The sequence below is a fragment of the Rutidosis leptorrhynchoides genome, chromosome 8 (genome assembly GCF_046630445.1).
Source record: "Rutidosis leptorrhynchoides isolate AG116_Rl617_1_P2 chromosome 8, CSIRO_AGI_Rlap_v1, whole genome shotgun sequence".
NCBI classification, from domain to species: domain Eukaryota; kingdom Viridiplantae; phylum Streptophyta; class Magnoliopsida; order Asterales; family Asteraceae; genus Rutidosis; species Rutidosis leptorrhynchoides.
The window spans coordinates 267,810,524-267,882,612 of NC_092340.1; positions in this window are offsets into that span (position 1 = coordinate 267,810,524).

Consider the following 72,089-nt stretch of genomic DNA (forward strand, 5'->3'; position numbering starts at 1 on the left):
TGTGGCAAGTGTGCCAGCTGATACTAGTCAGTCAGCTGGTACTGAAGACACGGCAATGAGTGCTGTGAATGAAGACCCAGCCAGAAGTGTGCTGCTGGGTGTTACAAGTGTTGAAGACCCAACAAAGGTGGTTGAGCTGGGTGCTAATCAAGATGATGATACGGCTAATCCTGCTGACTTTACAGTCTGGGGTAGAGGAGATCACTTATTTGTTCAATCACCTATCTCTCCCCGGACCCTCACTTATTTTAACAGAACACAGGATAATCGTGTTAATCAGTTTCCAGTGAGTTCTTCTGGCATTGCAGAATCAATCATGTATCCTCCATCTTCCCCAAAACGTCATGATAAACACACTACTTGGGAAGATGATTCAGTTGCCCGTGGTGAGCCAGATCTATTTAGAATGAATCCATATGAAAGAGAGGCTTACAGGCTGGAGATCACTGTACCATAATTGCTTGAGCAAAGACAAGCAGCTATTAATGAAAGGATACGTCAAGTTAGATTGCTGCATCATCCTCTTGATCAGCCATTCTACATCACTGCCTTGACTTATGGCATTGAAATTGATGCATATTTAAATAACAGTGGTCAAAGGCTCTCTACTGATGAGGAGAAAGCTCAATTTCAAGAGGCTCGCCAGCTGGGAATGGATCTAAGGCAGTATCGTGATGCCCTTAGAACTGAAGAGGGTAGAAAGATGATTGAAACAGCAAAATCCCTGAAAATTACTGCTGATGATTATCTGTTGGGCTTAGAAGCTGGAAGGCAAAGAAGGGAGGTTGATGATGTTGAACTCGCTGAGAGGTTAAGGCTTCAGGAAGAAGAAGACAAATTGGCTGCTGATAGAAAGCAAGAGGCTGAGTCCCTTAAATTAGCTAAAGCCATTGTCAAGGAACAGGATAAGGCCTTTGATGAAATAGAAGCTGCTGAGAAAGCACCTGCTACTGCTCTTATAGAAACTGACCGAACCATAGAACTATCTGATCATTATTATAGGAGCAGGTATGGTGATGTGATGAACAGAAGATCAAATCCTAGTAAGATCATCAAAGTGCACAGAGGCTCTAAAAGAGCTTTCAATGTCAGCAGGGAGAATAATGTTCAAGAAAGGATAAACTATGATGAGTTACGATCCTTAGGATTCAGTGAATGGATGGAGATATTGGAGTACTTCATTGGTAAAGCTGAAAGTGGTATTAAAAAGATATTGAAGCCAGAACTCCAAGAGCTCTTCAGCAAAGCAACAAAATTTGGGAATTCACCAGTAGTAAACGTAGAAGAAGTACTCTCTCAAAAACCTAAAGGAAAGAAATCTACTGGTGAAGGCCCACAAAGAAGAGATCCCATCATTCTACCTCCTCATATCCCTGTATTTGACTCTGCTGATATACCTATCCTATTTCTTGAAGCCTGGAAAATCAAACAAGAGGAGCTATCTGAAGATGAATTAGATAAAGATAAAGATAGATAGCCCTCTAGTGCTTAAATTTTATCTTTTGTTTATTTCATTTTTCATTATGATGTTCTTGCAATTTGTAACGACCCAACTTCGTTTTACCAAAAACACGACTTAATTTTTTTTTATATAGACCATCTGGACGGCGTCCAGCAGAGAAGACCAGGACGGCGTCCAAGCCATTTGGACGGCATCCAAATGAACTAAAAGTTCCTGATCAGTTTTACATATTCACGTGGGCGGAAAACCCGCTTCCCGACACTTTCAAACGAAACGGTTTTCACAACATACTATAATAATTATAATTAAGAGATTTCCACAATAAAATCGAGTTTTACAACACCGGGCCTACATCGACCCAAATTACGACAAAGTGACCATTTCGACCCACATATATAATATATATATATATATATATATATATATATATATACACGGATTAGGACTCTACAACCCAACCCGATACCATGAGCATAATCCCGGGGACTACCAAATTCCCCATCCGTGTCCAAATATCTAAAAGCTACCCCATCGAGCCCAAGTGCTCCTAAGCGTCTAGCTTAACAAACTAGCTAGCTTCAAACCAAAATACCTGTAAAAAGGTAAACAACGAGAGGGGTAAGCCTAGGCTTAGAGAATGCAATAATTATATATATACATATACAATTTACCTACTTGCACCTACTTACGCAACCATGCATAAAATTCCGCATATCAATGAATACAAGCTAGCATTTTAATTTGCATACCGTCGCGAGTATAACGCTAAAATCTCCGATAATATAAGCTAGCACAACAATAGGATATAACGCGAATAAAACAATATGCTACACTACAACACATAAAAACATTGATGTTCACAACATCCATTAGTATTCAAGTTTCAAGGCTAGCCCTACGAATGGTATCGTCAACATCGAACTTTAACCCCATTCGTCCCAACTAATGTGGTATCGTCAACATCGAACTTTAAACCCACATATGAGGTATCGTCTACATCGAACTTTAACCCCTTATAAAAATCACTACAATAGTGGTATGGCATCGTCGACATCGAACTTCAACTCCATACATGAGGTATCATCAACATCGAACTTTAAACCCTCATCCAACAAACAATAATGGTATGGCATCGTCAACATCGAACTTTAACTCCATACATTAAATAGCAACTCGCACGAGGATATGGTATCGTCAACATCGAACTTTAAACCCATACCCCACAAGTAAATAAATCATATACATACATATATAATTATTCCACTCACCTTGGAATGCCCGCACAAGTCATGTATAACATGATCTCCGTCCTCAAATCCCAGTAAGTAACCACCTATATCACACATAGGTACAATACTATTTCATAGCATTAAAATATAATATATAAATATATCACTCGATAGTTAAAATATACTTGGTATTATAAAACCCATTCGTTTGAGATTGATTTTTATTGATATTTTTACGATCAGAATGCGCGAGCTTTATAGGCAGTTTCATAATTTGGGGCTCCGCGACTCGCGACCTTTTTCCTCTTCGAACTCCGCAAGTAGCGGAGTTCGTAAAACTAGCTCACACCATTTTGTCTTTTAATTTGCCGACGGTTTATAATATATTATATAATATATAAATAATTATAAGAATTATTTAAATATTATATTATATTTATGTGCATAGTTGACTTGTAATTTTTAGTCCGTTGCGTCGAGCGTTGAGAGTTGACTCTGGTCCCGGTTCCGGATTTTCGAACGTCCTTGCGTACAATTTAATATCTTGCACTTTGCGTTTTGAATCTTGTACTCTTGTAATTTCGAGACGTTTCTTATCAATAATTGGAACCTCTTTGATTGTATTTTGTACTTTTGAGCTTTTTGGTCGTTTGCGTCTTCAATTCGTCGAATCTGTCTTTTGTCTTCACCTTTTATTATTTAAACGAATATTACTTGTAAATAGGACAACTTCAACTAAAAGCTTATCTTTCTTGAGGAATAATGCTATGAAATATATGTTCGTTTTTAGCATTATCAAATATTCCCACACTTGAGCGTTGCTTGTCCTCAAGCAATATAGTCTTGAAATACTAGAATCACTTCTTTATTCTTCACACTTTGTACATCCGTGATTTTTATATGGCGGTATAAACAATGGTAGTAACGTTATGGTTTACAGTCCCACATGACTATAAAATTTAGATCCATTAAGAAAATTGGATCTTTATTAAAACATTTGATCTTTTGAAAATTAAATCTAGTTTTTACCCTAGATAAGTTTTCCGGAATAACCCTTCACCGGTGTTTGCAAAATATTTTTGTGGGTTTTGTGGGTTTCAGATTTGAAAACTTTAGCTCAAAACTTATGGTTTTGTGTCACCCACTTGCTATCCTTGTATTAGGAAAGCAACACGTCCAGTTTACTTGCTCCGAATATTACCTTTCGGTAAACTACTGTCCGGTTGTAAAGGAAAGCGTTGAACAAGCAACTGTTAAGGCAATGTCCCCTGACATGCTTTTAATTATGGTCTATAAACGTGTCGGACGCAATTACTATCCTTTGTAGGAGCAATAGTAAAGCTCACCGTTATAATTTTTCGGTCTGGCACAAGGTCCTGTCTTTGACCATGCTATGCAACCACCGTTCTTACGGTTGACACCCGATTTGGTTCAGGTGACCTAATGAATTCCAGGTGAATTCCTAGGATTTTACATTCAATGGTAATGAACGCATTGAAAATGGGTTTTCAGAAAACAAATCGGTTTGTAATTTTGATCAAAATATTTTCTCGTTCAAGCCCGAGTTTAGATATCATTGAATTCCATGAGTTTGTAATTCTCAATCTTTAAAGTCAATCTCTAGGATTGAGTAATATCAGTCTTAAAAGCTGATTTTTGATCTTTTAGGAGATTATCCTTTCTGGGGATCTGATTCATTAGTCTTATCCAGCTAATTTGCACGGCGTCCTCCCCATTTTACAAGACAGATCCTCTCATGGTTAGGATAAGTCTGACCACTTGGCGACCCTGTTTGATGCTGAGGTCTGTGGATTTCCTGCTGATTTTAGAGATGACTTTTCTAGATTTTTCGTCAACCTACAGCTGGTCTGGACGACAACTTCATGACCTAAATCAAGAAGCGCGTTTCTTTTTCGGAAGACTTTACTTCCTTTTAATGATGGAATTGATTCATCGTGTAGATCCATCTTTCTTACAGTAAATCGGGTAAAATTTTTTAGTTTAGTCCAAAGCAAAAGTATCTTTAATATGTGACATATGTTTAAAATAACTTGGTAAATTTTCCCACACTTGGCTTTTATTTTTCCTTTTTATTGTCCTCTATTCCATTTTAAATGAATTTTAACATTTTGGTTTGTTTCTCAATTTATGTCCTTTCCGAGGTAACAATAATTTCGGTGTTAACACCTAGTTTTATCGTTCATAAATATGTATAAACATGATTTTGAGTTCATTTAATTGAAAATTTTGAAAAATTTTACTAGAATTGGGTAGTCAGTATATAAGACTAGGGATGTTCTTTATTATCAGAGAGCACTAGATTCTAATACAACTACTGCTTTACTAGTATTTTTAATGGTAACCAAGTGTATAAAGTAAAAATTTTAAAATTCCGAAAGAATTTAACCCCTTCCCACACTTAAGATCTTGCAATGCCCTCATTTGCAAGAAATCAGTAACAATTTAAATTATTGAGGGTGATTAGCGTAGAAAAATGATTAAATTTTACCAAAGTTTCCAAACATATTGGCGTTTGTTTTCTGAATGATAAATGGTGCACATCATTTGTTCATTCCGTCTTGTTGTTATTTCACATATATTTTGCATCTTGTCGTCAAAATTAGTTGCTTTTGCTGAACTTAATGCCAGTCTTTGAAAATGCGTTGTTTTACCCTGTTGTGTACATAAGATAAACTGCAAACATATATACATATTTTTGAAGTTTGGTATATTACCCCACATTCAAAAATTATTAAAATCTAATAATAAAAGTTAGAAAATTATAAAAACTATTACAATATTAACATAAGTGTTAAATGTAGTAACATTACAAAAATAAATAAATAAAACTAAATAAACTAGGGTTGTTACTGATACCAGTAGGGGTTCCATCGTCTGTCTAATCTCAAGTTCGGGTGCAAATTTTCCACGTGCATATCTGAAAATGTCATAACTGGATGAGGTATATCTTGTTTGTAATGGTTATCAACATCTTGTTGTTCCGCATTCTCAGGAGGAGCAATGCGAGCTTGGGATGAAGATTCACCCCTTTCAGTCTGTAAAACACATCAAACACAATTTTTGTGCATCCAAATATGCATTAGTGTCAGCAAAATCATCAATCAAAATAATTACAATGACATGTTCAATTTATATCAAACTTATGCTTATTTTCATATTTTTATCAAATCTACACTTTTTCAAATAAATATATATGAAAATGTTTGTCAAGTTCATAAGCATTCAACTCAAATAACATGTTAAAATAATCATTATTAGTAATTAAACAAGTTTCAAATGGCATTATCTCTCAAAAATCAAGTTCATGAATTTTAGACTTAAAAAAGTCTACTTTAATTCTCAAAAATCATGTTTAGGCTCAAAGTTTGGATCATTTAACTACCTAAACATGTTACACTACTTAATTTAGCAATAATTCATGACAAAAATCGACCATAACCTATTTATATCAAAAAGCCCCAAATTGCTCAAGAACACAAACCCTAGATTACTCAAAATTTAAAGTTTAAGGCTTCTAATCATGTTAAATAGCATCAATCTAGATTATACAAGCATAATACATAAGCAATTTAAGCATAATTACACTAAAAAGCATCAAAATCGAATTGGGTATAAAATTGCTCAAGAACACTAATTTTCGGATTAAATGGTGTTTAGGTGTAGAAATTTACCGTTTTTCTTGAGTAATTCCTTGATAGCATCCTTCTCAACATGATTTTAGTAAAAAAATGTGATGATTGTTGGTGAAAAAATTCGATTTTGAGAGTGTTTTTTCGGTATTTTTCTCAGAAAAATGGGTTGTGTCTGAGGGACTGATCTGTTCGGCCCTTTTTATTTTTTTTTCTGTAATTTTGGTCCTCCGCGACTTGCGGTACTTAACTCTTTCAAACTCCGCGAGTCGCGGCCATTTTTTTTTTAACAATCTTTAACTTATAAAACAATTAAGTAATTAATTTTAAAATTTTGTTTCCCTTGTTATTTAGGACGAGGTCGTTTCGGATCGATGTCCTAGTCCGTCCCTCGACAAAATTTTGAAATTTGTCTTTTTGTAGCGATTGTTTTAAAAGCTAAGATTTTTGGGTTTTTTTTAATGTTTTTGGCATACTTTAATTCAATAAGATTAAAAATAATGATAAATAAAAGTTCTCGTCCCTCCCTCGGGTAAAGCAATTTCGGTTCAACGACCTAGTCTTCAACTCACGACGAATTTTAAAAATCATATTTTTAACTTAGCGAAATAAAGTAAATTTTTGTTTTTAAATTCACACCAAACTTAAATTTAAAATGCATAAAATTAAAAATTCATATTTTAAAAATTAAAAATTCACACCAAACTTATATTATATTTTTGTTTTTATACATACAAACTTATATTAAATATATTAATTTTCTAAATATTTACAATTTTAAATATATTGATTTTAAAAAGTTTACAATATTTATTTAATATTAATTTTAAAAATATGGTAAAAATAAAATTAAAAATATTTTTGGTCTTTTATCCCACTTTAATCAATCAAATATTATCAAAAACATACGCCCCTCTTTTCGGTAAAGTAATTTCAGTTCCATGACCTAATTTAACTCATGAGGAATTTTTGAAATATTTTGGGTTGATTGATTAAAGATATTTATACCTTAAGAATAAACGTTAAATTTCGCAGTGATGTAATAAATTTTTGAATGATATCAATAATTTCGGTCGCAAGACCTAATTTTATTGAATACCAATTTAATACTTTATAGCGAACAAATTAGCGTTTATTATCAAAAGGTTAAAAATAAAAATAAAATAAAAATAAAAACTGTACAAACTTACCTGTGAAATAGATTTCTTAGTGATATGCTCTAGCCCACTCATAAGATAGTCGGACTAATTGATTTTCCATGGCTACATAGGCGTAACCTCGAGCATTTAACGTTTTTTCTTCTAAACATATGAACGGTCCATCTCTGCATAAAGTAACAAATTCGGTGTTTGAATAGGTTTGATTATTTGAACATTTACCTTCGTGTGACCATTTTCCGCATTTGTGACATTTTTCAAGGTGTCGTGCTCTTTTTTTCGCTGCGGATTTTGATTTTCCTTTACCAAATTGTAACTTATTATCTTCGCATCTGGATTCTTTTCTTACTCCGTCCAATTTACCTCTGATTAATGATACTATTTCACTCGGAAGTGTGTCATTATTACGTTTAGTGATCAAAGTGTGTAGCATTAGACCATGGTTCAGTTCACAGGAAGTCTTCATTTCGTAAAAACCTAAAAAAAATAAAAATTCAGAATGGGGGGAGAAGACTAGTTCTTTAGGGTCTGCTAGGGAAAGACCATTCGGGTTCTATTTTTGAGAACTACACGAAAACAGAAAATCTAACTCTAACAGAAATACATATTATCCTTTAAAGACTTGATTCTCCCCACACTTAGTTAGCTGTGGTATCGAAATTGTGATTAACTTCGTTGTCAACTTCCATCGGACCATGTATGTAATGTTTAACTCTGTGACCATTAACCTTAAATTCAATCCCATTTGAATGTATTAATTCTATCGTTCCGTATGGGAAAACTCTTTTGACTATGAATGGTCCAGACCATCTTGATTTCAATTTTCCAGGAAATAGCTTGAATCGTGAATTGAAAAGAAGAACTCTGTCTCCTTCTTTAAATTCTTTTGACCTTCTGATTCTTTTATCATGCCATTTCTTTATTCTTTCTTTATAGATTAACGGATGTTCGTATGCTTCATGTCTTAATTCTTCTAATTCGTTTAATTGACTTAACCGTAGACGTACAGATTCATGTAAATCAAGATTACATGTCTTCAAAGCCCAAAATGCTTTGTGTTCAATTTCTACTGGAAGATGACATGCTTTTCCATAAACGAGTCTGAAAGGTGTGGTTCCAATTGGAGTTTGTAGGGTGTTCTAAAAGCCCAGAGTGCATCCTCCAATTTTATGGACCATTCCTTCGGATTTGATCCTACAGTTTTCTCTAGAATACTTTTAAAGCTCGGTTGGTATTTTCAACTTGTCCACTTGTTTGTGGATGATATGCAGTGGAGATTTTATGAGTTACTCCATATCTTTTGAGAACTTTCTCAAGTTGATTATTACAGAAATGAGTTCCCCGATCACTTATTAAAGCTTTCGGTGTTCCAAACCTTGCAAAAAGACGTTTTAAAAAATTGACTACAACTCGCGCATCGTTAGTTGGGAGAGCTTGTGCTTCTGCCCATTTAGATACATAATCAATGGCTACGAGAATATATAGATTATTATGAGATTTTGGAAATGGACCCATAAAGTCAATACCCCAAATGTCAAATACTTCACATACTTGAATGACATTTTGTGGCATTTCATCACGTTGACTTATTTTTCCGGCCCTTTGACAAGCATCACAGGATTTGCAAAGAAGGTGTGCGTCTTTGTAAATTGTAGGCCAATAGAATCCAGCATCATAAACTTTTCTTACTGTTAGTTGAGGCCCATAATGCCCTCCTGTTAGTCCTGTGTGACAATGGTTTAAGATTTTACTAGCTTCATCTCCGAATACACATCGGCGTATTATTCCATCTGGACAACTTTTAAACAAATGTGGATCTTCCCAGAAATTGTGTTTTATATCACTGAAGAATTTCTTTCGTTTTTGGTACGATAATCCTTTTTCAAGGAATCTACATACTAAGTAGTTTGCATAGTTTGCAAACCATGGTATTTCATTATAATCTATCTTTAATAGATATTCATCAGGAAAGTTGTCTTGTATGGCCGATTCATTTAGAACTTCTAATTCGGGATTTTCAAGACGAGAAAGATGATCAGCGGCGAGATTTTCTGCTCCTCTTTTATCTCGGATTTCAATATCGAATTCTTGTAAGAGTAAGATCCAACGGATTAATCTTGGTTTAGCATCTTGTTTCGAAAATAAGTATCTAAGAGCAGAATGGTCGGTATAGACCACCGTTTTTGCTAGAACGAGATATGAACGAAATTTATCAAAAGCAAAGACAATAGTAAAGAGTTCTTTTTCAGTAGTTATATAATTTGTTTGTGCTCCTTGTAACGTCTTACTAGCATAATATATAGGTTGAAATCTTTTTTCAATCCTTTGTCCTAAAACGGCTCCCATTGCAAAATCACTTGCATCGCACATAAGTTCAAATGGTAGATTCCACCATTCCAATTTGGTGTTATCATGATCGGCGCAATAGTGAGTTTCTCTTTAAGAATATTAAAAGATTTGATACATTCATCTGAAAAGATGAATGGAGCATCCTTTTCTAGGATTTTATTCATAGGAGTGGCAATTTTAGAAAAATCTTTTATGAAACGTCGGTAAAAACCGGCATGCCCTAGAAAACTCCTAACTCCTCTAACATTGGTGGGATGTGGAAGTTTAGCAATTACATCTACTTTAGCTCTATCCACTTCAATTCCTTCCTTTAAGATTTTATGTCCAAGAACGATGCCTTCTTTAACCATGAAATGGCATTTCTCCCAATTAAGTACTAGATTTGATTGTTCGCATCTAATAAGCATTCGTTCAAGATTAGCTAGACATGATTCAAATGTATCACCGAAGACTGAAAAGTCATCCATGAAAACTTCCATGCATTCTTCTATCATGTCGTGAAAAATCGCCATCATGCACCTTTGAAAGGTTGCAGGGGCGTTGCAAAGTCCAAATGGCATGCGTTTGTAAGCAAAAGTACCATAAGGGCACGTGAATGTGGTTTTTTCTTGATCTTCGGGTGCTATTGGAATTTGAAAATATCCGGAAAATCCATCAAGAAAACAATAGTAACTATTTTCGGCTAATCTTTCCAACATTTGATCAATGAAAGGTAAGGGAAATTGATCTTTTCTGGTGGCGTCATTTAATTTTCTATAATCAATACATACACGCCATCTTGTTACAGTCCTAGTCGGAATAAGCTCATTTTTCTCATTTGTAATGACAGTCATGCCACCCTTCTTAGGCACGCATTGAACTGGGCTTACCCATGGACTATCAGAAATTGGATAAATTAAACCTGCATCTAGTAGTTTAATAATTTCTTTTTTACCTACATCTTGCATATTCGGATTTAGTCTTCGTTGGCGTTGCACATACGTTTTATGACCTTCTTCCATAAGGATTTTATGTGTGCAATACGAATGACTTATTCCTTTAATATCATGAATTTTCCATGCAATAGCTGGTTTATGAGCTTTCAACACAGAAATGAGTTGTGATTTCTCATTTTTAGTAAGAGAAGATGATATTATTATAGGTAATTCAGATTCACCATGTAAATAAGCATATTACAAATGGTTTGGAAGTGGCTTTAACTCTAATGTCGGAGGTTCTTCTATCGATGATTTGTATCGATATCTGTCTTCTTCTTTTAGCATTTGAATTTCTTCTGTTGTTGGTTCATATCCATTAGCTATTAGTGTAGCTAACATTTCAGTTTCATCAATTGGTTCAGTTCCTTCTCCTAAAGAACATTCTCCTGTTCCTTGTAATTCTGGAAATTCTTCTAACAATTCTGCATGTGAATCTATAGTTTGAATATAATAGCATGTATCATCTGCAGATTGCGGTTGTTGCATTGCTCTATTAACTGAAAAGGTAACACTCTCGTCCTCTATACTTAGGGTCAGTTTCTTACCGAACACGTCTATCATTGCTTTAGCCGTGTTTAAGAATGGTCTTCCTAATATGAGAGGAACTTGAGAATCTTCTTCCATGTCCAGAACAACAAAATCTACTGGAAATACTAAAGTACCAACTTTAACTAGCATGTTCTCCATTATCCCTCTAGGATATTTTATTGATCTATCGGCTAGTTGTATACTTATTCTTGTTGGTTTCAATTTTCCAAGGTCTAGTTTAGTGTATAGTGAATGTGGCATTAAATTTATACTAGCACCTAAGTCTTCCAATGCTTCTATTGAACTAAGACTACCCAGAAAACATGGAATTGTGAAACTTCCTGGATCAGATAATTTTTTTGGTATCTTATTCAACAGCACTGCTGAACAATTAGCATTCATAGTAACAGCCGAGAGTTCTTCCATTTTCTTTCTATTTGAGATTAGATCTTTCAGAAATTTAGCATATCTAGGCATTCCTGAAATCACATCAATGAAAAGAAGATTTACATTTATCTGTTTAAACATATCCAAGAATTTGGATTGCTTGGCTTCAAGTCTTTCTTTTTTCATTTTACTCGGGTAAGGAAGTGGTGGTTGGTATGATTTAACATAAGGTTTAGCCTTAACTGTGTTATCTTCATTAACCTTTTCAACTACCGGTTCTTTTTCCTTATCTTGTTCAAGTTGTGGTTCTTGTGGAGTAGGAATAGCTTCATCAGAAATTACAGGTATTTCAGGTGGTTTAAGTGTTGTACCACTTCTTGTGGTAATGGCTTTAGCTGTTTCATTCCGGGGGTTAGCATTTGTATCACTAGGTAAACTTCCCGGTTTTCTTTCACCTATTAACCTTGCTAGGTTACTTACTTCTTGTTTCAGATTTTGAATAGAAGCTTGTTGATTTCTAAATGCTTGAGCATTTTGTTCATTAGTTTGTTTCTGAGATGTGAAAAACTGTGTTTGAGTTTCAACTAGCTTCGTCATCATATCTTCTAAATTTGGCTTTTTATCATCGGTTTGTGGTGGTTTGTTTTGAAAATTAGGTCTTTGTTGATTGTAAGTATTATTAGATACTTGTTGATTGCTAGGACCTTGTTGGTTGGTGTATGGAACATTTCGGTTATAATTCTGGTTTTGATTGTAAATTGGTCTTGGCGGTTGATAATTATTCTGATAATTATTTCCAGGCCTTTGGTTTATGTATGAAATATTCTCTCTTTGTTCCATTGTTAGTTCAATACTGAGACAATCTTTTGTCAAATGTGGTCCTCCACAATGCTCACAACTAATTCTTATTGAGTGTATATCCTTAGTCATCTTTTCCATTCGTCTCTTGACAGCATCTATCTTTGCGGAAATGGAATCTAAGTCATGGCTAGAATTGGCTCTAGCTGCTTTAGATGATCTAACGATATCTTTTTCTTGGTGCCACTCATGTGAGTGGGAAGCAGTGTTATCAATAATTTTATAAGCATCAGTTTCGGTTTTCTTCATAATAGAACCACCAGCTGCTATATCGATGTCTTTTCTTGTAGTGATGTCGCATTCTTGGTAGAATATTTGTACTATTTGACAAGTGTCTAAACCATGTTGCGGACATCCTCTTAATAACTTTCCAAATCTAGTCCACGCCTCATATAGAGTTTCATTTGGTTTCTGTGTGAATGTAACAATTTCTCCTTGAAGTCTTACGGCTTTAGATGCCGGAAAGAATTGTTTAAGAAAATTTTCAACTAAAACATCCCATGTATCAATCGCCCCTTCAGTTAACGATTCCAACCAATCTTTGGCTTCTCCCTTTAAAGTCCAGGGAAATAACATGAGATATATCTGTTCATCTTCAACTTCTCGGATTTTAAATAGTGTGCAGATCCTATTAAAGGTACGAAGATGTTCATTTGGATCTTCCTTCGGCGCACCACTAAATTGGCATTGATTAGTCACCATGTGTAGAATTTGTCCTTTGATTTCATAATCTGGTGCATTAATGTCAGGATGAGTAATTGCGTGACCTTGGCCAGTGCGTTTAGCTCTCATTGAGTCTTCCATACTTAAAGGTTCCAGATTCTCCATGATTGAATTTGTTGAATCTGAATCACTAGAGGATTCTGATTTAATGGTTCGTTCCTCAACAATCTCTGTTTGAATGATTGGTGGTTCCGGAGGAAAAATTAATGGTTCAGGATCTATGAATCGTCCCTGAATATTCTCCGAATTCTCAATTGTGAGGTCGGGTTCAAAAAATGGATTATCGGAAATTTGAATTGGAGTACTTGGTCGACTGGATGATGATTCTAAAGAAAAATCAACGGCGACAATATTTGCTAGATGTCTTGATCGAGTTACAGGTGGTGAACGTACAAAAGGTGGTGAACGTCTTGCTCGGTGCATTCAATGAATATCCTATTAGTTTTTTAAAAGGAAAGAAAATTTATATAAGTTATCCAATTAATTGACTTTTCTGATTTTGCCCACGTTTCGAATAGCCAAAAGATGCAGCAGAGGGGCATGATTCGTTTGGTCTCAATATAATTGAGTACTGTTTGGCTCCAATAACCCGGTCCACGTACAAATCCAACTATTACTACGAACCAGAAAATTTTGATGTCTATCAATTTAACCACTTAAAATAAATTTTCGTAATTTTAAGAAATTTAGAGAAGAAGTAGAGAAAAAAATTCTAAGTCCTAAAAACTAGAATGTCGAGAAATAAGAAAGAAAAAGAGCGCGTCGAGAAAGGTCGAAAAAGAAAAGGATTGAAAAAAATAAAAGGCGTTGAAAAATAAGAAAGAAAAAGAAAATGACTATAAAACTTTAAAACACTCGACTAACCCAACCTTATTACTATCACTAACTTAAAATTAAAATTGCAAATTGAGATTACTAATTGGAATGATAATTGATACATAGGTAAAAGGTGTCGAAAAATAAAAATAAGAAAGTAGCGCGTTGAAACTTAAAAAGAAATTAAAAACTAAAAATTAAAAGTTGCGTCTAAAAATATTAAAGCTTACAAGAAAAACTATATCCCAAATGGCAATATCTTAAAAAGGTACTAAAACTTAAAAAAGCGTCGCAAAATTCTAAAGCACCTAAATCTTAGTCTAAAGAAAAAGCACTTAAGGGATTTTACGGCAAAGCCTAAAAATTCTAGAAATAAAAATAAGCTACGGCAAAAACTATATTTAAAACTAAATACGAGCGAAAAATACAAAAGTTACGCTAAAAACGAATAAAAAGGGACAAAATATAAAAATATACTAAAAGTTGTAAAAAGTACAATTTTTATAAAAATATTATTTTTATATTATTTATTTTATAAAACTATTAATTTTGTAAATTAATTAAACTAATTAAACAAAAAAATAACAAATTAATTAAAACTTAAACTAAATAATAATTTAATTAACCCTAAATACTAATTAATTAATAATAATAATAAAAACTCCGTAATTAATGCAGTTAGGGTTTCTTTGTGGCCCGTGTCAGACGGCTCCGCGAGTTGCAGTACACCAGGCAACAAACTCCGCGAGTCGCGGGGTTTGAAATTTCAGATAAGGTGGGTTCGTTTCTCAGGTTTCGTAGTTTTTAATATTTTTATATATTTTTCTATTTTTAATAATTAAATAAAATATTTATATAAATTAAATAAAAACTTATGTTTTAAAAACTAAAATAAAAATAGAAATACTTTATAATTTTATAAAAATCTTAAAAATAGATTTATATATATATATATATATATATATATATATATATATATATATATATATTTATATATATATATATATTTTGTTTTTTTTATGTTTTAAATAAAAACAAAATATTTAAATAAGACTTATATTTTTATAAAATTAAAATAAAGAAACTTTATAAAACTTAAATATTTAACAAACCCTTAAAAATATTTATATTTTTGTTTTCTTTTTATGTTTTCGAATATTTAAAACGTATTTTTACAAAAGCGTATTTTTTATAAAAGTAAACTGAAAATAAAAATCTTTTTTTTTTGTGTGTGGCGTTTCGCTTCGGCGTTCTCCGGCAGCGACGCCAAAAATACTTGATAGTTAAAGCTAAGGGGGGGGGGGTATAAAATACTATTATATTTTAGCAAGAAATACTATTAAATACGATACAATTTTACACAAGATATTTATTTATAGAATGGATATACTTAAACCTTGCTACAACACTTATAGGCAGTGTACCTAATCGTACAGTAGTGTAGTTTTTAGTAAGTCCGGTTCGTTCCACATGGAATCTTTAAACAAAGCTTAACGCTATATTAGTTTTAATTTATAAAAATACAAATATATAAATAGGTAAAATTATTATTATAAAAGGGGGGTTTTTACCGTTTAATGACCGGTTTGTCGATTTTAAAACTTTAGTCGCAGTTAAAACCTAATGTAAAATATTAAATAAATAAAAGACTTAATTTAAAGCGTAAAGTAAATAACGATAATGAAATTGCGATAAATAAAAGTGCGATAAAATAAAATTGCGATAGTTAAAAAGTATGATAATTAAAAGTGCAATTAAATACAATAACAATAAATAAAAGTACGATAATTAGAAGTGCAATTAAATATAAAAATAAAGGAATTATGCTTATTTAAACATCCGTAATCATGATGTTTGACGTGTTGATTTTAGTTTATTCCCATGGGTTAATTGTTCTTTGTCCTGGATTATTTAATATGTCCATACAGATTTGTCCATAATAGTCCATCAGTCATAAATATAAAGAGCGAAAGCCTTCGTCAAATTATTCTTATTCCCGAAGTCAAATATTCCAACTAATTGGGGATTCGAATTGTAACAAAGTTTTAATACTTTGTTTAATGAATACACCAGGTTATCGACTGCGTGTAAACTAAGGTTTTACTACTTTGTTAACAATTACACCAATTACCCTTGAATGTAATTCACCCCCGTTTCAACAAGTCTATTAACTATTAATCCAGTTCCGTGTCCGGTAAAATGAATAATTATTGGTATTTATAGATATCCCGCCCACTGTACCCAGTCAAGCGTATGTGGTTATATATAAATACGTCAAATTATAAGTTTGTATATTAAATTAACAAGGTATTGTTTAGTTAATATAAAACCCATTAATAGCCCATAGTCTAATTTCTACAAGTGTCGTTCTTTTATCCAAACCCCAATTATGGTACAAAGCCCAATTACCCAATTTTAATATTTTTAGCCCAACATCATGATTAATTCGATTTAAATAAGTATAATAACGGCTTAGCTACAAGACATTAAATTAAAAAGGTTGAACAAAACTTACAATGATTAAAAATAGCGTAGCGTTACACGGACAAAATTTCGACTTACACACTTACAACATTCGCTAACATACCCTTATTATTAGGATTTAAAATTTAAATTTAAATTAAAATATAAATATAAATATTTACGTATACATATATAGAGAGAGATTGATTTTTTATTGATATTTTTATGATCAGAATGCGCGAGCTTTATAGGCAGTTTCATAATTTGGGGCTCCGCGACTCGCGGCCTTTTTCCTCTTCGAACTCCGCAAGTCGCGGAGTTCGTAAAACCAGCCCACACCATTTTGTCTTTTAATTTGCCGACGGTTTATAATATATTATATAATATATAAATAATTATAAGAATTATTTAAATATTATATTATATTTATGTGCATAGTTGACTTGTAATTTTTAGTCCGTTGCGTCGAGCGTTGAGAGTTGACTCTGGTCCCGGTTCCGGATTTTCGAACGTCCTTGCGTACAATTTAATATCTTGTACTTTGCGTTTTGAATCTTGTACTCTTGTAATTTCGAGACGTTTCTTATCAATAATTGGAACCTCTTTGATTGTATTTTGTACTTTTGAGCTTTTTGGTCATTTGCGTCTTCAATTCGTCGAATCTGTCTTTTGTCTTCACCTTTTATTATTTAAACGAATATTACATGTAAATAGGACAACTTCAACTAAAAGCTTGCCTTTCTTGAGGAATAATGCTATAAAATATATGTTCGTTTTTAGCATTATCAAATATTCTCACACTTGAGCGTTGCTTGTCCTCAAGCAATATAGTCTTGAAATACTAGAATCACTTCTTTATTCTTCACACTTTGTACATCAGTGATTTCTATATGGCGGTATAAACAATGGTAGTAACGTTATGGTTTACAGTCCCACATGACTATAAAATTTAGATCCATTAAGAAAATTGGATCTTTATTAAAACATTTGATCTTTTGAAAATTAAATCTAGTTTTTACCCTAGATAAGTTTTCCGGAATAACCCTTCACCGGTGTTTGCAAAATATTTTTGTGGGTTTTGTGGGTTTCAGATTTGAAAACTTTAGCTCAAAACTTATGGTTTTGTGTCACCCACTTGCTATCCTTGTATTAGGAAAGCAACACGTCCAGTTTACTTGCTCCGAATATTACCTTTCGGTAAACTACTGTTCGGTTGTAAAGGAAAGCGTTTAACAAGCAACTGTTAAGGCAATGTCCCCTGACATGCTTTTAATTATGGTCTATAAACGTGTCGGACGCAATTACTATCCTTTGTAGGAGCAATAGTAAAGCTCACCCTTATAATTTTTCGGTCTGGCACAAGGTCCTGTCTTTGACCATGCTATGCAACCACCGCTCTTACGGTTGACACCCGATTTGGTTCAGGTGACCTAATGAATTCTAGGTGAATTCCTAGGATTTTTCGTTCAATGGTAATGAACGCATTGAAAATGGGTTTTCAGAAAACAAATCGGTTTGTAATTTTGATCAAAATATTTTCTCGTTCAAGCCCGAGTTTATATATCATTGAATTCCATGAGTTTGTAATTCTCAATCTTTAAAGTCAATCTCTAGGATTGAGTAATATCAGTCTTTAAAGCTGATTTTTGATCTTTTAGGAGATTATCCTTTCTGGGGATCTGATTCATTAGTCTTATCCAGCTAATTTGCACGGCGTCCTCCCCATTTTACAAGACAGATCCTCTCATGGTTAGGATAAGTCTGACCACTTGGCGACCCTGTTTGATGCTGAGGTCCGTGGATTTCCTGCTGATTTTAGAGATGACTTTTCTAGATTTTTCGTCAACCTACAGCTGGTCTGGACGACAACTTCATGACCTAAATCAAGAAGCGCGTTTCTTTTTCGGAAGACTTTACTTCCTTTTAATGATGGAATTGATTCATCGTGTAGATCCATCTTTCTTACAGTAAATCGGGTAAAATTTTTTAGTTTAGTCCAAAGCAAAAGTATCTTTAATATGTGACATATGTTTAAAATAACTTGGTAAATTTTCCCACACTTGGCTTTTATTTTTCCTTTTTATTGTCCGCTATTCCATTTTAAATGAATTTTAACATTTTGGTTTGTTTCTCAATTTATGTCCTTTCCGAGGTAACAATAATTTCGGTGTTAACACCTAGTTTTATCGTTCATAAATATGTATAAACATGATTTTGAGTTCATTTAATTGAAAATTTTGAAAAAATTTACTAGAATTGGGTAGTCAGTATATAAGCTAGGGCTGTTCTTTATTATCAGAGAGCACTAGATTCTAATACAACTACTGCTTTACTAGTATTTTTAATGGTAACCAAGTGTATAAAGTAAAAAATTTAAAATTCTGAAAGAATTTAACCCCTTCCCACACTTAAGATCTTGCAATGCCCTCATTTGCCAGAAATCAGTAACAATTTAAATTATTGAGGGTGATTAGCGTAGAAAAATGATTAAATTTTACCAAAGTTTCCAAACATATTGGTGTTTGTTTTCTGAATGATAAATGGTGCACATCATTTGTTCATTCCGTCTTGTTGTTATTTCACATATATTTTGCATCTTGTCGTCAAAATTAGTTGCTTTTGCTGAACTTAATGCCAGTCTTTGAAAATGCGTTGTTTTACCCTGTTGTGTACATAAGATAAACTGCAAACATATATACATATTTTTGAAGTTTGGTATATTACCCCACATTCAAAAATTATTAAAATCTAATAATAAAAGTTAGAAAATTATAAAAACTATTACAATATTAACATAAGTGTTAAATGTAGTAACATTACAAAAATAAATAAATAAAACTAAATAAACTAGGGTTGTTACTGATACCAGTAGGGGTTCCATGTATAACCGTATGTGTTATAAAATACTTCAGCTGGGTTATAAGTAGGATACGGTGGTTGCATCTCTATAGACCAGGGAGGAAATATGGGCGTTGGAGTAGGAATATAGTTTCTACCTATATGTTGGCAATGAGCTATGATTTGGTTTTGATGAACTTGCCAATCTTCAAATGCTCGATGTCTAGCATTTTCATACTCTTGTGAAGCTATAAACCTTTGCATTTCTGTCATTTCATTTTCCCCTCCCACATTACCTGACTGTTGATTTCTCTCAACCTGTGGATGTCTTCCATTATATCTTACTGCGGCGTTATTTCACCTCTTCAAAACCTTAGCACCATGATATACATTTAAACCAATTGTATCGTGGGGTTCTAGTTCTTCGATTAATAATCCCCCCGACTTATATCCACATTGAGATACTCAGCAATTAATGTAATAAATATACCACCTCCTATTATACTGTGCGGTCTCATCCCCCTAACCATAGCTGATAAATAATAACCCACACAATAAGGTATACTTACAGCGCTTTGTGGGTCTCGAATACACATATGGTAAAACAAATCCTGTTCATTTACCTTTTCCTTATTTTTACCTCGCTGTGTAATCGAGTTTGCTAGAAACCTATGAATTACTCTTAACTCAGCTCTATCTATATCCAAATAAGAGTAATTTCCCCCTTTAAATCGGTGATGGCTAGTCATTTGACTCCATACACCATGCGTATCAAAATTTTCATCAATCTTCCTACCATTCAATATCAACCCTCGACAATCAGCAGATGCTAGCTCCTCAGGCGTATATATACGTAAGGCCTGAGCCATGTCTAGTAGAGACATGTGGCGCATCGAACCTCCTAACAAAAATCTAATAAAAGTTCGATCGGTTAAACTAGCTACCCGATCATTTATTTCTATACTACACAATAATTCTTCACACCATACTTTATATACAGGTCTACGCATGTTGAATAATTGTACCCAATCGTTAAAAGTAGAATTACCATACCTCTGTGTAAGTAATTCTCTAATTGGCTCGGCCAATTCTATAGCTTCTAATGGTTCCCATTCTATTACCCTAGGTACTTCAACAGCTTTAGAATGAAGAGTGTGCAAGCCCCTTTGGTATTTTGGATAATCTATCCATCGTCTGTCTAATCTCAAGTTCGGGTGCAAATTTTCCACGTGCATATCTGAAAATGTCATAACTGGATGAGGTATATCTTGTTTGTAATGGTTATCAACATCTTGTTGTTCCGCATTCTCAGGAGGAGCAATGCGAGCTTGGGATGAAGATTCACCCCTTTCAGTCTGCAAAACACATCAAACACAATTTTTGTGCATCCAAATATGCATTTCAGCAAAATCATCAATCAAAATAATTACAATGACATGTTCAATTTATATCAAACTTATGCTTATTTTCATATTTTTATCAAATCTACACTTTTTCAAATAAATATATATGAAAATGTTTGTCAAGTTCATAAGCATTCAACTCAAATAACATGTCAAAATAATCATTATTAGTAATTAAACAAGTTTCAAATGGCATTATCTCTCAAAAATCAAGTTCATGAATTTTAGACTTGAAAAAGTCCACTTTAATTCTCAAAAATCATGTTTAGGCTCAAAGTTTGGATCATTTAACTACCTAAACATGTTACACTACTTAATTTAGCAATAATTCATGACAAAAATCGACCATAACCTGTTTATATCAAAAAGCCCCAAATTGCTCAAGAACACAAACCCTAGATTACTCAAAATTTAAAGTTTAAGGCTTCTAATCATGTTAAATAGCATCAATCTAGATTATACAAGCATAATACATAAGCAATTTAAGCATAATTACACTAAAAAGCATCAAAATTGAATTGGGTATAAAATTGCTCAAGAACACTAATTTTCGGATTAAATGGTGTTTAGGTGTAGAAATTTACCGTTTTTCTTGAGTAATTCCTTGATAGCATCCTTCTCAACATGATTTTAGTAAAAAATGTGATGATTGTTGGTGAAAAAATTCGATTTTGAGAGTGTTTTTTCGGTATTTTTCGCAGCAAAATGGGTTGTGTGTGAGGGACTGATCTGTTCGGCCCTTTTTATTTTTTTCTGTAATTTTGGTCCTCCGCGACTTGCGGTACTTAACTCTTTCAAACTCCGCGAGTCGCGGCCATTTTTTTTTTTTTTTTAACAATCTTTAACTTATAAAACAATTAAGTAATTAATTTTAAAATTTTGTTTCCCTTGTTATTTAGGACGAGGTCGTTTCGGATCGATGTCCTAGTCCGTCCCTCGACAAAATTTTAAAATTTGTCTTTTTGTAGCGATTGTTTTAAAAGCTAAGATTTTTGGGTTTTTTAATGTTTTTGGCATACTTTAATTCAACAAGATTAAAAATAATGATAAATAAAAGTTCTTGTCCCTCCCTCGGGTAAAGCAATTTCGGTTCAACGACCTAGTCTTCAACTCACGACGAATTTTAAAAATCATATTTTTAACTTAGCGAAATAAAGTAAATTTTTGTTTTTAAATTCACACCAAACTTAAATTTAAAATGCATAAAATTAAAAATTCATATTTTAAAAATTAAAAATTCACACCAAACTTATATTATATTTTTGTTTTTATACATACAAACTTATATTAAATATATTAATTTTCTAAATATTTACAATTTTAAATATATTGATTTTAAAAAGTTTACAATATTTATTTAATATTAATTTTAAAAATATGGTAAAAATAAAATTAAAAATCTTTTTGGTCTTTTATCCCACTTTAATTAATCAAATATTATCAAAAACATACGCCCTTCTTTTCGGTAAAGTAATTTCAGTTTCATGACCTAATTTAACTCATGACGAATTTTTGAAATATTTTGGGTTGATTGATTAAAGATATTTATACCTTAAGAATAAACGTTAAATTTCGCAGTGATGTAATAAATTTTTGAATGATATCAATAATTTCGGTCGCAAGACCTAATTTTATTGAATACCAATTTAATACTTTATAGCGAACAAATTAGCGTTTATTATCAAAAGGTTAAAAATAAAAATAAAATAAAAATAAAAACTATATAAACTTACCTGTGAAATAGATTTTTTAGTGATATGCTCTAGCCCACTCATAAGATAGTCGGACTAATTGATTTTCCATGGCTACATAGGCGTAACCTCGAGCATTTAACGTTTTTTCTTCTAAACATATGAACGGTCCATCTCTGCATAAAGTAACAAATTCGGTGTTTGAAAAGGTTTGATTATTTGAACATTTACCTTCGTGTGACCATTTTCCGCATTTGTGACATTTTTCAAGGTGTCGTGCTCTTCTTTTCGCTGCGGATTTTGATTTTCCTTTACCAAATTGTAACTTATTCTCTTCGCATCTGGATTCTTTTCTTACTCCGTCTAATTTACCTCTGATTAATGATACTATTTCACTCAGAAGTGTGTCATTATTACGTTTAGTGATCAAAGCATGTAGCATTAGACCATGGTTCAGTTCACAGGAAGTCTTCATTTCGTAAAAACCTAAAAAAAATAAAAATTCAAAATGGGGGGAGAAGACTAGTTCTTTAGGGTCTGCTAGGGAAAGACCATTCGGGTTCTATTTTCGAGAACTACATGAAAACAGAAAATCTAACTCTAACAGAAATACATATTATCCTTTAAAGACTTGATTCTCCCCATACTTAGTTAGCTATGGTATCGAAATTGTGATTAACTTTGTTGTCAACATCCATCGGACCATGTATGTAATGTTTAACTCGGTGACCATTAACCTTAAATTCAATCCCATTTGAATTTATTAATTCTATCGTTCCGTATGGGAAAACTCTTTTGACTATGAATGGTCCAGACCATCTTGATTTCAATTTTCCAGGAAATAGCTTGAATCGTGAATTGAAAAGAAGAACTCTGTCTCCTTCTTTAAATTCTTTTGAACTTCTGATTCTTTTATCATGCCATTTCTTTGTTCTTTCTTTATAGATTAACGAATTTTCGTATGCTTCATGTCTTAATTCTTCTAATTCGTTTAATTGACTTAACCGTAGATGTCCAGCTTCATGTAAATCAAGATTACATGTCTTCAAAGCCCAAAATGCTTTGTGTTCAATTTCTACTGGAAGATGACATGCTTTTCCATAAACGAGTCTAAAAGGTGTGGTTCCAATTGGAGTTTTGTAAGCTGTTCTAAAAGCCCAGAGTGCATCCTCCAATTTTATGGACCATTCCTTCGGATTTGATCCTACAGTTTTCTCTAGAATACGTTTTAAAGCTCGGTTGGTATTTTCAACTTGTCCACTTATTTGTGGATGATATGCCGTGGAGATTTTATGAGTTACTCCATATCTTTTGAGAACTTTCTCAAGTTGATTATTACAGAAATGAGTTCCCCGATCACTTATTAAAGCTTTCGGTGTTCCAAACCTTGCAAAAAGACGTTTTAAAAAATTGACTACAACTCGCGCATCGTTAGTTGGGAGAGCTTGTGCTTCCGCCCATTTAGATACATAATCAATTGCTACGAGAATATATAGATTATTATGAGATTTTGGAAATGGACCCATAAAGTCAATACCCCAAATGTCAAATACTTCACATACTTGAATGACATTTTGTGGCATTTCATCACGTTGACTTATTTTTCCGGCCCTTTGACAAGCATCACAGGATTTGCAAAGAAGGTGTGCGTCTTTGTAAATTGTAGGCCAATAGAATCCAGCATCATAAACTTTTCTTGCTGTTAGTTGAGGCCCATAATGCCCTCCTGTTGGTCATGTGTGACAATGGTTTAAGATTTTACTAGCTTCATCTCCGAATACACATCGGCGTATTATTCCATCTGGACAACTTTTAAACAAATGTGGATCTTCCCAGAAATAGTGTTTTATATCACTGAAGAATTTCTTTCGTTTTTGGTACGATAATCCTTTTTCAAGGAATCCACATACTAAGTAGTTTGCATAGTCTGCAAACCATGGTATTTCATTATAATCTATCTTCAATAGATATTCATCAGGAAAGTTGTCTTGTATGGCCGATTCATTTAGAACTTCTAATTCGGGATTTTCAAGACGAGAAAGATGATCAGCGGCGAGATTTTCTGCTCCTCTTTTATCTCGGATTTCAATATCGAATTCTTGTAAGAGTAAGATCCAACGGATTAATCTTGGTTTAGCATCTTGTTTTGAAAATAAGTATATAAGAGCAGAATGGTCGGTATAGACCACCGTTTTTGCTAGAACGAGATATGAACAAAATTTATCAAAAGCAAAGACAATAGCAAGGAGTTCTTTTTCAGTAGTTGTATAATTTGTTTGTGCTCCTTGTAATGTCTTACTAACATAATATAAAGGTTGAAATCGTTTTTCAATCCTTTGTCCTAAAACGGCTCCCATTGTAAAATCACTTGCATCGCACATAAGTTCGAATGGTAGATTCCAATTTTGTGTTATCATGATCGGCGCATTAGTGAGTTTCTCTTTAAGAATATTAAAAGATTTGATACATTCATCTGAAAAGATGAATGGAGCATCCTTTTCTAGGAGTTTATTCATAGGAGTGGCAATTTTAGAAAAATCTTTTATGAAACGTCGGTAAAAACCGGCATGCCCTAGAAAACTCCTAACTCCTCTAACATTGGTGGGATGTGGAAGTTTAGCAATTACATCTACTTTAGCTCTATCCACTTCAATTCCTTTCTTTGAGATTTTATGTCCAAGAACGATGCCTTCTTTAACCATGAAATGGCATTTCTCCCAATTAAGTACTAGATTTGATTGTTCGCATCTAATAAGCATTCGTTCAAGATTAGCTAGACATGATTCAAATGTATCACCGATAACTGAAAAGTCATCCATGAAAACTTCCATGCATTCTTCTATCATGTCGTGAAAAATCGCCATCATGCACCTTTGAAAGGTTGCAGGGGCATTGCAAAGTCCAAATGGCATGCGTTTGTAAGCAAAAGTACCATAAGGGCACGTGAATGTGGTTTTTTCTTGATCTTCGGGTGCTATTGGAATTTGAAAATATCCGGAAAATCCATCAAGAAAACAATAGTAACTATTTCCGGCTAATCTTTCCAACATTTGATCAATGAAAGGTAAGGGAAAGTGATCTTTTCTGGTGGCGTCATTTAATTTTCTATAATCAATACATACACGCCATCCTGTTACAGTCCTAGTCAGAATAAGCTCATTTTTCTCATTTGTAATGACAGTCATGCCACCCTTCTTAGGCACGCATTGAACTGGGCTTACCCATGGACTATCAGAAATTGGATAAACTAAACCTGCATCTAGTAGTTTAATAATTTCTTTTTTAACTACATCTTACATATTCGGATTTAGTCTTCGTTGGTGTTGCACATACGTTTTATGACCTTCTTTCATAAGGATTTTATGTGTGCAATACGAAGGACTTATTCCTTTAATATCATGAATTTTCCATGCAATGGCTGTTTTATGAGCTTTCAACACAGAAATGAGTTGAGATTTTTCATTTTCAGTAAGAGAAGACGATAATATTACAGGTAATTCAGATTCACCATGTAAATAAGCGTATTCTAAATGGTTTGGAAGTGGCTTTAACTCTAATTTCGGTGGTTCTTCTATCGATGATTTGTATCGATGTATGTCTTCTTATTTTAGCATTTGAATTTCTTCTGTTGTTGGTTCATATCCATTAGCTATTGGTGTAGCTAACATTTCAGTTTCATCAATTGGTTCAGTTCCTTCTCCTAAAGAACATTCTCCTGTTCCTTGTAATTCTGGAAATTCTTCTAACAATTCTGCATGTGAATCTATAGTTTGAATATAATAGCATGTATCATCTGCAGATTGCGGTTGTTGCATTGCTCTATCAATTGAAAAGGTAACACTCTCGTCCTCTATACTTAGGGTCAGTTTCTTACCGAACACGTCTATCATTGCTTTAGCCGTGTTTAAGAATAGTCTTCCTAATATGAGAGGAACTTGAGAATCTTCTTCCATGTCCAGAACAACAAAATCTACTGGAAATACTAAAGTACCAACTTTAACTAGCATGTTCTCCATTATCCCTCTAGGATATTTTATTGATCGATCGGCTAGTTGTATGCTTATTCTTGTTGGTTTCAATTCTCCAAGGTCTAGTTTAGCGTATAATGAATATCGCATTAAATTTATACTAGCACCTAAGTCTGCCAATGCTTCTATTGAACTAAGACTACCCAGAAAACATGGAATTGTGAAACTTCCTGGATCTGATAATTTTTCTGGTATCTTATTTAATAGCACTGCTGAACAATTAGCATTCATAGTAACAGCCGAGAGTTCTTCCATTTTCTTTCTATTTGAGATTAGATCTTTCAGAAATTTAGCATATCTAGGCATTCCTGAAATCACATCAATGAAAGGAAGATTTACATTTATCTGTTTAACCATATCAAAGAATTTGGATTGCTCGGCTTCAAGTCTTTCTTTTTTCATTTTACTCGGGTAAGGAAGTGGAGGTTGGTATGATTTAACATAAGGTTTAGCCTTAACTGTGTTATCTTCATTAACCTTTTCAACTACCGGTTCTTTTTCCTTATCTTGTTCAGGTTGTGGTTCTTGTGGAGTAGGAATAGCTTCATCAGAAATTACAGGTATTTCAAGTGGTTTAAGTGTTGTACCACTTCTTGTGGTAATGGCTTTAGCTGTTTCATTCTGGGGGTTAGCATTTGTATCACTAGGTAAACTTCCTGGTTTTCTTTCACCTATTAACCTTGCTAGGTTACTTACTTCTTGTTCCAGATTTTGAATAGAAGCTTGTTGATTTCTAAATGCTTGAGCATTTTGTTCATTAGTTTGTTTCTGAGATGTGAAAAACTGTGTTTGAGTTTCAACTAGCTTCGTCATCATATCTTCTAAATTTGGCTTTTTATCATCGGTTTGTGGTGGTTTGTTTTGAAAATTAGGTCTTTGTTGATTGTAAGTATTATTAGATACTTGTTGATTGCTAGGACCTTGTTGGTTAGTGTATGGAACATTTCGGTTATAATTCAGGTTTTGATTGTAAATTGGTCTTGGCGGTTGATAATTATTCTGATAATTATTTCCAGGCCTTTGGTTTATGTATGAAATATTCTCTCTTTATTCCATTGTTAGTTCAATACTGAGACAATCTTTTATCAAATGTGGTCCTCCACAATGCTCACAACTAATTCGTATTGAGTGTATATCCTTAGTCATCTTTTCCATTCGTCTCTCGACAGCATCTATTTTTGCGGAAATGGAATCTAAGTTATGGATAGAATCGGCTCTAGCTGCTTTAGATGATCTAACGATATCTTTTTCTTGGTGCCACTCATGTGAGTGGGAAGCAGTTTTATCAATAATTTTATAAGCATCAGTTTCGGTTTTCTTCATAATAGAACCACCAGCTGCTATATCGATGTCTTTTCTTGTAGTGATGTCGCATCCTTGGTAGAATATTTGTACTATTTGACAAGTGTCTAAACCATGTTGCGGACATCCTCTTAATAACTTTCCAAATCTAGTCCACGCCTCATATAGAGTTTCATTTGGTTTCTGTGTGAATGTAACAATTTCTCCTTGAAGTCTTACGGCTTTAGATGCCGGAAAGAATTGTTTAAGAAATTTTTCAACTAAAACGTCCCATGTATCAATCGCCCCTTCAGGTAACGATTCCAACCAATCTTTGGCTTCTCCCTTTAAAGTCCAGGGAAATAACATGAGATATATCTGTTCATCTTCAACTTCTCGGATTTAAAATAGTGTGCAGATCCTATTAAAGGTACGAAGATGTTCATTTGGATCTTCCTTCCGCGCACCACTAAATTGGCATTGATTAGTCACCATGTGTAGAATTTGTCCTTTGATTTCATAATTTGGCGCATTAATGTCAGGATGAGTAATTGCGTGACCTTGGCCAGTGCGTTTAGCTCTCATTGAGTCTTCCATACTTAAAGGTTCTAGATTCTCCATGATTGAATTTGTTGAATCTGAATCACTAGAGGATTCTGATTTAATGGTTCGTTCCTCAACAATCTCTGTTTGAATGATTGGTGGTTCCGGAGGAAAAATTAATGGTTCCGGATCTATGAATCGTCCCTGAATATTCTCCGAATTCTCAATTGTGAGGTCGGGTTCAAAAAATGGATTATCGGAAATTTGAATTGGAGTACTTGGTCGACTGGATGATGATTCTAAAGAAAAATCAACGACGACAATATTTGCTAGATGTCTTGATCGAGTTACAGGTGGTGAACGTACAAAAGGTGGTGAACGTCTTGCTCGGTGCATTTACTGAATATCCTATTAGTTTTTAAAAAGGAAAGAAAAATTATATAAGTTATCCAATTAATTGACTTTTCTAATTTTGCCCACGTTTCGAATAGCCAAAAGATGCAGCAGAGGGGCAGGATTCGTTTGGTCTCAATATAATTGAGTACTGTTTGGCTCCAATAACCCGGTCCACGTACAAATCCAACTATTACTACGAACCAGAAAATTTTGATGTCTATCAATTTAACCACTTAAAATAAATTTTCGTAATTTTAAGAAATTTAGAGAAGAAGTAGAGAAAAAAATTCTAAGTCCTAAAAACTAGAATGTCGAGAAATAAGAAAGAAAAAGAGCGCGTCGAGAAAGGTCGAAAAAGAAAAGGGTTGAAAAAAATAAAAAGCGTCGAAAAATAAGAAAGAAAAAGAAAATGACTATAAAACTTTAAAACACTCGACTAACCCAACCTTATTACTATCACTAACTTAAAATTAAAATTGCAAATTGAGATTACTAATTGGAGTAATAATTGATACATAGGTAAAAGGTGTCGAAAAATAAAAATAAGTAAGTAGCGCGTTGAAACTTAAAAAGAAATTAAAAACTAAAAATTAAAAGTTGCGTCTAAAAATATTAAAGCTTACAAGAAAAACTATATCCCAAATGGCAATATCTTAAAAAGGTACTAAAACTTAAAAAGGCGTCGCAAAATTCTAAAGCACCTAGATCTTAGTCTAAAGAAAAAGCACTTAGGGATTTTACGGCAAAGCCTAAAAATTCTAGAAATAAAAATAAGCTACGGCAAAAACTATATTTAAAACTAAATACAAGCGAAAAATACAAAAGTTACGCTAAAAACGAATAAAAAGGGACAAAATATAAAAATATACTAAAAGTTGTAAAAAGTACAATTTTTATAAAAATATTATTTTTATATTATTTATTTTATAAAACTATTAATTTTGTAAATTAATTAAACTAATTAAACTAATTAAACAAAAAATAACAAATTAATTAAAACTTAAACTAAATAATAAATTAATTAACCCTAAATACTAATTAATTAATAATAATAATAAAAACTCCGTAATTAATGCAGTTAGGGTTTCTGTGTGGCCCGTGTCAGACGGCTCCGCGAGTTGCGGTACACCAGGCAACAAACTCCGCGAGTCGCGGGGTTTGAAATTTCAGATAAGGTGGGTTCGTTTCTCAGGTTTCGTAGTTTTTAGTATTTTTATATATTTTTCTGTTTTTAATAATTAAATAAAATATTTATATAAATTAAATAAAAACTTATGTTTTAAAAACTAAAATAAAAATAGAAATACTTTATAATTTTATAAAAATCTTAAAAATAGATTTTTATATATATATATATATATATATATATATATATATATATATATATATATATTTCATTTTTTTTATGTTTTAAATAAAAACAAAATATTTAAATAAGACTTATATTTTTATAAAATCAAAATAAAGAAACTTTATAAAACTTAAATATTTAACAAACTCTTAAAAATATTTATATTTTTGTTTTCTTTCTATGTTTTCGAATATTTAAAACGTATTTTTACAAAAGCGTATTTTTTTATAAAAGTAAACTAAAACTAATTTTTTTTTTTTAATAGCGTTGCGCTTCCGGCTTTTAAGCTAGATTTTGGTTTCCCCGGCAGCGGCGCCAAAAATACTTGATAGTTAAAGCTAAGGGGTATAAAATACTATTATATTTTAGCAGGAAATACTATTAAATACGATAAAATTTTACACAAGATATTTATTTATAGAATGGATATACTTAAACCTTGCTACAACACTTATAGGCAGTGTACCTAATCGTACAGTAGTGTAGTTTTTAGTAAGTCCGGTTCGTTCCACATGGAATCTTTAAACAAAGCTTAACGCTATATTAGTTTTAATTTATAAAAATACAAATATATAAATAGGTAAAATTATTATTATAAAAGGGGGGTTTTTACCGTTTAATGACCGGTTTGTCGATTTTAAAACTTTAGTCGCAGTTAAAACCTAATGTAAAATATTAAATAAATAAAAGACTTAATTTAAAGCGTAAAGTAAATAACGATAATGAAATTGCGATAAATAAAAGTGCGATAAAATAAAATTGCGATAGTTAAAAAGTATGATAATTAAAAGTGCAATTAAATACAATAACAATAAATAAAAGTACGATAATTAGAAGTGCAATTAAATATAAAAATAAAGGAATTATGCTTATTTAAACTTCCGTAATCATGATGTTTGACGTGTTGATTTTAGTTTATTCCCATGGGTTAATTGTTCTTTGTCCTGGATTATTTAATATGTCCATACGGATTTGTCCATAATAGTCCATCAGTCATAAATATAAAGAGCGAAAGCCTTCGTCAAATTATTCTTATTCCCGAAGTCAAATATTCCAACTAATTGGGGATTCGAATTGTAACAAGGTTTTAATACTTTGTTTAATGAATACACCAGGTTATCGACTGCGTGTAAACCAAGGTTTTACTACTTTGTTAACAATTACACCAATTACCCTTGAATGTAATTCACCCCTGTTTCAACAAGTCTATTAACTATTAATCCAGTTCCGTGTCCGGTAAAATGAATAATTATTGGTATTTATAGATATCCCGCCCACCGTACCCAGTCAAGCGTATGTGGTTATATATAAATACGTCAAATTATAAGTTTGTATATTAAATTAACAAGGTATTGTTTAGTTAATATAAAACCCATTAATAGCCCATAGTCTAATTTCTACAAGTGTCGTTCTTTTATCCGAACCCCAATTATGGTACAAAGCCCAATTACCCAATTTTAATATTTTTAGCCCAACATCATGATTACTTCGATTTAAATAAGCATAATAACGGCTTAGCTACAAGACATTAAATTAAAAAGGTTGAACATAACTTACAATGATTAAAAATAGCGTAGCGTTACACGGACAGAATTTCGACTTACACCCTTACAACATTCGCTAACATACCCTTATTATAAGGATTTAAAATTAAAATTAAAATTAAAATTAAAATATAAATATTTACGTATACATATATAGAGAGAGATTGATTTTTTATTGATATTTTTACGATCAGAATGCGTGAGCTTTATAGGCAGTTTCATAATTTGGGGCTCCGCGACTCGCGGCCTTTTTCCTCTTCGAACTCCGCAAGTCGCGGAGTTCGTAAAACCAGCTCACACCATTTTGTCTTTTAATTTGCCGACGGTTTATAATATATTATATAATATATAAATAATTATAAGAATTATTTAAATATTATATTATATTTATGTGCATAGTTGACTTGTAATTTTTAGTCCGTTGCGTACAATTTAATATCTTGTACTTTGCGTTTTGAATCTTGTACTCTTGTAATTTCGAGACGTTTCTTATCAATAATTGGAACCTCTTTGATTGTATTTTGTACTTTTGAGCTTTTTGGTCGTTTGCGTCTTCAATTCGTCGAATCTATCTTTTGTCTTCACCTTTTATTATTTAAACGAATATCACTTGTAAATAGAACAATTGCAACTAAAAGCTTGTCTTTCTTGAGGGATAATGCTATGAAATATATGTTCGTTTTTAGCATTATCAGTACAATATACACAAAAATAGCCATTCCCTAAAAGAGAACCCGACACAAACATCCCCTAGCCGAGGGATCACACCTTGCTCGCCAAAACCCGCCCATTTAACACCTAATGAACATAAACCAATTACCACTTCGGGTGGTAATTTAAACCCACTCTACAAAGTATAATTTAACTCAAATTATACTTGACACCAATTAGACCAACCTAGGTCTTAACACTAAATTACTACTTAAGTAGTAATCATTTCAAACGCCAAATACATCAAAAACCCCAACACGTGCAATATTGACCCATATTGCTTTTGACTACCTTTGACTTATGTTAAAATATCACTTTAACTCAAAATCACTTCTCGCGAGTAATTACATCCAAAAACATCATTTAACGCTTAACAAAAGCATTTAACATTCATTTAATCCAAATTAGTGTCATCCTCAATTTTGACCTAATTCAAATTATTCATTTTGACCAAAGTCATAAAGTGCCCCATAATCACTAACGACTAGTGGTTATATTTCCAAAACATCAATTAACACCTAAATCAAGTATTTACATACTTGATTCACCAAAACTCGACTCAAAACTTCATTTGACACTGAATCAAGCTTACTTGACCCAAAATATCCATTTGACCCATTTTGACCTAAATTAGGGTTTACACCCAAAAATCAAGTCAACACAAGTGTTCTAAGGTTTAACCAATACATGCAAGGTCCAAACTAACAATTTCATCAATTGAAACCCTAAGTCACCCATTTAGGCTTACTTACATGAATCTTACCCAAAACCCCTAAATTTCACAATAAATGGGTTTATAACTCTAACTAACATAAACCCTAACTCAAACAAGAAATCAAACACTACAATTCGGATTAGGGTTTACCTCAAGCACTAAAACGAGCTCTAGTAGCTAGAATCACCAACAAGCACCAAGAACCACTCCAATTTGGGCAAAAATCACCACCTTCATCACTAATCCAAGCTTCCTCTCTCTAGAAACTCCTCTCTCTCTCTAGGGTTTGGTTGGGAGTGTTTGTGGGTGAAAATGAGGATAAGGGTGAGTTTAGATCAGTTTTGATGGCCCAAACGACCCCCAAGTGAAAAGATCCAAATACCCTCTTTTAAAAACTTCAAAATATCACAGCTGGCCCGTCAGGCCTTTTGGACGACATCCAAAAAGGTTGGACGGCATCAAGATTAACTGAATCAGTTTTCTGAACTTGTTTTGGTCGTAACTTTCAAACCGTAACTCCGTTTTCGATGAATCAAATATCATTGGAAACGTAATGAGATTTCCTTTCTAATGGTAAGGTTTTGAAACATCAACTCAAACTTTATTTGAGATCCAAATATACGCTTACATGCCTCGTATTTTGAATGACATTTGAAATAACGCGTAACTGAAAAACGGGGTGTTACAACTCTCCCCCACTTAGATTGGATCACGTCCTCGTAATCCGCACCAACACTAGAAATTAAGCACTTCTCCCTCGAACATTTCCGCTTCCAAAGCTAAGCCACACATGTAGTAATCACGCACCCGAATTCTTGCTTCGTGCACTGACTCAACATTTAACAACAATATCGGGTAATCAACCCTCGAGTCAAAACAACTGCAACCGTTTGCTCCTACGCCGAGTATCCAAACTCGTACCATACACTTCACAATCATCTTAAAAGTAGAGCATTTCACCGACAACCATCGTCGTCGTGCCTTTCAATCATACGAAACACAACCAAGCCGACATCCAAAACATCTTCCGTGAATTCTAAGATCTCACCACACGCTATAATCACTAGCGTGCACTACCGCAACAAGCGATATCTCACACACTTAACGTCCAGAATTTCCATTTAGGAAAATATGAAATACACCACATATCCCTTCAGGTTCTTGCTACAACTCGCAACAAGCTACATTCGTAACCATATCACTCAATCGATCGATCCGCACACGACCATCCGTCACTGGATTAATCCGGGATGACAATAATACACCACGTGCTGAGCAAAACATCAACACTCCACGTATGGTTCCTCCTCTAAACCCTACCACACAACCACACAAGACAGCTTCCTAGTACTAGCATGGAGACTAATCGTATACTAGAATCCCGTCAATGGCGAATTATCATCACAAAATTTTCGCAATTCGCCACACGACTCACAGAATATTTACCAACACCGGGTGAACCTTCCTACCCAGACCGTCCGTTAAGTATGGCCTCGACATTTCAATGCAACCTACGGGTCACATCACTAGGGTACACACTCTCGCAAACAAACAACATCCGCGTGCCTCTACGGGAGATAGTCAGAACTGACACTCTCCGCCTCACAATCGTCCATAAAGTGGAATGATCCACTGACAATTTCTAAGATCACTTTTTCCGACAGGAAAAATACAGCATTCGCCACGATATCGAACTTGTTCCCATCCACTAATCCTATCCGGGTTTCATGACAACCCTGATTTTTCACTATGAGAGCACCCGTAATGACAGCTTCGTTTTCTCACTTCCGTGGTCTCCAACTGCATACTTGGTCTCATAACACCCTTTGGTACCACACGACCACCTTACATAAGAAATCTTACACCATGCTCAATTCTATCATCCCAATCTCTACACATATCATTCCGGAATCGTAACTCACAATCGTAAATGCACGATCTCGAGTTGACATCACCAACCCGTCACTCTTCCTCGTTAGGAAATCCGAATTCCTGCTGAGGCCTAGCACGGTACACCCCGACATTTCACTATACAAACACCACCGAAGCTTCCTCGGGCGGCAGTAAAAACTCCCCCACTAAGGATTCAGCTCCATATTCTCACCGCCAAGATGATAACATCCCGCGAAATTGTCGTTCCACGGAACACATTGTAGTGACCCGAGCTTTTCCATATTTTTATATATTAAATGAAATTGATATTTACATGATTAAATGTTTCCAACATGTTAAGCAATCAAACTTGTTAAGACTTGATTAATTGAAATAGGTTTCATATAGACAATTGACCACCCAAGTTGACCGGCGATTCACGAACGTTAAAACTTGTAAAACCTATATGATGACATATATATGGATATATATATATATATATATATATATATATATAGTTAACATGATATTATGATAAGTAAACATATCATTAAGTATATTAACAATGAACTACATATGTAAAAACAAGACTACTAACTTAATGATTTTGAAACGAGACATATATGTAACGATTATCGTTGTAACGACATTTAATGTATATATATCATATTAAGATATATTAATACATCATGATATCATGATAATGTAATAATTTAACATCTCATTTGATTTAATAAACAATGGGTTAACAACATTTAACAAGATCGTTAACCTAAAGGTTTCAAAACAACAATTACATGTAACGACTAACGATGACTTAACGACTCAGTTAAAATGTATATACATGTAGTGTTTTAATATGTATTCATACACTTTTGAAAGACTTCAATACACTTATCAAAATACTTCTACTTAACAAAAATGCTTACAATTACATCCTCGTTTAGTTTCATCAACAATTCTACTCGTATGCACCCATATTCGTACTCGTACAATACACAGCTTTTAGATGTATGTACTATTGGTATATACACTCCAATGATCAGCTCTTAGCAGCCCATGTGAGTCACCTAACACATGTGGGAACCATCATTTGGCAACTAGCATGAAATATCTCATAAAATTACAAAAATATGAGTAATCATTCATGACTTATTTACATGTAAACAAAATTACACATCCTTTATATCTAATCCATATACCAACGACCAAAAACACCTACAAACACTTTCATTCTTCAATTTTCTTCATCTAATTAATCTCTCTCAAGTTCTATCTTCAAGTTCTAAGTGTTCTTCATAAATTCTACAAGTTCTAGTTTCATAAAATCAAGAATACTTCCAAGTTTGCTAGCTTACTTCTAACCTTGTAGAGTGATCATTCAACCTCAAGAAATATTTATTATTTACAGTAATATATCTTTCTAATACAAGGTAATACTCATATTCAAACTTTGATTCAATTTCTATAACTATAACAATCTTATTTCGAGTGGAAATCTTACTTGAACTTGTTTTCGTGTCATGATTCTGCTTCAAGAACTTTCAAGCCATCCAAGGATCCTTTGAAGCTAGATCCATTTTTCTCATTTCCAGTAGCTTTATTCAGAAAACTTGAGGTAGTAATGATGTTCATAACATCATTCGATTCATACATATAAAGCTATCTTATTCGAAGGTTTAAACTTGTAATCACTAGAACATAGTTTAGTTAATTCTAAACTTGTTCGCAAACAAAAGTTAATCCTTCTAACTTGACTTTTAAAATAAAATAAACACATGTTATATATCTATATTATATGCTAACTTAATGATTTAAAACCTGGAAACACGAAAAACACCGTAAAACTGGACATACGCCGTCGTAGTAACACCGCGGGCTGTTTTGGGTTTGATAATTAAAAACTATGATAAACTTTGATTTAAAAGTTGTTCTTCTGGGAAAATGATTTTTCTTATGAACATGAAACTATATCCAAAAATCATGGTTAAACTCAAAGTGAAAGTATGTTTTTTTAAAAATGGTCATCAAGACGTCGTTCTTTCGACTGAAATGACTACCTCTTACAAAAATGACTTGTAACTTATATTTCAGACTATAAACCTATACTTTTTCTGTTTAGATTCATAAAATTGAGTTCAATATGAAACCATAGCAATTTCATTCACTCAAAACGGATTTAAAATGAAGAAGTTATGGGTAAAACAAGATTGGATTTTTTTGATTTTTGTAGCTACGGGAAATATTAACAATTCTATACAAATCATATCCTAGCTAACTTATATTGTATTACACATGTATTCTAATATATTATGTAATCTTGGGATACCATAGACACGTATGCAAATGTTTTGACATATCATATCGACCCATGTATATATATTATTTGGAACAACCATAGACACTCTATATGCAGTAATGTTGGAGTTAGCTATACAGGGTTGAGGTTGATTCCAAAAATATATATACTTTGAGTTGTGATCTAGCCTAAGACGTGTATACACTGGGTCGTGGATTGATTCAAGATAATATATCGATTTATTTCTGTACATCTAACTGTGGACAACTAGTTGTAGGTTACTAACGAGGACAGCTGACTTAATAAACTTAAAACATCAAAATGTATTAAAAGTGTTGTAAATATATTTTGAACATACTTTGATATATATGTACATATTTGTTATAGGTTCGTGAATCGACCAGTGGCCAAGTCTTACTTCCCGACGAAGTAAAAATCTGTGAAAGTGAGTTATAGTCCCACTTTTAAAATCTAATATTTTTGGGATGAGAATACATGCAGGTTTTATAAATGATTTACAAAATAGACACAAGTACGTGAAACTACATTCTATGGTTGAATTATCGAAATCGAATATGCCCCTTTTTATTAAGTCTGGTAATCTAAGAATTAGGGAACAGACACCCTAATTGACGCGAATCCTAAAGATAGATCTATTGGGCCTAACAAACCCCATCCAAAGTACCGGATGCTTTAGTACTTCGAAATTTATATCATATTCGAAGGGTGTCCCGGAATGATGGGGATATTCTTATATATGCATCTTGTTAATGTCGGTTACCAGGTGTTCACCATATGAATGATTTTTATCTCTATGTATGGGATGTATATTGAAATATGAAATCTTGTGGTCTATTGTTACGATTTGATATATATAGGTTAAACATATAACTCACCAACATTTTTGTTGACGTTTAAAGCATGTTTATTCTCAGGTGAATATTAAGAGCTTCCGCTGTTGCATACTAAAATAAGGACAAGATTTGGAGTCCATGTTTGTATGATATTATCTAAAAACTGCATTCAAGAAACATATGTCGATGTAATATATTTCTATTGTAAACCATTATGTAATGGTCGTGTGTAAACAGTATATTTTAGATTATCATTATTTGATAATCTACGTAATGCTTTTGAAACCTTTATTGATAAAATAAAGGTTATGGTTGTTTTAAAAATGAATGCAATCTTTGAAAAATGTCTCATATAGAGGTCAAAACCTCGCAACGAAATCAATTAATATAGAACGTTTATAATCAATATGAACGGGACATTTCACACATGACCATTCTCATCGTTGGTCACATACTCTACATTACTCCAAATTCACTTCAGGCTCTCAGAGCCGACATCCACATTCACTTGGAATGTCGTACACGCGATGACATCACACCTTCATACCACAATTCACAGTCAACTGCCTTAATCGTTCGCAAAGCGAACTCCACCAAAGTCCTACATACGCCTCTATGACTAGGCATATGCCACTCCGCTCAATCAGTCATGCATCACAGTCGAGATCACCCGACCTTCTACGCAACGAACCTTTATCAACAGTTGCTCACTCTCATGGAGAAGAGTGACCAAATCCGGCACAATAATTGCATCGAACGCAATATCAACGCTTCATCATAACCTTCGACCTAATCGACCATTAAGTCCATTACCGACTCACCGGTCATCCTTACCCGTCTAACACTTAAGAGCAACAATATTCGCTCATCCGCCACTTCATAAGAAGTATTAACTGCAATGCTCTTAAACTTCGACTTTCGCAACCGTCGAATTACTATCACCCGTCGATCACTATTTAAAATCTTCGATTGCTTCCAAGGGTATCTCACGGGTACCCTAAGCACAAAGTGATCACACCATCACCGGAGTTGAACATTACACTAGCAGGTATAAGAAGGCAGCTGACGCAGTGTCATGCAGACTCTCGCCACAACCTACCGAATTTAAAACTCGATCTTTAGGTTCCATACACCTGATGTCACCCATTTCTCCACAATAATGACCTGAAGTCATACCTACCCGACAAACCTTACGGTTTATTGTCTTCTTGAAAGTTCCTAGCGATCACACGCTACCCGCAATTTCTGCAAGGCCAAACGATATAGCTTCACGAAACCTTTCATCTAACACTAAAGAGATGCTTGAAAACACCAAGTCTTACACCCTCCCTCACATCGACACATCCACCACTACAAGGGATATTTCTTTAGGAATGTTATCCTATAATCCATAACACGCTAACATACTAACGCAATCATCATCATACGGGTCCCACTCCCATGAGTTTAATGACCCCAAGACTCCTCGATTCGCCAATTCCAAGGCGGCTCACAACTGGAATCCTTACACGATCCTCTAACTACACACTCTACTGGGTGCAACCCCAAACCACAATCATTAGACTTGTCGTATTCCATTACGGAATTTAAGTCCTCGACGCACACACACACATACAATAATCGGTCTTCCTAGTTACGATGGGTAACTACAACCAATGACGATCTCAAATAATGCACCCACTACGTATGGTGACTAATTATGCGCCGAACTCATAAGTTGGCTCACTCACTTAATTAACCGAATCCACCGTAGCGATTTCTGACTCACAACAAATCCGATGTGACAATAAGCACATCACCCGAGACTACTATATACTAGGAACCAATAAAAGATTCCTACTCGTCCCGATTCTACCCCAACCATTCCATGTTTCTTCCGCTCGGTACTCATCATGTCATGCTTGGTGCCAAGATACACGGTTGTAATAATGGTGATCGGTCACTATTACAATTGCGTACCTTACCATTTTCGCATGGTCACGTAAAGTACTTTACCCGGACTGACGCGACATTTACACAAAATAATAACTCCTAGTACCCGAATGACCAAAGTCCTTACCGTGAACTTGATCACTCAAACCGCCAAACATGCGAATCTCTCCAATAGATTCGTCTCTAGGACACCGCACCAATAGATACCTGTATATATACACCAATATACAATATAACTATAAACGCACACAAGTACACCACAACCACCAGTCAACCTACATCCTAGGCAACTATCACTAAAACAAGTCCAAGTTCGCCTACTTACATTAGGCACTAGCAAACTAAGGCACTAATTTACTCACGAAATAAGGCCCCACATAATCCCGCATTGGACAAACACAAGTCCTAGTTCGTCACCTACTCTAAGGCACTAACAATTCTCAATCTGACCCGCATTCCTACAAGTCCCGCAAATAATATATAATTGTCAATAAGTCTAAGACTAGGCACCTATTCCAAGGTCACCTAATTCCGTTAGACTATGCTCAGATACCACTTGTAATGACCCAACTTCGTTTTACCAAAAACACGACTTAAATTTTTTTTATATAGACCATCTGGACGGCGTCCAGTTATCTGGACGGCGTCCAGCAGAGAAGACCAGGACGGCGTCCAAGCCATTTGGACGGCGTCCAAATGAACTAAAAGTTACTGATCAGTTTTACATATTCACGCGGGCGGAAAACCCGCTTCCCGACACTTTCAAACGAAACGGTTTTCACAACATACTATAATAATTATAATTAAGAGATTTCCACAATAAAATCGAGTTTTACAACACCGGGCCTACATCGACCCAAATTACGACAAAGTGACCATGTCGACCCACTTATATATATATATATATATATATATATATATATATATATATATATATATATATATATATATATATATATATATATATATATATATATATACACACACACGGATTAGGACTCTACAACCCAACCCGATACCATGAGCATAATCCCGGGGACTACCAAATCCCCCATCCGTGTCCAAATATCCAAAAGCTACCCCCATCGAGCCCAAGTGCTCCTAAGCGTCTAGCTTAACAAACTAGCTAGCTTCAAACCACAATACCTGTAAAAAGGTAAACAACGAGAGGGGTAAGCCTAGGCTTAGTGAATGCAATAATTATATATATACATATACAATTTACCTACTTTCACCCACTTACGCAACCATGCATAAAATTCCGCATATCAATGAATACAAGCTAGCATTTTAATTTGCATACCGTCGCGAGTATAACGCTAAAATCTTCGATAATATAAGCTAGCACAACAATAGCATATAACGCGAATAAAACAATATGCTATACAACACATAAAAACATTGATGTTCACAACATCCATTAGTATTCAAGTTTCGAGGCTAGCCCTACGAATGGTATCGTCAACATCGAACTTTAACCCCATTCGTCCCAACTAATGTGGTATCGTCAACATCGAACTTTAAACCCACATATGAGGTATCGTCTACATCGAACTTTAAACCCTCATCAAAATCACTACAATAGTGGTATGGCATCGTCGACATCGAACTTTAACTCCATACATGAGGTATCATCAACATCGAACTTTAAACCCTCATCCAACAAACAATAATGGTATGGCATCGTCAACATCGAACTTTAACTCCATACATTAAATAGCAACTCGCACGAGGATATGGTATCGTCAACATCGAACTTTAAACCCATACCCCACAAGTAAATAAATCATATACATACATATATAATTATTCCACTCACGTTGGAATGCCCGCACAAGTCATGTATAACATGATCTCCGTCCTCAAATCCGAGTAAGTAACCACCTATATCACACATAGGTACAATATACACATAAATAGCCATTCCCTAAAAGAGAACCCGACACAAACATCCCCTAGCCGAGGGATCACACCTTGCTCGCCAAAACCCGCTCATTTAACACCTAATGGACACAAACCAATTACCACTTCGGGTGGTAATTTAAACCCACTCTACAAAGTACAATTTAACTCAAATTATACTTGACACCAATTAGACCAACCTAGGTCTTAACACTAAATTACTACTTAAGTAGTAATCATTTCAAACGCCAAATACATCAAAAACCCCAACACGTGCAATATTAACCCATATTGCTTTTGACTACCTTTGACTTATGTTAAAATATCACTTTAACTCAAAATCACTTCTCGCGAGTAATTACATCCAAAAAAATCATTTAACGCTTAACAAAAGCATTTAACATTCATTTAATCCAAATTAGTGTCATCCTCAATTTTGACCTAATTCAAATTACTCATTTTGACCAAAGTCATAAAGCGCCCCATAATCACTAACGACTAGTGGTTATATTTCCAAAACATCAATTAACACCTAAATCAAGTATTTACATACTTGATTCACCAAAACTCGACTCAAAACTTCATTTGACACTGAATCAAGCTTACTTGACCCAAAATACCCATTTGACCCATTTTGACCTAAATTAGGGTTTACACCCAAAAATCAAGTCAACACAAGTGTTCTAAGGTTTAACCAACACATGCAAGGTCCAAACTAACAATTTCATCAATTGAAACCCTAAGTCACCCATTTAGGCTTACTTACATGAATCTTACCCAAAACCCCCAAATTTCATAATAAATAGGTTTATAACTCTAACTAACATTAACCCTAACTCAAACAAGAAATCAAACACTACAATTCGGATTAGGGTTTACCTCAAGCACCAAAACGAGCTCTAGTAGCTAGAATCACCAACAAGCACCAAGAACCACTCCAATTTGGGCAAAAATACCACCTTCATCACTAATCCAAGCTTCCTCTCTCTAGAAACTCCTCTCTCTCTCTAGGGTTTGGTTGGGAGTGTTTGTGGGTGAAAATGAGGATAAGGGTGAGTTTAGATCAGTTTTGATGGCCCAAACGACCCCCAAGTGAAAAGACCCAAATACCCTCTTTTAAAAACTTCAAAATATCACAGCTGGCCCATCAGGCCTTTTGGACGGCGTCCAAAAAGGTTGGATGGCATCCAGATTAACTGAATCAGTTTTCTGAACTTGTTTTGGTCGTAACTTTCAAACCGTAAATCCGTTTTCGATGAATCAAATATCGTTGGAAATGTAATGAGATTTCCTTTCTAATGGTAAGGTTTTGAAACATCAACTCAAACTTTATTTAGGATCCAAATATATGCTTACATGCCTCGTATTTCGAATGACGTTCGAAATAACGCATAACTGAAAAATGGGGTGTTACACAATTACTGTATATACTCTTTTGTAATGAAAGTGAAATGAGTTTATCTTTAAAATCATATCAAATTATAAGATATAGATAACTCAGCAAAAGATCCCAAAACAAACTTAAAAAGGGACAAGTTTACTGCCTATTTTTCAATAAGTCCCTCTGTACTAGCTTTAGTGTTTTCTCTAAATGTCATACGTTTTATCATCATCAAATAGGACGAGATTGTTGAGTCCCCAAAATAATTAAGGATTTAATTATGACAAAACTGTAATTTATTTGCACTAAAATGTTATGTACAGCCAGCACAAGTTTGTTTATGTATAGACAGCAAATATTGCTGTGTCTAGTGTCTAGTATGCTGCCTAGTCTACCAGCACAAGGTAGAGTGTATTCTTCAAATCAGCACAGGATGAGTACCTAGTAATTCAAGAATATCGAGTGACTCAGCATAAGAAGAACCAGTAAACTTGGTAAGCAGCATACAACACAAGACAGCCATGCTCCATTACAAGCATGGTGGTTTCTTGAGTGGTCCACATCAATTGTACTATTCAACAGAAGTCAAAGACAAAGTTGAACAGGAAAGGACACGCGTCGGCGGCTGACAAGTGACCTTACAAGACCACGTGGGAATGCAGAAGTTTAACACATGTGCAGACATGTGTTATACTTTGTCAATGTCTAGGGAACACAACATTCTATTTGTTTAAATGAATAGTGGTGCCAAACCGAATTGGGGTGTTCCTACAAATAGCTACCAAAGAGGAAAGAGGAGAGCACGCTCTCTGATGCAGTTGTCCCCACAAGTACAGACATCATATGTACCAGTGGACAATAGAATCATTACACGGTTAATATGACTACTATAAATTGTTGTATCCACTATTGTAATAACTAGTGGTGTGGGTTTATTTATTTAGAGTCCAAAACGTGTAATAGCTTTAAGTTTATCCTCATAGCTATACCTAGGTAAATCTGTATCAACCAACTATCATTCCGTCAAGGATAGTTGTAATTCTTTGTGATTTAATCAATAAAGAATAACAGTTGAAAAATTACCTTTGACTCTATTTATATTACATGCTTGAATACTAAACCGTGTTTAATTGATTAGTTAATTAAAAGAAATTGTATTCACCCCCCCCCCCACCCACCTCTACAATACTCCTGTTGTTAATCAAGGGACCAACAGTATTTAAAATAATTCGTATGGTTAATTCATGCACCCGCTTTTAAACTTGAGGGACTAACTTTGCCATTTGACCAAAGTTGTAACTAGTGAAACTAGTCAAAGTCTCCTCCCACCACTCATTCTCACCTCCCATTTTCCTTTTTTCTTTCTTACTTCCATTTTTCTTCCATTTCTTCATAATCACTAAATCATCATCTAAATCATTTCAAGGAAGCTCACAACAAAACAAATTACATATTTGTGATCTACTACTCAAGACCTTTAATTTGGTACCAATTTCATTACCTGGGGTAAGCTTTTCAAAAACTCTAGATTTCTTGTTCTTGGTGTTCTTGACTTACAAAAGTGTTAGTTAGTGTCTATGGCTCAAGTCTAACATGAATATGTGATTTGTTTGCTCAATCTTGTTATTTTGGTGTAACTTGCATGAACTTGAAAAATGACTAGTTTAATCTTGAGTTTTGGATGATTAAATGTTGTTATATGTTAAAGCTCATGTATTAAATATGTTACTAGCATCATTAGCTTCAATTTGATGTGTAGGTTGACTTGGAAAACTCCATTAACATGATTATTGAATTTATGATTTTTGGTTAGGGTTTAGTAGTCTTAAATATGAATTTTTGATGTATTAAATGCATTTGTAATGTTATTGGTGAGTGTTTAGTCGTATTGTATGCATAATTACCTACGAAATGGCATATCACATGTGTGCATTTAATTCCTGAATCATCATTTGCATTTATGATCTTGAAACATTAAATGATGAACATTCAATGATCATTCGACAAGGATTTAGTTGTTGTAAATGATGGATTTGATTGATGATATGTATCTAGTTGTATTCCTTGTTAAATTACCTTTCCAATGATGTATGGTATGCATTTTGAGTGTTTTCGGTTCATAATTTGTGAATGAAAGAGTTTTGGTTCGTGCACTTGACCAATTTACAACCATTCAGCACCCGAAAGTTCACCTTAAAGTTTAGTGTCACCTGAAAGTTTAGTGTCACCTGGAAGTTTTGTGTCACCTGGAAGTTACCTGAAAGTTATAAAAAAAAAATATATATATATATATATATATATATATATATATATATATATATATATATATATATATATATATATATATATAAATGCTTCATTTTTGGTAAACGGTTTTGGGGTCGTCACATTATTGATGGACAATAGTTGAATACCCGACCCGACCCCGTTGACTTTGACTTTGACTTTGACCAAGTTTGACTTTTAGTCAAACTTAACCAAAGACTTGTGTAATTGTTCTAACCTTCTTTTATACTTATATCTTGCATGAAACTTGACAACTTGATTCACATGCTATATAATCGAGTCATAACGAGCCATAGGACTTAATTAATGGCATATACCTATTCTTACTTTTATACCCCCAAGTACCTTTCAAGGTAAATCACTCACTTCTGAGCCCACGAGTCCCTCGGAACTTTGATACGCTCCTTCTTCTTCAAATTCGGTACCGTTGTTGGTCACTCCTCAAAATTGTGGGACGAAATTTTCTTTAACGGGTGGGTAATGTAACGACCCGACTTTTTCGACTTATATTTTTGTGCTCTATACTTTCACGAATCTGCGTATATATGCGTATTGGACTAGTTTATGCTCTGGGATCTTTATTCAGGATTAATTACTTTCGTTAATATCTTACAATGTATTGTTAAGTGCGTAATCACTTAACTTGATCCTCGAATGCTTTTATGACCGTTAGTGTCACTTGACGTTTAAAACGAGCTATGTACTTTGTACACGTTAAACTTTTGTCATAATTGGAATATTATGACTACGTAATACTAATTGTTATTTTTCTAATGACAATTACTTGGCTTATTGGTTGCTTAATTACGCTTAGTAATTTACTAATGCACACTAGTTAGTCTTAATGGACTCTTTACCTTAATGGACTTAAGCCCACCCTACTCTAGTTAATGGACCATTAAATTAGCCCAACTTTAATGGATTTATGATCCATTAAGATGTAGGACAAAAAACCATTAAGTTGAGCCAACATACTAGCATTTTTGTTAACCATTACTAAACATGTTGCATAGGATCCCAACAACAAGCACCACCTTTGTACCACCACCATGCAAAAGTAAAAAAGTTGTCCCCCTTGTCCCCCATGATGCCTACGGTTTGGAGACACCCACCACCACCTCCACCACTATAAATATCAAGCCTCATTCTTCATTTCACACTTGATTTCATTCTCATTTTACACACATTTGCTCTCTAATTTTCTCTCTAGTCTTTCTCACACTAAAATTGTAAGTTCTTGAATTTTATTTCTTCTTCTTTTTCTTCTTTAATTTCGACATCATCATCATCATCATCAAAGGATCAAGCTTTTTAGCTTTTTGATCTTGTTACATCTTGTAGATTCAAACTTTGATTTGAAATCTTCAAGAACATGAAAGACTCAAGCTTTTTAGCTTTGAATCTTCATTACTTTGTTGGATCTAAGTTTTGAAGCTTAAGATCACTTTATTTTGTTAAAAGATCAAAACTTGTGTTTATGATCTTCATGTAACTTGTAGATCTAGCTTTTTACTTTAAGGATCTTCAAGAACATTAAAGATCCAAGCTTTCTAGCTTAGGGATTCATTATTTTGTTTAGATATAAGCTTTTTAGTTTATGATCTCATTACTTTTACTAGATCTTAGCTTTCTAGCTTATGGTCTCATTAATCTTGTAAAAATCCAAGCTTTCTAGCTTAAGGTTTCTTAACACTTGAGATCTAAGTTATTATTGTAGATCTCACTTACTTGGAACCTTTTTATGATTTTTATGGTGATAAAAATCAAGTCTTCATCATCTCATATGATGAAGATGCATAAACTCGTGTCAAAAGGACAAAGGTTGAAGCTTTATTGTGTTTATACAATACAATAAAGAGAAAATTTTGATGTTCAAAACTTATAGAAAGTTAGCTTTTACTTTTATTTGTGTGTTGATGGTTAAAACTTGGTCAAAATGATGCTAAAACATCAAAGAGTTGTACACTTGAGGCTTATACGCATCAAGGATGAGAACCTTGATGAGCATCAAACACCAAGAAACCCACCGGAGTATTTGTTTCTGTTTTTCAGGGTCTGATCAGACTCCTGGGACTTTTGGAAAGTTGATTTTCAGATATCTCGGTTTGAGTAGATGACTTTTCGTTCAAGACTCTCCTAAATCCGATATACGGTTTAGGATTTATAGCCTTCCGAAAATCACTACGCCTTCGTAACGACGTGCTGAAATTTCTAACCTACTAGCGCTTGAACCGTCGCCACGGTCAAACGAAATCGAGTTAGGATCTGAAAATTGGAAAGCAGTAAGAGGACTCACAAATGGAGCCTTTGTTTGTATAGAGGTCGTAGCAGCTGTCCGAAGACAGCCCTTTGTTTCGGTCTCTATTCTCGTTGAAAACCTTACTTTATCTTTTACGTATGATGGTAACGATGATGATAATGATGATGCTTAAGACTTAACTTACGTACTTTTAAACCTTTTAGGACGATTTACTGAATTAGCAACCATTGACTTAGGTTGAGGACCTTTTGGATCGACCAACTTACTTGTTTGGACCTACTTACTACTTGCTTACGTTTTCATATCGATTTTATCGCACATTCACTGTGAGTTATAGCTCCCTTTCTACTTTACTATTTTTGGGACTGAGAATACATGCACTTTTTATGTTTTACATACTAGACACGAGTACTTAAACTTTATATATGTGTGGGTGATATAACGGCACAAAGATTCCCCTTAGCACGGTAACGTTTAGTCATTGGTTTTTGAACCGGTGAACGCGAATCTTAGATATGGATCTATAGGGTTTGACATCCCCACTTGGGCTAGTCGCGCTAGCATTTAATGGGTGTTTAATACTTCGAGAACATATGCACTCGCCAAGTGTACTTTTAGGGGGTGATATTTATATCACTTTGTTAAGTTAGTTACCGGGTGCCCACGGACAAGCATATACTTTTCATACTGTTTTGAATACGAAACCTCGTGGTCTACATTATATCGTTGTTTACAAAAACTATAGCTCACCAACATTCGTGTTGACATTTTAAAGCATGTTATTTCTCAGGTGCTTAGACGTTGTAGCTTCCGCTGTTAGACTTGTTGTTATAGACTCGCTGTGTTAGACTTCCGCTGCATTGTTTAGAGATGTCTCAATCATGAAACTTTTATTTTGCATTCACAACTTATGTTACATTTGAACAATAGCTTTGTAATGACCTTTGTATCACGTACTTATGTTAATGCTTTCTATTCGTAGAAGCACGTTATCTTTTGTAAAACATTTGATGTTGGTAAAAACGTTACCTTTTCATGAATGCAAAACTTGTTTTAAAATAGCATATAGTATTATACCATGTAATGGACCAGTTGTTGATGATCCGTACATGATGGTTTTGTACGGGGCATCACATTTGGTATCAGAGCATTGGTTGTAGGGAATTAGGTTGCATTAGTGTGTCTTGACCGAGTCGAGTAGGATTCACTAATAGGACTAATCTACAACTTGCTTGTTTACTTGTTTTTGCGATAATGCTGCATGCTACTATTATATATTACTGCATGTTACTGCTTATTACTACTGCATGCTACTGGTTACCTGATACTACTGCATGAAACTACTATCTACTACAGTTTGGTGTACTGCAATAGACTACCTAGGTTATTGTTGATGCTGTTTCTTGCTACATGTATGCCATTCGCTGTACCGACTTGGAAAATTTATCTTTCCTAGTTCAGATGTTTTTCTTAACCCTTTTCCTACTCGTCTAATCCTAAGGACTAGTATTATAATCCACCTGTTACTACCATTCCACCGTTCTAGAGATTGAAACATTATTTCACGCAATCTAGGAAGAGTACCCCTCGGATTACATGCCCACTAAAGTTGATCCTCGTAGGAGGAGATATGTGAGGACTTTTCGGAGTAACCGCACCTCGCCCCACCCCCCAAGCTCACCTTAATTAGCCATGTACAACGTAGAACATTAGAAGGTTGTTCAGTTTCCGCAAGTTGACCCGTATCCCGTACGCTTTCATGACCGTCACTTATCTCTTTCATCCTTCACCACTACTCGACGATCTAATGACACTTCTGGACATAGGTCCTGATAGTGCTCCAAATGAACATATATTTAGTAGCAATATCGTTCCAATATGTAAAGTTTTTAAATGTAATTTCCTTATTTTTAGTAGTAATAGTTATATAAATAAGTGCGAAGACGAAAGACGCAAATCGCTCGAAAATGAAGATTTAAAGACAAAAACGAAGATTTGAAAGACCAAAACGTCCAAAAAGCTCAAATGTACAAGATACAATTCAAAAGGTTCAATTTATTGATGAGAAACGTCTAAAAATGACAAGAGTACAAGTTACAAAATGCAAAGTACAAGATATTAAATTATACGAAAGGACGTTCGAAAATCCGGAACCGGTACCCGAGCCAACTATCAACGCTCGACGCAACGGAGCTGAAAGTACAAGTCAACTATGCACAAGAATATAATATAATATTTAAATAATTCATAATAAGAATAATAATAAATAATAAAAAGTTGTTAATTGAGCATAGTTAAGGGGTCATAAGTGAAAATTTCAAATCAACATTTGCCTATAAAATGGAATTCACGTAGTAATGAAAAAGAACACCTTCACTTCATTTTTCTTTCTTTCCCTCTGTAAGAATATATATATATTTATATTTATAATATTAAGTTTAATTTAAGTTTAATAATAATTGGGTTATTGTAAGAAATATTTTACGGGTTTTAAAGTCGAAACTCTGTCCGTGTAACGCTACACGATTAATAATCACTGTAAGTTATGTTCTTCCTTTTTAAATTAATGTCTCGTAACTAAGTTATTATTATGCTTATTTGAGCCGAAGTAATCGTGATGTTGGGCTAAAATATTAAGAAGGGGTTATTGAACTTTGGACCATAATTAAGGTTTGGGCAAAAGACCGACACTTGTGGAAATTGAGCTATTGACTATTAATAGATGGGGGGTATTGTCTAATTGAGTGACAACTCATTGGAGTCTGTCGAACCTATCTTCAAATTAATTAACCTAATAATTAATAATGATTATGGTTGTCCTATTTAGTGACGTTCATATGGAATCTGTTATAATCATTTAATTAATCAATTGGGTTGGGTAATTGATTATTCATTCTGATCAAGTGGATGAATTAATATTCATAAACTAATTAAAACAGGGGTGGATTACATACAGTGATAACTGGTGTAATTGTTGACAGAAGTGATAGCTGCGTCACAGTTTAAATCCTTAATCAGTTGGAATATTTGACTTCGGGTATAAGGGTAATTTGACGAGGATACTCGCACTTTATATTTATGACCGATGGACTATTATGGACAAAAGCCAGATAGACGTATCAAATAAACCAGGACAAAGGACAATTAACCCATGGTAATAAATTAAAATCAACACGTCAAACATCATGATTACGGAAGTTTAAATAAGCATAATTCTTTTATTATATTTCTCATCGTATCTTTATTTACTGTCATTTTATTACTCGCAATTTTATTTACTGTCATTTTATTTATTGTCATTATTTTACGCACTTTAATTATCGTCATTTATCTTTACGCTTAAAATATAGAATCGACAAACCGGTCATTAAACGGTAAAACCCCCCTTTTATAATAATATTACTACTTATATAATTATATATATTTTGTATAAATATAGTTACAAATATAGTAAGTATCACCAGCTCCCTGTGGAACGAACCGGACTTACTAAAAACTACACTACTCTACGATTAGGTACACTGCCTATAGTGTTGTAGCAAGGTTTAGGTATATCCCATCCGTAAATTAATAAAACTTGTGTAATATTTTGTAGTATTTTGTATTAAAAATAATACTATTTCGTACCCTCACGCTACATCATCAAGTTTTTGGCGCCGCTGCCGGGGAGCGCTAAAACGCTATATTTTTAATTATAATAATATTGAAATAAAATATAATAATATAATAATATTGAAATAGAATATAATAATATAATAATATTGAAATAGAATATAATAATATAATAATATTTTAGAATTTTGATACGTAAAGTTTTAAAAAGTCGTATTTATTAAATACTTCAGGGGTATATTATGTAACTTGTAATTAATAATTTCTATCATGTCGCTTTCATGTGAATAGTAAATTAATTAATTTGTTTTCATTTACTATTCATGAATAGTAAATGAATTAAAAAAAAGTTTTGAAAAAAAATAATAATTATAAAAAAATTATTAATTTGTAAAAAAAAATCGTTTTTTTAAAAAAAAAAAAAAGTTGTAAAAAAAAAACGTTTTTTTAAGAAAAAAATTCGTTTTTAAAAAAAAAAAAAAAATTGTAAAAAAAAAATTCGTTTTTTTTAAAAAAAAAAAAAATTTTAAAAAAATTTTTTTTTTTAAAAATAATAAATAATAATTTTTTTTTAAGTTTTATTACCTTTAGATTTTTAGACTATAGTTACAATTTTTAGTATTAAGTTTAGTTTTGCATAGTTATTTTTATTTCTAGAATTTTTAGGTTTGCCGTAAAATCCCTTAAGTGCTTTTTCTTTAGATTAAGATTTAGGCGCTTTGGAATTTTACGACGCCGTTTTTCGCTTTAGTTTTAAATAGATTTTAGTGCCTTTAAGTAATTGACGTTTTTTGAATAAAATTACATTTACCTTTAGACCTTTAGGCGCAACTTTTTAGATATAATTTTTAAACTTTTAAGTTACGACGCGCTATTTTCTTATTTTTATTTTTCGACGCCTATTTTTCGACCTTTTATTTTTCGACATTTTTCGACGCGCAATCTATTTCTTTCTTATTTCTCGCCATTCTAGTTTTTAGGACTTAGAATTTTTTCTACTTCTTCTCTAAATTTCTTAAAATTACGAAAATTTATTTTAAGTGGTTAAATTGATAGACATCAAAATTTTCTGGTTCGTAGTAATAGTTGGATTTGTACGTGGACCGGGTTATTGGAGCCAAACAGTACTCAATTATATTGAGACCAAACGAATCCTGCCCCTCTGCTGCATCTTTTGGCTATTCGAAACGTGGGCAAAATCAGAAAAGTCTATTAATTGGACAACTTATATAAGTTTTTCTTATTTTTATAACTAATAGGATATTCTGTGAATGCACCGAGCAAAACGTTCACCACCTTTCATACGTTCACCACCTGTAACTCTATCAAGACATCTAGCAAATATTGTCGCCGTTGATTTTTCTTTAGAATCGTCATCTAGTCGAACAAGAACTCCAACTCAAATTTCCGATAATCCATCTTTTGAACCCGACTTCACAATTAAGAACCCGGAGCATATTCAAGGACAATTCCAAGATCTTGAACCACTAATTATTCCTCCTGAGCCACAAACTATTAAATCAGAATCCTCTAGTGATTCGTATTCAACAAATTCAATTATGGAAGTAACGGAACCTCTAAGTATGGAAGATCGAATGAGAGCCACACGCACGGGCCAAGGTCACGCCATTATTAAGCCAGAAGTTAATGCGCCAGATTATGAAATCAAAGGACAAATTCTACACATGGTAACTAACCAATGCCAATTCAGTGGTGCACTGAATGAAGATCCTAACGAACACCTTCGTACGTTTAAAAGAATTTGTACACTATTCAAAATCCGAGAAGTGGAAGATGAGCAGATCTATCTCATGTTGTTTCCCTGGACTTTAAAGGGAGAAGCCAAAGATTGGTTAGAATCGTTACCTGAAGGGGCGATTGACACATGGGATGTTTTAGTTGAAAATTTTCTTAAACAATTCTTTCCGGCATCTAAAGCCGTGAGACTTCAAGGAGAAATTGTTACGTTCGCGCAAAAGCCAAATGAAACATTATATGAGGCGTGGACAAGATTCGGAAGGATGTTGAGAGGATGTCCTCAACACGGTTTAGACACTTACCAAATAGTACAAATATTCTACCAAGGTGTCAACGTTGCTACACGAAAAGACATCGACATAACAGCTGGTGGTTCCATTATGAAGAAAACCGCAACTGAAGCTTACAAAATTATTGATAACACAGCCTCCCACTCGCATGAGTGGCACCAAGAAAAAGATATTTTTCGTTCATCTAAAGTGGCTAGAGCCGATTCTAGCCATGACTTTGATTCCGTTTCAGCAAAAATAGATGCTTTCGAAAGACGAATGGAAAAGATGAATAAAGATATTCACGCAATACGAATCAGTTGTGAGCTATGCGGTGGACCACACTTATTGAAAGATTGTCACATTGAACCAACATTGGAACAACGAGAGAATGTTTCCTATATGAACCAAAGGCCTGGAAATAATTATCAAAATAATTATCAACCGCCAAAGCTAAACTTCAATCGAAATCAAAACATTCTTTACAATCCAAAAGGACCCGAAAATAACTGGTATAACCAACAAGGTCCGAATAACCAACCAACTCAAAACAACACTTTCAATCAACAAAGTCCTGGCTTATATAAACCACAACAACAAACCGAAGAGAAAAAGTCAAATATGGAAGACGTGGTATTCAAGCTAGTTGAATCTCAAACACAATTTATTGAAACTCAAACCCAAACGAACGAGAGATTTGATCAGTCATTAAGAACTCAACAAGCTTCCATTTTGAATCTAGAAAAACACGTAGGTACTCTTGCTAGCATGATGAGTGAGAGGGAACAAGGAAAGCTACCGAGTAATACTGAAGTAAATCCTCGGAATGAGAATGTTAATATGGTTTCAACGAATTCTGAAAAACCAGCACCAGAAGATGGGAAGGTTTTAGATAAGAGTAACAATGAAGAAGTTACACCACCACCACCCGAGTATGTAAAGCCAGTGGTGGCACCATACAAACCACCCATCCCGTTTCCAAGAAAAGGAGTTGAGTATGAGCAAGTAATAGGTAATAAAGTTTGTGATACCTCTGGAAAGAAGAAGAAGAAGAATAAAAAAGTGCAAGAAACAAAAACAGTAGAAGTAAACCCGGTGAAGACAGTTCCACCAAATCCTCCACCTAGGGTAGGTGATCCGGGTGAATTTATTGTTCCTTGTCTACTTAGTGACTGTGTCATGTATGATGCACTAGCAGATTTAGGTGCAAGTGTAAGTGTTATTCCTCTTTCCTTATATAAAAGATTAGGTGTAGGTAAGTTAAGTCCAACGGATATGAGTGTTCGACTCTTTGATCAAACCATTAAGCACCCAGTTGGAATTACTGACAACCTACCCGTTCAAGTAGGCAATTTAACCTTTCTAGTCGAATTTATTGTCATTGACATAGAAGAGGACCCAAACATTCCTCTAATTTTAGGTCGGCCATTCTTAGCGTCCACCAAGGCGTTATTTGATGTAAGAAAGGGTAGAATGACACTTAGTAATGATGAGAAATCGATCACCTTTATGATTCGACAGTCTAAATATCCACAAACCAAAACCGTTGAACCGACAAAAACGATTGGTAAGAACCATGTTGTTTTACCAACTCCAACGGTAATGCTTAACAATAATAGAACGCCTAAGTGTGGGGAAAATGAAGTAACACCTAATGATGACTTGATAATAAAGAACCCCATAGTTGATAAGAAATTAAATAACCCCGTTATTAACAGTTCAATGAAGAAACTTTTTAAACGGGTTATTGATGCTAAAAGTAAGGGAAACTTTAAGTTATATAACCGGTTAGTATCCAATCTGTCGCCTAAAGAAAAGGCGAAGCTAGTTGAATTTGTGGATATTACGGAAAAAGCTGGTCACTGGCTTAAAGCAAAAGTCACAGATATGCAAGTTGATTATGGTCCAAGAGAAATTGACGATGAAGTTAATCACAATTTCGACACCACATCTACCTAAGTGTGAGGAGATTCAAATATTCTAAAAAGAAAATGCTGTTTGGAGTTAGTTGTTCTGTTCTCGTGTAGTTCCGAGAATGGAATTCGATTGGTCTTTTCCGCTAGCAGACACTAAAGAACTAGTTTTCTTCCCCCATTCTGATTTTTTTTTATTTTGTAGGTTTTATATGAAATTAATATGCTTTTTAAATTTAAGTTTTGTGTGAATTTAAAAACAAAATATACTTTATTTCATTAAGTAAAAAAATGATTTCTAAAATTCGTCGTGAGTTGAAGATTAGGTAGTTGAACCGAAATTACTTTAACCGAGGGCGGGACGAGAAATTTTGTTATCATTATTTTTAATTTAATTGATTTAAAGTATGCCAAAAAAAAAATATTAGATTTTATAAATTTTTGAACGTGGGGTAATATACCCAACTTCAAAATTATGTATGTTTGTATTTTATGTTATATACAAAACAGGGTAAAATAACGCACTTTCAAAGACTGTCATTAAGTTCAGAAAAAGGTACTAATTTTGACGACAAGAAACAAAATATCAAATGTGAAATAACAACAATATGTTTGCAAACTCGGTATTTTTAATCATTTTTATACACTAATCACCCTCATGAATTTAAATTTTTACTGATTTCTTGCAAATGAGGGCATTGCAAGATCTCAAGTGTGGGGAAGGGTTATAAATTCTTTCGGGTTTGCACTTGGTTTATTTGCCAAATTTTGTGAAAATTTGAAAAATTTTCAATTAAATGAAGTCAAAATTATGTTTATACATATTTATGAACGGTGAAAACTAGGTGTTAATACCGAAATTATCGTTACCTCGGAAAGGGCATAAATTGAGAAACAACCTAAAACGCTTGAATTCATTTAAAATGGAATAAAGGAGAATAAAAAGGCAAAGAAAGAAACTAAGTGTGGGGAGAATGTACCAAGTTATTCAATTAAAAACTATCTATCACATGTTTCTGTAAAGTTATTGCAGGTACTTTTGCTTTGGACGATACTAATCAGTTTTACCCGATTTACTGTAATATATTTTAAAGAAAGATGGATCTACACGATGAATCAATTCCATCATTAAAAGGAAGTAAAGTCTTCCGAAAAAGACACGCGCTTCTTGATTTAGGTCAAGAAGTTGTCGTCCAGACCAGCTGTAGGTTGACGAAAAATCTAGAAAATTCATCTCTAAAATCAGCAGGAAATCCACGGACCTCAGCATCAAACAGGGTCGCCATGTGATCAGATTTATCCTAACCATGAGAAGAATTTATCTCGCATAATGGGGGGGCACCGTGCAAATTAGCTTGATAAGACTAATGAATCAAATCCCCAGAAAGGATAATCTCCTTAAAGATTAAAAATCAGCTTTTAAGACTGATATTACTCAATCCTTGAGATTGACCTTAAAGATTGAGAATTACAAACTCATGGAATTCAATGATATCTAAACTCGAGCTTGAACGAGAAAATATTTTGATTAAAAATAAAACCGATTTGTTTTCTGAAAACCTATTTTCAATACGTTCATTAACATTGAACGTAAAATCCTGAGAATTCATTGAAATTCATTAGGTCACCTGAACCAAATCGGGTGTCAACCGTAAGAACGGTGGTTGCATAGCATGGTCGGAGACAGGACCTTGTGCCAGACCGAAAAATCATAGGATGATCTTTACTATTGCTCCTACAAAGGATAGTACTAGCATCCGACACGTTTTAAGACCATAATCATATGCTTGTCATTAGACATTGCCTTAACAGTTTCTTGTTCATCGCTTTCCTTTACAACCGGACGGTAGTTTGCCGAAAGGTAATATACGGGACAAGTAAACTGGACGTGTTGCTTTCCTAATACAAGGTTAGCAAGTGGGTAACATAAAACCACAAGTGTTGAGCTAAAATTTTCAAATCTGAAACCCACACAACCCACACAAAAATATTTTGCAAACACCGGTGAAGGGTTATTCCGGAAAACTTATCTAGGGTAAAAGCTAGATTAAATTTTCAAAAAGATCAAATGTTTTCATAAAGATCCAATTTCCTTAAGGATCTACATTTTCATAGTCATGTGGGACTGTAAACCACCTTTCAAATGTGCACTTTGCTTTGGAAACCGAAAGTAAATCGGCTATTTGATTGCAAGTGTCGTTGACCTAAACCCGAGGCAACTGTGGATGACACACCCACCTTTAACCATGGTTCTATCGTTACTATCATTGTTTATACCACCATATCAAAATCACTGATGTACAAAGTGTGATGAATAAAAAAGTGATTCATGTATGTTTTTATTTCAAGTTCTGTATTGCTTGAGGACAAGCAACGTTCAAGTGTGGGGATATTTGATAGTGCTCCAAATGAACATATATTTAGTAGCAATATCGTTCCAATATGTAAAGTTTTTAAATGTAATTTCCTTATTTTTAGTAGTAATAGTTAAATAAATAAGTGCGAAGACGAAAGACGCAAATCGCTCGAAAATGAAGATTTAAAGACAAAAACGAAGATTTGAAAGACCAAAACGTCCAAAAAGCTCAAATGTACAAGATACAATTCAAAAGGTTCAATTTATTGATGAGAAACGTCTAAAAATGACAAGAGTACAAGTTACAAAATGCAAAGTACAAGATATTAAATTATACGAAAGGACGTTCGAAAATCTGGAACCGGTACCCGAGCCAACTATCAACGCTCGACGCAACGGAGCTGAAAGTACAAGTCAACTATGCACAAGAATATAATATAATATTTAAATAATTCATAATAAGAATAATAATAAATAATAAAAAGTTGTTAATTGAGCATAGTTAAGGGGTCATAAGTGAAAATTTCAAATCAACATTTGCCTATAAAATGGAATTCACGTAGTAATGAAAAAGAACACCTTCACTTCATTTTTCTTTCTTTCCCTCTGTAAGAATATATATATTTATATTTATAATATTAAGTTTAATTTAAGTTTAATAATAATTGGGTTATTGTAAGAAATATTTTACGGGTTTTAAAGTCGAAACTCTGTCCGTGTAACGCTACACGATTAATAATCACTGTAAGTTATGTTCTTCCTTTTTAAATTAATGTCTCGTAACTAAGTTATTATTATGCTTATTTGAGCCGAAGTAATCGTGATGTTGGGCTAAAATATTAAGAAGGGGTTATTGAACTTTGGACCATAATTAAGGTTTGGGCAAAAAACCGACACTTGTGGAAATTGAGCTATTGACTATTAATAGATGGGGGGTATTGTCTAATTGAGTGACAACTCATTGGAGTCTGTCGAACCTATCTTCAAATTAATTAACCTAATAATTAATAATGATTATGGTTGTCCTATTTAGTGACGTTCATATGGAATCTGTTATAATCATTTAATTAATCAATTGGGTTGGGTAATTGATTATTCATTCTGATCAAGTGGATGAATTAATATTCATAAACTAATTAAAACAGGGGTGGATTACATACAGTGATAACTGGTGTAATTGTTGACAGAAGTGATAGCTGCGTCACAGTTTAAATCCTTAATCAGTTGGAATATTTGACTTCGGGTATAAGGGTAATTTGACGAGGATACTCGCACTTTATATTTATGACCGATGGACTATTATGGACAAAAGCCAGATAGACGTATCAAATAAACCAGGACAAAGGACAATTAACCCATGGTAATAAATTAAAATCAACACGTCAAACATCATGATTACGGAAGTTTAAATAAGCATAATTCTTTTATTATATTTCTCATCGTATCTTTATTTACTATCATTTTATTACTCGCAATTTTATTTACTGTCATTTTATTTATTGTCATTATTTTACGCACTTTAATTATCGTCATTTATCTTTACGCTTAAAATATAGAATCGACAAACCGGTCATTAAACGGTAAAACCCCCCTTTTATAATAATATTACTACTTATATAATTATATATATTTTGTATAAATATAGTTAAAAATATAGTAAGTATCACCAGCTCCCTGTGGAACGAACCAGACTTACTAAAAACTACACTACTCTACGATTAGGTACACTGCCTATAGTGTTGTAGCAAGGTTTAGGTATATCCCATCCGTAAATTAATAAAACTTGTGTCATATTTTGTAGTATTTTGTATTAAAAATAATACTATTTCGTACCCTCATGCTACATCATCAGGTCCCTTACACTCTTAGGCATTGGAGAAGTCGGGAAGGCATCTCCTTTTACAAGGTCAGAATGTCTTCTACTGATGCTCAGCCATACCCAAAGACTTGGGAGTCGCCTCAAGACATATCGTATTACTACTTGCTACACATACAACTCGACACGAGACCCAGATTGAATTTCTAGAAAGGAACCTAACGGCATTAACTGAACCCAAACATTTTGAAGAAAATTTCGGGACATTTAGGCATTGGTGCATGACCTACGGAACCTACGCACCCACACCGAGAAGCCGTGAGATTAATTATGTAGATTTTGTTTTGTGATAGCATAGATAAAGCATCGTTAGATGAAATTGAGTAGAACTTGAAGTGATCACGTTACATTGACCATATGGAGTGATATTGGAATGAACGTACGATCTAGTACAATATAATGACACCCTGCCAGCGTGTTTATATTGAAGTAAATCATGCAAAAGTTCCAATGTTACTACATAAGGAATATGAAGTGATTCAAAGAAAAATTTTGGTAGGAACCACTTGAGTATACGCATTATGGTCTGTTAAAGGTAGGGAAAGAATAACCACGTAGCCCAGATACTATACAAGAAGGGCCTTGATTGCAGAATTGGTAACCCAAAAATTTGTTATAGATATAGACACCCTGGACACTTAAGGAAAAAGTTCTCGAAAAGGAAAAACTTTAGACTTACTTACGGTAGAGCAATCGTTATCTCAGCTATGGAGACTCGCATGAATCCTGAATTTAGTTAGGATACGTTTCGTCACAACGTTTTATTCTCTCGAAGTTGTTTAATACTAGAGCGATAGAAACCTTATATCTAAGAACCTTAGTGTTATGACTAATAAGCCATTAACAACCATGAGAGTTAAATATTCTATAGGACAAGCTAATGGTAAGCTGGCAGAGATAGAGGAATAATTTAAGGTAGTACCTTAAAATTAACAGGTGGGTCATCTGGAGATGACCTCATGTCAACAAAACTTGGAAATTTTAAAGTAGTAGTTGGAAAGGATTAGTTACCTACGCACAAGCAGATGTTATTTGAGATGATTGATAGAATTTTTCATGGTAGTATAATAAGATTTGGTTGGAATGAACCTTAAGATTAACCAAACACCCATCAAGTTAGGAAGCTTTGATATAATAGTTGGAATGGACTGGCTTTCAAGGATGAAAGCAAAAGTTATTTATAGTGAGAAGATTATTCATATATCTCGCAAGAATGGTGAGCCATTAATAGTTTACGGGGAGAGAAGTAGCCGAAGCTGAACCTTATTAGTTGCATGAAGGCACAAAAGGTCATGAGAAAAGGGCGTTGTGCTATTTTGGCACATGTAAAGAAATTGGAGACTGAGGAGAATATTGCTCAAGAATACTTGAACATTCTCGTCTCTCGATTCGAGATTAAAGAGACCGGACTCCGATATTTCGCCGGAAGAATTTGGGTACCTAGTTGTGAGGATTTACGAGGCCTTATTCTAGACGAGACCCATAAGTCACGGTATTCGATTCATCCCGGAGCTGATAAGATGTACCACGATCTCAAGGAACAATATTGGTGGTCGCACCTTAAAAAGGACATTCCTACTTATGTTGGGAAGTGTCTGACTTGTTCCAAGGTCAAAGCGAACACCAAAAGCCATCTGGGTTACTTCAACAACCCGAAATCCCACAATGGAAATGGGAAGGAATAATAATGGATTTCATCACGAAGCTACCGAAAATGGTAGGCGGTTATGACCCTATCTGGGTTATTGTTTATCGCCTCACCAAAACTGCTCACTTTCTAGCCATGAAAGAAATTGATACAATGGACAAACTTGCACAACGATACATAAAGAAAATTGTATCCCGTCACTTCAGTAATTCAAATTCTATATTAGAGACTACCCAAGAATCTTATTTGATACTCATTCTTACGCGACTCTAAATCCTAACTTATTCCGAGAGATTTCTTATTTGATGATAATCACACCATCATCCTTCTTACTTCGATATTAATCATACCAGTTCAAAATTTTCCAAAATCAATGGGTGGTTAATTCTCATCCTCATACTCTCCCATTCGTATCTCACTTATAAGCAACAGCTTCACACTTAAGTATTTTTGGTCGAAGGACTTATGCCCTACTAATAGTCACCAACCACATTTGAATTCAATAGTTTTCATTACCTCGTAACATTGTTGCTCAAATATCACCCGAAATTTTCAAAAATCTTTTACTCGATCCTCATCAATCTTTTTCCAACTTGTAACCTCCGATATATGAAAATTTTGTTTGCAAAAAAATTTTACACACACTACTTTACTGTGCGATCCTCTCAAAGTTTTATAAAAATAAATTTATTTTATTGTCATTCGTACAAATTTTAGAAACCGTATATGTTATATATAATAAAGTAAATAATTACTTATTTTCGACTAGTACATATGAAATTTTACTTTCACTTTTATGAATCAATTCTTTTATTCAAAAGATATTTTACTTAGAATAGTACATGTTTACTAAGAACTTCGTTTCCTTTCTTACATTGTCACCTTAAACGATTTCTATAAAAATTTTGTTGCTTGTTATATATAATTTTTCGTGTTATTCGTATCCAAGTCATCGTGAAGACTTTATAACCGTCAAAATCGAGAGATTCATGTGTGTGTGTGTGTGATAAAGGCCTTACTGCCATGTCATGCAGAGCCTTTGGGCATCTACTAACACTTAAACCATTTAAAATTATTGCGTTACCCCAAGGATCTTATTTGTCACACCTATTGGAACGATGCTCTTTCTTACATAACTCTAAGTCCTGACTTATTCCAAGAGATTCTCATTTAGTGATATTAACACCATCCGTATTTCGACTTTAATATTAGTCATAACCTGTTTGGCATTTTGCAAAGTCAAGAAGCGATTAACTTCTCGTCCTCATGCTCTATCCTTCATACCTCACTTTTTAGCAACGGCTTCGCACGTGAACATTTTTGGCCCAAAGACTTATGTCCTGATAATTATCAAAACCACATTTAATTCATTAGTTTTCATTACCTAGTAACATGTCACCTGATGATTCAAAGATTTTTCACTCGATCTTTTTCAACTCGTAACCTCTGAAATACGAAAAACTATGTTTATCAAAATGTTTACACGTTGTTTATTTGTGCGGTCCTCACGAGATTTATGGACAAATGAAAGTAATAAAATTTTTTCTGTCACTTATGTGATTTATAAAATCATATATGTATGTATATAATTAAGTTAATAAATTTACCTTTACTTATTTTGGCTAGTGCATACTAAGTTATACCTTCAAATTAATAAAAAATCGCTCCTTTATTGAGTTGTTTAACTTAAGTCGAATAGTTTTGTGCAAAATTGTACACATGTACATACTTCTAAATTTACTAAGAACTTCATTCCATTTATGTTGTCACATCAAACGTTTAAAGGGTTTTCAAAACTTACTTGGTTGTTTTTATTAAAGGTTTTCGTATTAGTCTACACCATGAATGGATCACACTTCTTCTCGTCCCCCGCTTAGGGATGAAGCTTACCATTAAAATCTTTGTTAAAAACTCTTGAGCCACTTTGGATGGTAGTTTTATAAAATTTGTTAAGAAGTCTTTGCACTCATAAAATGTTCCTTTTAAGGTTAGACATGGCAAAGACGCGGGCTGATAAATCAGTTTTCTGAGGTACACTCATTGGTCACCCCATTGTAGGAAAGGCACTAGGTGGGTTTCTACTCTCAATTTTTCACGGCTAATCGCAACACCCTCGTAAACATCATCTCTATGAATCAGTATGTTGAGGTACAAGAAATCATTTTTGAGGTTCTTTTCACTTGGAGTAAACCATTCTTTATGACCAAGGGTTCACGTATCTTCTCATCCGCGCATCCCCTTAAGTATGAGGATAAATTTAGATCAACTCGCTTGTTGTACGAAGAGTTCACTCTCGTTCAAAGATCACACCTTTCGTGCGATTTTCTTTCAGAAATGTAATGTAAATTACTTTAAAAATCTATGAATTTTGTTATCCTCTTGGAAGGGACTGCTTAAAACATCTATAACACTGATGTGGTTACTCTATATATATTTCTTCCTTCGTTGGTTGCAACTATATGTTGTACTAGTCGATGTTAATCCTAACTTCACCATGTAACTGAAAGTATATAGTTACATTATGGAACTGTGCTTTCATTCCATCCCAGGATAAGTTCACATGCAGTATGGTAAACTGGGTGATATCTTTCATTGTTCATTCAGACCGCCCTGAAGACACTATAAATAATTATGGCTTGCATTGCATGTAAGTCAGATTAGTCACCCTCAGCTAAAATTTCAATTCATTTATTCAAATGAAACATTTCTTAAATATCGGGTTCTTTATGCCTATGGTCTCCTTCCAAAATTAAGGGGTTAGTAAAATTCGTGGCTAACACTATCCAGACATCAAATTGCATGGTTGTGATCACCATGTTTTCTATTCTACCTATCAGCTTTGTATTGCGACATAAGCGTTCAATGTTTTAGATGAGTTTGGTAACATTCATGATGCATTTCATGCATCCAGTTTACAGAAGATGCATGTAAGGCAAAAAACATCATCTTTCCTTTTGTGGATATATATTCAGATGACATACTCATGTTAACAAGAAACGAAATCAATTTCTTGATCTCTACCTATTCTTACTTTTATACGCCCAAGTACCTTTCAAGGTAAATCGCTCACTTCTGAGCCCACGAGTCTCTCGAAACTTTGATACGCTCATTCTTCTTCAAATTCGGTACCGTTGTTGGTCACTCCTCAAAATTTCGGGATGAAATTTTCTTTAACGGGTGGGTAATGTAACGACCCGACTTTTTCGACTTATATTTTTGTGCTCTATACTTTCACGAATCTGCGTATATATGCGTACTGGGCTAGTTTATGCTCTGGGATCTTTATTCAGGATTAATTACTTTCGTTAATATCTTACAACATGTTGTTAAGTGTGAAAGGACCCGTCCTAATCCATCCGGACGAAGTCCGTATCGATTATAAGTGATTCACAATAGTTGATTTCATCGCGAGGTACTTGACCTCTATATGATACATTTTACAAACATTGCATTCATTTTTGAAAAGACAATATTTCATTACATCGAAAGTTGACGGCATGCATACCATTTCATAATATATCTAACTATAATTGACTTAATAATAATCTTGATGAACTCAATGACTCGAATGCAACTTCTTTTGAAATATGTCATGAATGACTTCAAGTAATATCTCTAAAATGAGCAAATGCACAGCGGAAGATTTCTTTCGTACCTGAGAATAAACATGCTTTAAAGTATCAACCAAAAGGTTGGTGAGTTCATTAGTTTATCATAAATAATCATTTCATAATTTTAATAGACCACAAGATTTCATATTTCCATTTCTCATAAACATACGTCCCATACATAGAGACAAAAATATCATTCATATGGATTGAACACCTGGTAACCGACATTCACAATATGCATATAAGAATATCCCCATCATTCCGGGATCCTCCTTCGGACATTATATAAATTTCGAAGTACTAAAGCATCCGGTACTTTGGATGGGGCTTGTCGGGCCCGATAGATCTATCTTTAGGATTCGCGTCAATTAGGGTGTCTGTTCCCTAATTCTTAGATTACCAGACTTAATAAAAAGGGCATATTCGATTTCGATAATTCAACCATATAATGTAGTTTTGATTACTTGTGTCTATTCCGTAAAACATTTATAAAAGCGCATGTATTCTTAGTCCCAAAAATATATATTGCATAAGCATTTAAAAAGGAAGTAATGAAACTCACAATACTGTATTTTGTAGTAAAAATACATACGACGATATTGAACAATGCAGGGTTGGCCTTGGATTCACGAACCTATATCATTTGTATATATATTAATACACATAATCGTAATCCAACAATTATTTATATTATTATTAGTCATAATTTTTATATTATTAACTTATGTATTTTATTATATAATCGTTTTGTATGTTTAAAGTAAAGTATCTATATATTTAAGTTATGGTTATTATATTTATTTTATATACATAATCTTTTGTTTACAAAATAATATTTATAGTAAGACTAGAGTAATATAATAATAAAAATGAAAACAATTATAATACTTAATATTACCATTTGAGATATTAATGGTTATGGTTTCATTAGTGATAAAGTTAATGATATTAATATTAATAATATACATATATTAATAATAATGGTCCTAATATTTATGAAGTGATAATAATGCTAATAATTATGAAAATAATAATAATTTGTATTATCTTCATAATAATAATAATAATAATAATAATAATAATAAACATATTCATCATAATGATACTAATATTAAAGTTTTAAAATTAATAATAATATCATAGTTAGTACTTATAATAATAATAACAATAGATATAATACTTGTAGTTATAATACAAATAACAATTATGATACTTACAATAATAATTACAATACTAAGTATAATACTAGTAATTATGATAAAACCACATACTATATTTATAAAAATCTCAATGTTATATTAATATTCATGATAATCATTAGTATTCAAATAATACTAACCATAATAGTAATAATAGCAGCAACAACAACAACAACAACAACAATAATAATAATAATAATAATAATAATAATAATAATAATAATAATAATAATAATAATAATAATAATAATAATAATAATAATAATAATAATAATAATAATAATAATAATAATAATAATAATAATAATAATAATTATTATTATTATTATTATAATTGTAATAGAAATGATATTAAAAAGTGTATACCCTCTTAATTGATTTTCTGAAGAAAAAAAATGCTCCGGGCGGGAATTGAACCCGTGACCTCTCGAAACTCGCTAACACTCTTCACCATCGGACCATTACTGCATTTCTGTTATGCAACCCTTCTGAATAAACTATAACTGAATTTTATTTTTGTGTTCATCTCCTTCCATAGACCAAAACGATTCAACTCAAGTTTCAAAACCAGTTACTAACCACTTTCAAATTAGTTTTAGGACTCCAACAATATATAACTAATCTATATCAATCAATCCTTGAATTAATTGAAACGAAAGAAAAAAAATAAATAAAACAAGAACCCAGCTACTGCTTACGGTTCTTTTTTAAAAAAAATAGTGATTTTGATTTGTAAGTCGTTATAGATTATAATTCCAACATGAAATATGCTCCAAACACTTCGTATAAACTTTCCAAATCGTCAATTTAACTTGAATCGTAATAAATAGCTCGAATTTGATTCAATAACATTAGTTGACTTTCAAAAACCCAAAACTTTGACTGCGTAATTTGAAATCGTTAGAAAGAATTGATACTTGAAACTTTACAGGAAGCTTAAATGAAGGATTTCTAACAAATCTACATTAAAGGATTTTTAAATTTGAATCAAAATCGAAATGTGGCCAAAAAGTTGTAGAACAGAGGACCGACAGTTTAATTTTTTTGGTTTTCTGTTAAAATTACTCGATTTGTAGTGAGAGTATATATCATACATGTGATTGATCTTGTGCTGTAACATGATTTGATTGAAATTTGTATTTTGGTGAAATTATTCAACACGAGTTCACAGACGAAATAGAAAAACAAAGAGAAAAAATAAAATAACAGATATTGACCTTTTAAAAAAAACACGTAGTAATCTGTATAAATATAAGCATATAACAATATTTATATTTCTGTATTTATATATCTCTTTTATTTATATAATTATATTTACAAATTATAATTAATCTTTTTAATAAATATAATTATAATAATAATAATACTCTTAATATTATAAATAATAGTAATACAAATTTATAAAAATATATTAGTACTAATAATAATCTTATTACTTATGATATTGATAATAAACATTATATAATGTATAATTTTATTAATAACAATAATACTAATTATAATAGTACTAATATGTTTTTTATTAGCAACAATAATACCAATAATAATAATACTATATCAATTATACATATTAACTTTCATATCTATATATTATCTATTGAAGAATATTATATATCTAACACTGATTTTTTTAATAATGGATAAATAAAAAAATATTAATATTATTAAGGGTGCTAATAATATTATTAGTTATAATAATATAAATTTTATTAATGATAATAATAAGATTAACAATAATAATAATATAACAGCATATACTTATCAAATTTCATATATATATATACATATACCTTGATTAATGATATTAATGATACAAATATTAATAATAATAATGAAAGTAATAATATTATTATAACAACTATATTTAAATTTGTTTTTATATATATATATTATTACTTATGTAATATTTAATGATCATATAATAAGTTTTATTAAAGATTTATTATTTATACATTTTGTATAATATAAAATTATAATAACCATACAAATTTATATAAAGCTTCATTTTAAATTACACTTACTTATTTTATGTCTTATTTTACATTTTTAACTCAAATGTTTTAGTTATAAATTATAATTTCAAATTAATATATACACTTATATATGTATATATATATATATATATATATATATATATATATATATATATATATTTACATATTTATTTACAAACAATTGTTCGTGAATCCTCGGAAATAGTTAAAGGTAATTGAATCCATGTAAATAATTCAAAAGTTTATTAAACTCAACGTTACAGACTTTGCTTATCGTATCGGAATCAAATAAAGATTAAGTTTAATTTTGGTCGGAAATTCCCGGGTCATTACAGTACCTACCCGTTAAAGAAATTTCTTCCCGAAATTTGAGTGAGGTGGTCATGGCTAACAATAAAAATGTTTTCATGACGAATATTAGTTGATAAATAGAGTTTTATCACCATTGAATAATTTGGATAAAATGATTCGATTACTCGAAGCGTACAAGTGAAGCTATCACAAAAGATTGATATAAGACAATAGATATTCGTCTTAACTTTTGACTTAGTCATGGTTGAATTCCGGAATTCAAGGGATTTAAAGAAAATCTTCGAAATCTAAAAGATTTGATTTTTCGGCGAGTAAGGAAATTAAGATTTCTATAATTAAATACGGTGATCTGCCTCGATTACCCTGTCTGATATTTCCACTATAAATTATGCTCTTCTGTTCCATTATTCTCACCATTCCTATACTTTCTTTCTTAGTTCATACATCCAAAAGATTGTGAAACTGTTAAATCCCGTTCTAATCCTTGATATTTTCCTAGTTATCATTTCTGTCATCCTTCTTTTCAATCTTCCACCAGGAAAATCTGTTTACTTCTACTATTACTTTGGGTGATTCTATTCTTAATTATACCGTGTCTTTATATTGCTATTCGTATTAATATCCATGGTTTGTGACCTCCGTTTTGTTATTGGGCTTTATATTTTCTCTTATATTTTGGAGCTCTTTGCCTTTTTATTCTCCTCTCGATTCCTAGTAACGCGAGCAACGGTCCAGAATACATAGATATGAATTTCGAAATGAACATAGTTAATCTTCTAAGAAAGAAATGGTAATAGCACGATCTTGATTCATCAAATTACCAGAATATTCGGGAAAGATAGAACTATCAAGAAAATATGTTCTTGATATGTTTATATATCAGATAAAATGTAAGAGTCGTGTAACATGGCACATGATGACGTTATAATCTGTGAATCATCATGTCCCATTCAGAAACTCAGCATGACTTACTGTAATATATTCACGTTGATCAAGTGTCATTATATTATACTAACTCATGCATCAGTTCCTAACATTACTTCAATAACATTCATATTTTAAATTCGAAAGTTTACAGAATATAGAAACTAACAGTTTCTATATGAGGTAACACTGATAACACGAAGAGATTAATGATTTCAGATAAGAATAGTTATAAAAATATCTTCAGCAATATGGAGGATATTTATAATGAAAGATACGATAATATCTTGGAATTTTAGAATCAAATTATGATGAAGAAATTCATTCACGATGATTTAGAGAGATTAAGGAGCAAGATATTCGCTAAAGACTTCAGCAGGCATTGAATCATTTAGATTCTTTGAAGTCAAACTTATTCTTTGTGATTTGTCCACGGTTTCCTTCATAGTTTCGCATAATCCGCTTTTCGGTACTAAATTTTCTATTGAGTGTTTCCAATACTCCATTCTTTATCATCAAACTTTTGATCGTTTAGACCATCTATAATTTTTCTGTTTCCTCTGATTTAATGCTACGATATCTGAATCATCGGCTATTATTCCGAAGTGGTTTCAAGATAATTGTGTTTTTAGATGATTAAACACTGATGGTAACATGGTGGAATATGAAAGGTTCTCCGGTAACAATAAAAGAGCACGCAGATATATTAAGATTATAATAAGGTTATTTCGAACGAAAAGTCGAAGTTGACTTGCTGGAGCTGTGACAAAATTGGCTAATTTGAAAAAGGAATTGCAAAGTTATTTTCAGTAATAACAACGACAAAGGAGCTAGCACAGATATGTGTTAAACGTTTACTCAGTTTTCGAGAGTTTTTCAGGTGCATAACTATATGTATAAATCTTTTCTTCTGTAGATGAAGCACGGTTGGTTCATCTTCTCGATTGAGGTGTTTTCAAGAATCATGAAAGGTTTGAACGCAGAATGTAATCGTGAAGATACAAATTATGTTTAAGACGAAATCAAGTGGCAAACTTGAAGAATTGTTTAGTTTCATATGTTATAATCAATATTTTAATTCATTTTAATTGTCCAATGTTATTAGTCCACAGTCAATAGTCTACAGTTGACAGTCCAATAATTCATATATAGTTTAACATATAATATTCTGATTAATAAATACGTGTCGTGACCCGTATATGTCTCAGACTCGATCACAACTCAAACTATATATATTATTGTAGAGTCAACCTCAACCCTGTATAGAGAACTCGATCATTACTGCATATAGAGTGTCTATGGTGATTCCAAATAATATATATAGATGTGTCGATATGATATGTCAAAACCTTGTATACGTGTCCCGATATTTAAAGTGCGTAAAATAAATAACAGAAAATTAAATAACGATAAATAAAGTGCGTAAAGTAAATAACAGAAATTAAATGACGATAAATAAAATTGCGAGAATGTAAATTGCGATAAAATAAATTATGATAATTAAATTGCGATAAATAAATTGCGATAAATAAAATGTAATCAGTTAGCTAGGAACAGTTAGCTAGGATTTTGTTAGCGTGGACTCTTAACAAAATTTCTCATTGTTAATTTGTTTGTTTCTAACAAATTTTATTTTGTCCAATGTTTTCTTCATTATGCCACTTGTCGGATTCTGATAGGTCAAAATCCAAATATGAAATTGAATGAAAATGGTTATTCTGTGATGAACGGATTCGTATAGCTGTGGTTGCAAGTAGGATAGTAAATGACTTTGAATCAGATTCGAAGAATGTACAGTGTAACTTATTAATGCGAAATCTAAATATTTCCCGGGTATTACCTACCCGTTAAAATATTTTCACCATTAACAGTTTGTACAATAAAAATTTTAATTACAATTTTTATGAAAACATATATACATATATATTTTCTTCAAACGTAATTATGGAATTAATGAGTCAATGTGATATTAAACTCATCAGATTTACGGCTAGAACTAGAGTACATAATCTCTAAAATATTAGAGATTACATAATCACCATGAAGGACGAAGATAGTTTATGTAGAACGATTCGTAGAACGATTCGTAGAACGATTCGTAGAACGATTCGTAGAACGATGATTATGCTTGAGGTATAGATTGCGAGGTTGAGACGTGTGATGATGTTGTTGTTGTTGGTATTGGTTATGCTGCTGGTGCTACTGATGGTGGTACTGTTGCTGTCGGTGCTACAAGTGTTGTTGGTGCTAAGGTTGGTGATGATGTTGGTGTAGTAAATATAGTTTGTAAATCACGCACCATTCTTGTCAGGTTTTCTATTCTACCCTCTATCATTTCTATCCATCCACTCATCTGATTCGATAGATCTTGATTATCAATTCGAAGTTCCCTAACTTCTTCTAATATTCCCCTTCGATTGGTATTCAGAAGTAGAGGTTGAATATTTTCTGAGATTGCAGTAACGCGACCTTCGAGGTGGAAAACTTTAGCAAGAAGGGTGAATACAGTGTTGCGCATAGGTTCACCGGTGAGTACATCGTTTTCTCTGATGTTAGTAGGTAAGTTTGGTTCGCAGTAGGGCTCGCCTTCTTCATTTCTCCATCGAGTGAGTAAGTCTCGGACCCACCCCCATCTCCTCCAGAAAGAAAGATAACTAAATGGTTGAGGCACTTCTGGTTCATTGACTTCGGAGTCTGCTTCAATATACATCTCGAAATTGCTTCCGGAACT